The sequence below is a fragment of the Dasypus novemcinctus genome, chromosome 10, assembly GCF_030445035.2.
Source record: "Dasypus novemcinctus isolate mDasNov1 chromosome 10, mDasNov1.1.hap2, whole genome shotgun sequence".
NCBI lineage: Eukaryota > Metazoa > Chordata > Mammalia > Cingulata > Dasypodidae > Dasypus > Dasypus novemcinctus.
In genome coordinates this window covers 39,445,533-39,517,621 of record NC_080682.1, presented here as the reverse complement: position 1 = coordinate 39,517,621, position 72,089 = coordinate 39,445,533, and the positions used below count along the sequence as shown (strand labels likewise).

General features: G+C 37.8%; 1 protein-coding gene across 1 annotated transcript; it reads left to right on the top strand.

Annotated features, from left to right (window-relative positions):
* Positions 1-34,784: 34,784 nt before the first annotated feature.
* LOC101442686 (olfactory receptor 4P4-like) lies at positions 34,785-44,653 on the top strand. The gene is made up of 3 exons (XM_004483929.3): positions 34,785-35,685; positions 42,370-42,527; positions 44,531-44,653. The coding sequence occupies exons 1-3, from the start codon at positions 34,785-34,787 to the stop codon at positions 44,651-44,653; spliced, it is 1,182 nt and encodes a 393-aa protein (XP_004483986.2).
* Positions 44,654-72,089: the final 27,436 nt, after the last annotated feature.

Sequence of the window (72,089 nt, the reverse complement as noted above, 5' to 3'; positions counted from 1 at the left end):
GGAATAACTATACAAAAATTTGCTGCTGTACAGTGCCCTTAGGAATAATTCTTTCTGGAGCCCTAAGATGACTTTTAATTCAAGGTCTTCCCACAAGTTTCTTTTGAAAGGAAGATTCAAGGAAAAGTTAGAGGCCTTCTTCATCGAATTACTGCTTTTATATAGCACAGTCACAGAAAAGTAAAAGCACCCAGTATGAAGAACCCTTGGATATTCTAAAAAATACATAAAGTGTTGCAGAAGAAGTGAACTTCATGGTTAGCAGTAAATGTATTTATGTGAATATATATAGTGAGTGGATGTAGCTATGTTCATATAAAAGTTTCAGGGTAATCCCCTGGAATCCAAAATACCTCTTATTTTATATAAAAATTTGATCTTAGTAAATTCAAATTTTTAAGTTAAACTCTTATAAATATTTTTACTGGTGAAGGTGAAGATGAACTGCATGAGCATAGGAAAGTATCCTGCACAGTGCCTAGAATATTTTATTGCCCACTTTATAGTATCCATCCCATAGTTAATTCCATGACTGTCACTTTCACAATTTTAATTTATTATGCATATAATAAATTATTAAAGAACAGGAAAAAAAAAGAAGCAAATTGCCATTTGTGCCATTGGCAGTCAGTGAGATCCTGCTGAGCCTTGCATAAGCGTAACCTTGGAATGACCTCCTGACTCACTTCGAAATCTCTTAGCCATAAAAACTCATTTGTATTTAATATTTCCCCCTTTTGGTCAAAGTCTTTTTTTCAGATGCATCGCTAGTTGGTGCTTAGAAATAATCCCTCAGTGCCAGAGAGGCTCATCCCCAGGAGTCATGTCCCACAGTGTGTATGTGGGGGTGTTGTGTGTTTATACTCTGAGTTTGCCCTAGAGAGAAGCCACATTTGAGCAATGAGGAGGCCTTCAGGAGGTATCTTCTAGGCAATATAAAATACTAGGCTAAGTTTCAATTTCACAAGAAAAGGTTCATAAGTATAACCATCATTATCAAGGGGCCTGGTGTAAAGGTCTGTCTTCCTTTACTAGGAACTGCCCATGTACTCAGAGAATTCTTGCTGCTCTATTAGAGAATGTAGCAGTCATTCCCAGGATAAAAATTCAATATTCTTTTGGTTATTGTGTGGGTCTCCACCCACTGAGACAATGCTCCATGACCACTTAAACACATTCATATGCCATAGAGACATACCTAAAGTGTACTCCTCCCCATATATCCCCCATCACTGACCCTCTGCACCAGCAATCCTTCCCTGACATAGTTTTGACCCTTCTGTGATCCAAAACCTCCCCAAAACAAAGCAAAAAACCCAAACAAATTAAAAAATAAAATAAAATAATAAAAATAACAAATAAAATACATAAATACACAAAAAAGAATCTTTTCATACAGGCATCTGTACTTTCTCAACTGATGTTCAATCATTCTAAGTACAGCAGGAGGGCAACTATGTGTAAAGTGATACCAAACTTTGCACCAATATTAGGGAAATAGTCCAAAACAAGAGTTTGGAATCCACAGTTTCATTTTTCAGCTTTTCTACAATTTTGTTCTTCAATTTTAATGTAAAGTTTTCCCTCTATCCCTATATATTCTTTATCTCATCAGATTTTTCCACATTCAGGTAACAGGACTGGATATTTTTAATTTATAAAGAAGTACTTTTTATACTCTATTTTGAACCCAGAATAAAGTTATACCAGAACCCAAGTTTTTTCTTGAACACAAAATCAGGCAAACTAATTATTTGAAGAAAATGTTAATGACCACTTTCTTATGCAGCAATTTGTTCCTAACCAAAGCATTTTCAGGGAATTAGTCTGTGTACTTGACTTAGGTTAAAATCATAACTTTACATGGACTTCCTTTCTTTGCTCTTCGCAGAAGATAAATAGGTCCAGTATCATCAGCTGAACTTGACAGTTGAATAAGAAATCTCAGAGTGAATGCGCTCAGTAGTAGAGAAATAGTTATTATTAGGATATTTAAGACTGACTGTTTGTCCTCATGATCTTTAGACTAGGAATCTGTACACTAAATCATATTAATCCCTCACTGTAATAAGGGAAAAAAATGAAAATCATTCCATTAAACCATGATATTGATAAGGAGGACATAGCATCTCAATACATGATCTCCTTCATCCCAAATTCTCTACATCTGGATGTCTAAACTCATGCGAATGTATATTTAAATAAAAAGCTAATTCTTTCATTTCATTAGTTCCTCCAACTTTAACAAAAAACAATTAGCTTCCTAAAGTGTTTCTAACAGCAGCATTAAAAAAAATGTGCCTTTGGAATAATTAGGAGAAAGGTGAAGATTTCATATAATACTATCCTATGTTATTATATTCAGATACCCAGCCATTGATCTTCTATTTCTTTATTTCTAGACTATGTCTTCAACCCACCCAAAATATGCTAAGTTTAAATTCAATGAAATTATCAGTAACTAATTCAGGTTATGATTCTGTACAATTAAGAGCCCTGATTTTTTAAAATATAAGAATAAATAATGAGTTTCACCAGATATATGGAATGTTAATCTGAGATTGGAGCTGTATGGCTAAATTATATGTGGCATAGAGAAGGGGAGTGATTTGAATAAATTTATACAAAGAAAGGCAGAGATGGATAAAGACCATTTTTCCTTATTGAGATGGAAAACAGTTGGAATCCATTTGGACTGTAAATAATGTGAAATAGCTGTGAAGAACATGGAATCTGGCATCAAATATGGGTTCATTACTTAAATCTGCTACTTGAAAATTGATTATTTGATCTAATTAATTGAATCCTTCTTGCCTCTATTTCCACAAATATAAAATGAATATAAGATTAATGTCTACTAATTTGTTGGGTTATTATGGAAGTTATTTGCAGGTAAAACATTTGTAAAAGAGCTCTCATTAAATCCCATTTGACATCATAATGCCCAAATTTACAAAGAATTTAAAACATTTATCTCGAACTAAAACCATTATTGTGTCATGTTTCAATTTATAAACTTCTTCAATGTAATAAAAAATTTTATATTACTTTCTGTATTATATCAGATAAATTGAGTTTCTAATTTGTTTTTTGAACTCATCTTATCCTCCTAGAACATCAAAAAATGTCACTAAATTTGTCTTCTTGAACTATAGGAGAATAAAAAAATACATCTACTGTTGCTTTCTTGTTCCTGCTCTGTTACTTGACAGTTTTAATGAGGAACTTCATCATTTTACACATGATTACCTGTAGCCATCTAATCAAACATCCAGTGTACTACTTTTTCTGTCACTTCTCCTTTATGGACCTGTCCTTCACCTCCACTGTGGATAATCATGTTTCTCCCCTCTCCAAAATTTTTATGGCAGCTGTTTATTTTGAAATAAATTCAACCATCTAACATGTCAATAAGAAATCTTTCTAAATTGCTCAAGTCTTCTTTGTTAATCTTAGAGCCCACTGTAATGGAAGAAAAGTGTGGTTTTATACAGTGAAGACAGGCTTTCGGATAATTGATATGTGGTTCAAATACTGACAGTCAACATTTATCTTGTGGTCTTGGCAATTTGCTAAATTTTGATGGCTTCTGTTTCAAAAATATATGAAATTAAGGTAATATTATTTTTGTTAAGATGCTGGACAACAATGTGGACTAAGACATATGATATTTTAGTGTGGTATATGGCATAATAGAAGCTGAGGTTAAATCTTTTTCCCTTTCTACTTTTTTTTTTCTGTAGTAGGATGATAAATAACAGCTATAGAGATCACTCTGCAGTCTCCAGTCCTACTCCATAATCTTTCACAGGTCTGTGTTTATCTGTTCTATCTCCTTTGTTATTGATATATATCTTTCCCTAAACTTGAGGGTCCATGTCTTATATATAAATAGCCTTCCTTTATATTTTCTGTTGTTCATAAGGAGTTTGTTGACCTAGCAACAGACCAGAATTATATCCTTTACTCTCCCCAATTCTTATATTGCCAATTATATTTAATTTTATCCTATTTCAAATAATATAGTAGCATTTACTTTTTAGGAAGTTTGTTGTTTTTTTCACTTTGAGCTATATATTAAGAGCTATGTCTATTTTTGTTTTTCTTAGCATGTCTCTGGAACAGAATAAGAATTAAATGCTTACTGAATTGAATTAAAAGATATTAGTTCCTTTTTTATTTGACTGAATATAATGTCACATATACCTACTATCCTATGCTATTTTCAACCATGGATAAATCATGAAATACATTATGTTTGACATATAAAAATTTTAGTATAAATATATATAGTGAATATCAGGTATAGAATCAAATCTAGCACTATCAGCATCACCTATAATGTTTCTTAGTTATTCATTTTCTTTATCAAGGAGTCATTAGTATTCCAGTTACCTCCTATCTCCACATCTCATAGATCATATAACCCAATATCTGTGTTATATCTTAGTTTACATTTCTTCAGACATTTCTTTGAGTCCAGGCACTTGACTCTTCTCAACAGAATGAGTGCATTACTTCTATAGAACACTTATCTGACTGAGTTACTCTTGCCTAGCAGCCAGAGGGAGGTCAAGGAAAAGCATAGTGGCAGTAATGATTTCCTTTCTCAATGTTTCAATTCTAGGGGACTTTCATACATCTAGCAAAACTTGTATTTTTCTTGGATGCATAGAATCATCTGTAGTACTGGAGAAAAAACCTTTTTTTTTCTATTCCAAAGGAAAATAGTTGCATCTAGATAGTGGTTATAGCTTTGTTTTATTTAGTTGAATATAGTACTGTTCCTGGCTTTATTTGGAATCTTTAATAAAGAAAACTTCCCATGGGTGTGTTGTGTGTGTGTGTGTGCATGGTATTGGAGGGGCTTGGGTTCCTTGAGGAGGGATCTGGGGAAAGACTTCCCATCAGGGAGAAAGCTGTGCTACAGATCCATGAAATCTTTTATTATCATCTCTTTTAGGGAACCACAACATTTTATTGGCAGATAGTATGATGAAAATATATATTAATCTCACAACAAAATCAACTGATGTAATAATGACATATTTGCTGCTCGTTCATTCTAGCTTTCACTTTATAGCCCTTGGCAGAGTTACTGATGATTGCAAGAATATCTGCCAAATGAATGTACAGAACAATTCAGTTGATTGACTTGCTCAGCATGTGAATGTAAGCAAAGTCTAATTAAGAAATATTTTGGTTCTAAATTATGTAATTTTAAGAAGGTTCCCACTGAATATATGATTTTTATTAAAAATATTTAAGTTCACCATATTAATTATTATTACAGGAATACCTTAATTTAGTTTATAAAAACTTCTATTACAAAGGAACATTATTTAAGCCCCAAGGCAGTCAGAATTCACCTAGCTTGAAAACATTAGCTGTCTTGCATGGGACCTAATGGAGAAATTGGTGGACAAATTAAATTGTGAATGACACAGTTCTATACAACTTCCTGCCTTGGTCAACTCTTCCTATTCATCACTCTCTTCTATACTTTTTTCTCTGAGCTTCTACTGAGAGGGAATGTTTAGACACTTTTACGCTATTCCAATATTCCCTTAAAGACCTTGCAAAACCCATGATTATGGTCACAATATAGCCTAAGTATTTCATAGTTATCTTAATTTAAATAATTATTTCTTCCTCTCAACATAAACCATCAATGCTCTCAGGTAAATTTGATTATAACACAATGTGTCCTGGATTAACTTTTTCATCTGAAAATTCTAAAAAGAGTCTGTGTTCTGATATTTTATTTTAAAATGAATCATCAATTTTGTTAATTAGGTTAACCTTAAGGAAGAATAAATGAGCATCCATTTTTTCTAACCTTTTTATTCAAGGGCTTGGAATATATCAAATGGGTTTGCACAGTCTGTTTGCCAAGTTCATTATTTAGTCCAGCTCATATATTCTCATCTCAGTGACTAGAATATGTTCTCACATATAGAGGACATGATACCCAGTGTGAATTATGGAGACCCAAAGCATAAGTTCTGTGTTCAGAAATAACTATTTATGATACTCTAGCTGTTTAGCCTGGCTCATAAAATGCATTACATTCCTAGATCAATACTTGGCATAGAATATAGTAAGTGTTCTATATTTTCTTGTATTGTTGCTATTGTTACTAGAATCTCAGAGAATTTATGAAGCATCCCCAGAGGAATTAGCAGGTAGGGTTTTTATGGTTTGTCAGCAAACTCTCTGACTCTGCAGCTCAATTTTTAAGATCTGTGCTGCATTGTCTCTCTGGCAGCAGCAGCAACATTTCTGTCTGGGACAGTAACTGATTTAACAAAGCACAAGTGTTTCATTCCCTCCTCAGCAGGGGCCAACTATTGAAGAAGAGGGAGAGAAAGGGAGAGCTTGATGATTTTCTTTCAGACAGTAACTATATGTTTGGCTGGAGTTTTGTTGAGGACCAAATATGTGGTCTGAGTTTGCTTTTTTCTCAAAAGAAGGAAGAAGTTTGGAAGGTCCATTGGCCTTGGTCCAGTCTCTGAATTTCTTCCTAGTCTGCCAGTGATAATTATCACTTCAAGGTTTTATTTCCAATTTCTTTTCCCTTTCTGATAAATATTACTTCAAGATTTTATTTCCAATTTCTTTTAGCATTGTACTCCCCACCCAAGCATTTTACATCTATTGTATTGTTTTCTTTAATCTTATTTATTTTACCTTCATAGTACTGAAAAATTTATGTTAATTTTGTGAGATGACATGTGAAATGATTTCACAGAGCCATAATTATGCCTAATGTACACTGGGCATTTATTTTCTTCCAATACTGAAATCTTTTTAGTTGGTCAAGCCTTTATTGACAGCTCCTTCTTTTATTGGAATAAGGATTATTAAAACCTCCTCCTTAGACTTCCTTGCAAACATGTTTCTCTCAAGTTTTTCCTCCATATCAGCCAAATTAATAAGCTATAATCAAAATCATCCCTGGTGTCAACTTAAAAGATTTGCACAGGAGAATTTTTAGGCCCATTTCCAACAGATTTTTGAAGTATTAGATTTCCAGAATGCCTAAAGTATTAACCAGCCAAAGGGGTGCTGATGCAAAATACCAGAAATTGGTTGGTTTTTATAAAGGGTATTTATTCGGGGTAGGAGCTTACAGTTTCCAGGCCATAAAGCCTAAGTTACTTCCCTCAGTTATTTTCACATGTTGAAGAAAGATGGCTGCTGAGGTCTGCAAGGGTTCAGGCTCCCTGGGTTCATCTGAGCTCAGAGCATCTGTTTTCTTCACAAGGTCAGCGGTAGACTATGAGGCTCTCTAGACTTTGCGTCTCTTCACAAAGTCAGCTGTAGATTTTCAGGCTAACAGCTCTGTCTCTCTGCCTGGGGCTCCAGCTCAAGACTTCAGCATCAAACTCCAACATAAAAAGCTCAACTCTGTCCTTTGCCAAGCCAGTGCCCTACTGGCACAAGAGGTTTACCTGATCACTTAATCAAATAAATGTCTGAATCGAATATAATTTAATATGCCCAGAGGAAAAGATCAGTTTACAAATATAATCCAATATTTCTTTTTTGGAATTCATTAATAATATTGAACTGCTACATTTAACATGGTCAGTTTGGTGCGATTCTTCTCCAGCTTGCTTCATCAAATAGAAACCTGTTGGAAAAGACTCTGGCCTTTGTCTTTTAGGCATCTGACCCTGATGTGGATATGTAATCTCACTTTATTCTCAAGGGGTAATTCATTTTCCCTCTTTGAGCTTGATTTCGTCATGTGTTATTTGAAAATGAGTGTAAGAAAGATCAGGTAGGGCAGAAATGTGAACCATGTGCTCATGCAGCTGATTATTCCTGAGAAGAACCAGTATAACTACATCCTACCACTACTAATTGAGGATGCATTGGGGCTATGCATATAGAATGTATTGTATTGTATATCATTATCTAGGAGTAAAATTGTTAGATATAAGTGTACAGTAGTTGTAGTAGATGTTGTCCCACAGTATTTCAAATTTCCATGCAATTTGATTCTACTACCAGCAATATAGCAAATTCCCATTCTTGCTAATGATACCATGGTCGCTTGCTCAGTTCACTTGATTCATCTATTAAATATTTCTGAATGTTGATAATCAATCTGTGGCATTTTTAGATTATTTTAAGAATCCCAAAAAGAGAATGATTATGTTTGTAAACTATTCTGCTGGCTGTGATATCCTTTGATTGTATTAAATTCAGTGAGGAGCCTCTGATTGAGCTTACTTAATAAAATCAATTTATGTCTTCTGATTGGATTATGTCAGTAAGGTGTAACTGAGTTTGAGTCCTTGCCCCCTTGGTGGACTGATGAAAAATGGACACTCACTCAAGAAGATGCTCAGGAAGAGAGGGAGCTCTGTCATTTTTGATCCTGGGGTCCCAGGGAGAGATGAGTCATTCACCTAATAGTTTGCAGCTGAGCAAGAGGAAGCCCTGAGAGACAAGCCCTTTGCCAGCCTACAGCTGAGATCAGGAAGAGGGTCAATGGAGACTTAAGAGGAAGAGGAAGCCCAGGAAGGAGAGACCAACAGTGATCAGTGACCATCTTGCTTCAAAATCAGTGGCAACTGATTTTGTTGAGAGAGTAACCTTGAGTTGAGCCTTGTAACAGCAAGCTTTTATCCAAAATAAGCCACCTTTTATGAAAGTCAACTGATTTCTGGTACTTTGCATCAGCACCCCTTTGGCAGACTAAAACACCATCCAAGAACTAACTTTGGCTTTGTAGATATCCACTATTTAGGACTATAAATTAAGCCCTTTTGTCTTTCTTTATTTTTATTATATTCTTATCTCAGTCTTGTTTGCAGTTAATTTGCTTTTATTTTCCTAGATCTTGATACATGGGATACTTAGATCATTAGTTACCACACTTCCTTGTATCTTAATTACTATATATATATTTTTTTAAATAACTCATAGGACGTTATGAACATATTAAGATAAATAAATTCAACTACTTAAATAGAATGAAAAAATCCTTGAATGATGTAAGTTACTACAGCTCATAAATTAAACAATGAACAATCTTTTAATACATTATATCTTTTAAAGGAATTGAATTTGTTGCATGATATTCTCACCAGGAACCCCCATGCCCAGATAGTTTCATTAGTTCATTCTACCAAATATTAAAGAAGAAATAATACCAATTATATACAAACTCTTCCAAATCTCATTTTATTAGACTAATATATCTCTGATAATTATAACTTGCAGTGGGAAATATATAACTATATATATGTGTTTACAGTGGGAAATATAGGTATGTGTGTGTGTTATGTTTATTCCTTCAGATTTTATACATAGATGATCAAATTTGTTCCCAAATAGGGATAGTTTTACTTCGTCCTATCCAACGTAGGTGATTTTGTTTTTTAATGAGCAAGTTAAATGGGTTTTTTCATAAGGTCAACATAAAAAAACAATTGTATTTTTTTACTAATAACAAACTAATATAAACTGAATTTTTAAAATGTCAGTCATAAATCCCTAGGGCTTCCATAGCAAAATACCACAATTAGGTTGTTTCAAACAGCAGAAATTAATTGCCTAACACTTTTGGAGCAGAAATTTAAAATCAGTTAGTCAGGAGGGCCAGGCTTCCTCAAAATCCTATAGAGGAGAATCTTCCATTGTCTTCTTTAGCTACTCGTGTCTGCTGGTGATCCTTGATGTTCCTTGGTTGCACATGCATCAGTCCAGTCTCTGCCTTCATCATTAAATGGACTTCCACCCCAGCTCTTCTGACTCTGTGCTCTAATTTTCCTCTATTTACAAAGAAGTCAGATTAGATTGGGACCCAACCTAATCCAGTTTCATCTCATTTTAACTAATTACATTTTCAAAAACTATTTTCAATTAAGGTGGCATGCAAGGTGTTAAGATATGAACATATATTTTAGGAGGACAAAATTCCACACAGAATTGCCAGGTATAATAGATCCAAAATATGAAATACTTAAGGATAAATGTGATATAATATGGTGAAAGACACACACACATAAACAAAACTATAAAATATGCTAGGCGACTAGAAAGACTTTAATAAATGGAAATACTATTTTTATGGATTGGATTTCCAAATTTATGATGACTTCAACTCTTCTCATACTAATCTCTAAATCAATACAACCCCAAACTAAATTTAATCAGGTATTATTTTTATAAATTAACAAACATTTAAATATTTGTATGGAAATGCAATACATCTAAATTATCTCCAGATTTTCAAAAGGAAAAATTTAAAGAACTTATAATACCTAATATCAAATTATATTATAAAGTGACAGTGATCAAAACAATATGGTGTTTTCATAAAGAGAGACAAGTTGTCAATGGAATAGACTAAAGATAATATATCTGCACAAACATTCTCAGCAAAATCAGAACAAATTTATATAGACAATCAGTGGAGAAAGAATAATCTTTTCAACAAAAGGTGATGGAAAAATACAGTGTACAAAGTAAAGAACTTCAACCTATTCCTCACTCATTGCACAAAATTAATTCAAAATGGATCGTGGACTGCGGTCACCCCTTGGGCTGAAGAGTGGTTTGCTGGCCCGGCGGGGGAGCAGCCGTGGCAGGCCAAGCCGCTGCCCCCATAATAGGGTGGCTGGTCGGACTCACCACCACCCCTGAAGGAAGCTCGGCATGGGCGCAGAGTGCCCTCGGGTCTCCCCTTCTCGGCAGCCATGCTTCCGCGGCCGCCCCTCCTCCCAGATGGCGCCACCCGATGCCTTGTGGGGCGGCACCCTTCTTCCTCCTTCTCCCTGCGCAGGCGCAGGGCAGAAAATTCCAGTCTGCCCTTTTCCCCTCCCCCGACAGCAGCAACAGCCAGGTGTGGGCGGAAAAATCCAGCCCGCCCTTTTCCCCTCCCCCGACAGCAGCAACAGCCAGGTGTGGGCGGAAAAATCCAGCCCGCCCTTTTCCCTTCCCCCGATAGCAGCAACAGCCAGGCATGGGCGGGAAACTCAAGTCTGCCCTCCACCCCAGCAACAGCAGCCACCAATCCCTAAACCCTGCCGCTTCCCCCAGCAACAGCGACAGCCAAACCCTAACCACCACCCCTCCCCCGTCCAGTACCGCCCACTGACCTTTCGCCGGCAACCAATCAGAACAGGGCGTGGCTTCGACCAATCAGCCTTCCCCAGCCCCTATAAAACTGTTGCCTCTCCCTCAGTAAAGTGGACTTGCGTGTTTACCTTGTCTCCGCGGTAGTTCTTCTGCCGTGCGCCCTCCAGTCCTGAGAGCCCCCGACAAGGGCCTGGCCTCCCTTGTCCCCGGTTCGTCGCCTGCTTCTCTGGGCGACCCCTTCGTCGCCGGCTTCTCCGGGCGACCCCTTCGTCGCCGGCTTCTCCGGGCGACCCCTTCGTTGCCGGCTTCGCCGGGCGACCCCGTCAGCCGAACCGCGCAACCCCTTGTGAGACCGATCCCTCGTCTGCTGCCGGACCGATCCCTCGTCCCAGGTGGGAGCGACCCCTCGTCCCAAGCGGGACCGACCCCTCGTCCAGAGCTGGACCGACCCCTCGTCCGCAGCCAGACCCCACCTCTACCGACTGAGCAAGCCGTCGCAGCTGGCGCCCAACGTGGGGCAGAGCACCCCCACCGCCACCGACTGAGCAAGCCGCCGCAGTTGGCGCCCAACGTGGGGCAGAGCACCCCCACCGCCACCGACTGAGCAAGCCGCCGCAGTTGGCGCCCAACGTGGGGCAGAGCACCCCCACCGCCACCGACTGAGCAAGCCGCCGCAGTGGACCATATATAAAATGTAAAAAAGTACAACAAATTTTGAATGAAACAGGGGAGGCAATCTTTCTGACCTTGGATTAGGCAAAAAATCCTTAAATATGATGCTAAAAGAATGACCCTTAAAAAAAAAAAGGAGATACATCTGACATCATCAAAATTAAAACTTTCAAGGCAACAAATTTTGGATGACCAAAGCTGAATTCAGGGTTGAGTTTGAATTTTTCCATATTGTACTTGAGGTGTCTGCACACATTTTTAGATAGTATCCAGGTGTGTAACTTTGTGTAGGGAAGATGGTGATGGTTAGAGGTATGAACAGCTAGCTTCTGCATATTAAGGCTAGTGAGTTTGATTGAAAAGTGACCAGCAGCAGGCATTATGTTGAAGTGGGTGACAAACACTGAATTTTTATATCATTCATTCTTAAGTGGTAGAATTTAGTTGGTATTCACTCAAGATTATTCCTCATTTTTCAAATCCTGGAAACAAAAATTAAACTTTGAAATGTCAATTTATTTCATTGAAAGAATGTCAGTGCTGCTTTTTAGCTTTTTGAGATATTGTTTAACTTCTAGAATCTGCAGTGTTCTTATTTGAATACTGGGACACATAATACTTATTTGAAAATATACATTATGAAGATGATTGATATAATGAACTAAGTACATATCCAATAACTACTTAATAAATTATCATCATCTTTATGAGAATGTTAATCTGAACTAGATAAGATACACAAAGTATTGATTTCCTAAAGTTTTAACTGTATGGGAAAACCTTTAAAGTATGGGTTTTTATATAGAAAAGAGGAAAAGACTGAGTGAATTTCAGTGTGTGCATTTGGGGTTGAACCTCTACAACCTGTGCCAATGCACTGATGTAAAAGAAGGAAATTTTCCCCCAGTGAAGGACATGACTTCTAGGGATGAACCTCCCTGGCACTGAGAAATTATTACCAAGTGTTAACTAGTGATGCATTTGGAAAAAGATTTTTTTGAAAGGGGGAAATATTAAATACAAATGAGTTTTTATTGCTAAGAGATTTCAAAGTGAGTTGGGAGGCCAATTCAGAGATTACACTTACATACATCTCAGGAGGATCTCATTGACTGCCACAGAAAATAGGGCCTCAAAGAGCAGGGCTCCTGAAGGCTCAAGAGACATTAGACACTACAGGAAGCACAGACAACTTCAGGAATTCGGCACCATGTCAGTAGGCCTTACTTAGGAATATGTGCTCCCCAACATAACAAAGTTAGATCCATTTATAATTTCCCTACATATGGCTCTTCTGACCCTTTTATGTGAACCTATGTTTAGCAATATACTCTTTCAGTATATGTCCTAGAGCCTTATATCATTGGTCAGTTCATATATGAGTTAAGCCCTGAATCTCAGCAAGAGTTGCAACACCTACTCTCCAGGACATTGGGCTTGCCCAGGACATTTAACAAAAGGATGATGATGGACAATGTCCATCCCCCAAAACAGTTAATATGCACAACTGCAGGCAAGACAGTTCCATCATCTACCCTGTGAGGTCTATGATCCATCTCAGTCAGATGTAGAGTAGATATCACCATCACAAAATCCTCAAGACTGTGGAATGAACAAACATAAGGGAGGAATGCAACTATGGACTAGACTTATTATTATTCTAGCAATGGAAGAACGTGTATCATTGATATAAAGGCAGTGACCACCAGAGGTTCTGAGGGGAGGGAGGAGGAAGAATAGGTGTAACATGAGGCATATTAGGGACATTGGAATTATTCTGCATGATATTACAATGATAGCAGTAGACCATTGTGCATTTTGTCAAAACCTATAAAATTGTGCCATGCAAAGTATAAACTATAATATAAACTTCAGATAATGGTTAGTGATAATGTTTCAATATGTATTCCTCAACTGTAACAAAGGTAGCAGACTAATGAGAGATGTTATTAATGGGGGTAAGTTTCGGAGGGTGAGGGATGAGATATATGGGAATCCAATATATATTTTTTTCTTTTATAATATTACCCCTATATTTTTGCTGTAACATTTATGTAATCTGAAGCTTCTTTAAAAAAATAAAAATTTTAAAAAAGAATAATTGAACAAGAAGGTATTGTGAATTTGGAGGCAAAGATTGAAGTGATGCATTGATCAGCCAAGAACCACCAAGGATTGCTGGTAGCCAACAGATGATAGAAAAGAGGCATAGTACAGATTCTCCCTCTGTCTCCAGAAGGAACCAATTCAGCCAACACCTTAAATTTGGACTCCTTAACTCCAAAACTGTGAAATAATTCATTTCTGTTATTTGAAGCCACCAAACTTGTGATCATTTATTATTGCTGCCTCAATAATTCATTTCTGTTATTTGAAGCCACCAAACTTGTGATCATTTATTATTGCTGCCTCAATAACCTGTATTAGGTTATTCCTAAATACAGATCTATTCCTAAAGAAATTAAAAATTAAAAAAACAAAAAAACTTGATGCATTTTGAGTATTGATTTATTCTTCTGACATTTTAATTATATTCTCACTTAATGATAGCCATTTCTTCCCTGATATGCATATGAAAGAACAATATATTCTTTTTTCTTTAATTTCCTTTCCTCTTCCATTTCCCAACCTTCTTTTCCAGCGATGTTAGTTCTTGTTCAACAAAAGATCTGGTCTCAGTCATGATCTTGTAGATCAATGATTTTATTTATCCATCTACTTTTCCACATCTGGATTATTCTTGGTAATGATCCATATCTGGATTATGATGCCTGTCTTTAAGTCTCTTTGGCCTTCTTCATTTAAGATTTTCCTGGCAGCTAACCAAGTAAATTTCAGGTTACACTGCCTTTCTTCCTTTGTTTAGAAAGCTAGACTAGCACAGAACCAGCAGAGTTCCCTGGACTGCTCTGGGTTTTGGCAAAGCATCTTGGGGCCTTCAGAGAATCGGTGCCTGAGCTAGGTCAATTCAAAGTAGTAAAGTAAATGCCCAGCAGCATGAGGGACTTGCCATGGACAATGGCTTGTTGACATTTGGTGAGATTCTGGTAAACCTGCCTCTGGGGATCTAATTTCTAAGAGCTTTCAAAGACCTATTAATTTTTCCATTGCCATGGAAGTTTTATATTTCTTTCAGGTATAGATGACTAGGAGGACATAAATAGATGGGGTAGCTTTTGTGGGTCTTTCAAATTCTTTTGGTTTATTTTAGTTTAAGCTGGTGTGAAGATGATAAACCTGCATTCTAAAGTCCCAGCTTACTTTTCTGTAGAATCAAGATTCACTACTCCTTGTCTCCCTGATGTATTTAGGGAATATTTATAGTCCACTCTCCTTGCAAACCTGTCAAAGTTTCTAAGGCATTTTGTGATTTTGAAAATATTTTTGAGAGCTCAGAGTTTTGTTTGAGTTATTGGTTTGTAATTTTCTGTAACTACTTCAGATTTACATGATGGAGAAGAATTAGCAAAATAAGTATCTCAAGGGCAATTCTTCCTAATGCAGCCTAAATCTAACCTGAAGGGCACTCAGACTTCTTGGTTAGAGAATTATTCATGACATTTTGGTTTTGTGAGAATTCCACTAAACATGTTTTAGGGTCGTTACATGTTATTTACATTTATTCTACCTAATTTCATTCTTAGAACAATAACGTCTATTGCAGCATAAGATAATTTCATTAGTATAAAAATTCTTTGGTGTATTATACACAAGCTAAATTCTGGGTGAAAAGAGTGGAGTTAAAATTTAATGAAATTTTCAGGTAGGTAGTGAATTTCACTGAGTCCCACTCTGGTGTTCGTGTATCTTCCTTCATATTCCTATAATGCAATATTTCCATTTATGTTTGCTATCAACAATAAGTAGATTTCTCTATGTTTCAAGCAAACTGCCATCCTAAAATAGACTAGATTCATGTATGTCAACTAAGGTAAGTTTATAACATGGCACATTCTGACACCTCTAGTAGAAAATTTGAACTTATGATGGTAACTGTGTTTTAACATTAAGAATATCACTTTTAAATATTCTGTAGCATACAGAAAGAGGAATGCACAGTATTTATTCAAACTATCAAAGAAATAAAGTAATAATTTCACTATATTTTTATATTGATTGTACAAAAATCAGGCTAATAATTAGTATTAGGAATTGTCTTAAGATATTTGGTCTATCACTGAAATAACTTTGTTTTCATTAATCGATTGTAGAAATAGATATTTATTTGATCACCCAATAACTTTATGCTGAAATTTCCTTTTTTGTATTCTTTTTTTTTTTTTTTTGGCCACTTATTTCTTCATTGGAATTAGTTATATATATTTGCAGGAGAATTTCTGTGGTTGCTCAACTGCTCAATCAAAGAAGAAAAAAGAAAAAAAAAGTGACAACAGGGTATTTCATATTCCTATAGTATTTTTATCTCTGAATTATGTAATAATTTCTTAATTTTGGTATTCAAAAAAATAAGGTTTTAAAGAGATTAAACAATGAGCTCATTGTTCATAAATGCTCAATTTATTTTATACTCCTCAACATTGCTTCAGTTTTATTTGTTGCCACTGTTTTTAACCCCTTACACAATGATTGTTTAATATATCATTCCTCTCATTATTCATGACTCCAGTTCTTTTATAGGTAATCTACTCACTATTTCATAAAATAATATGCATTTTAACAATTATTCTTCTCAACTGAATCTACTCACATTTGACTTTTACCTCTGTTAACAGTAATGATCATAGTTGAGTTGGGCTTTAGGTGTTATTTTGGATTAAATATTTATCATGATCCAGAGAAAAAGCAATAATCTTGACCTAAGGAATGTACATTTTGGAAAAGCTGAAGTACAATTATTTCAAAATGATTTAGAATCTGAGAATTCTAATTTAAATTAGCTGCAAGTTAGAACTTTACTTAAATATTCAGGAATACTGACTCCATGAACTGGTAACCTGTCAAATTCCATAATCTTTTCTACTGAGATGAGGCTTCCCAGTAGTTCCTTCTACTGCTGTATACTATGCCATCCTTCCCCGTTCTGCTCTGCATGAACTACAGCACCAAACAGACTATCAGATACCTATGTGCTAGTATCAACAGTGTAGAATGTACAGATTATGAAAAATTACTGAGATTCCTGTGATCTAAATTTTATTAGTTATAATGGACTTGGATTAATTGAGTGACCTAGTTTAAATAGTTCACCAACCTATTTATATAGAAATTATTTTTAAATCAATTTATTTTAAGTAAATATGTGTATTTAACAATTAACAAGATACCATTTCTTAACAAGGAATCAGTATCAGTTATAATAAAGAAAACTTAGGATATTGAAACATGCCTTATGTTCAATATTATTTATTTATATTTAACTGCTAAATCACTCTGTGCTTGATAATTATTTTCTTGTGGGATTTACCAAATTAAATATTTTTATCAACATATTTTTTTATTTATTTTGAAAATACTTAGATTACATAAAAAGTTACATAAAAAATATAAAGGAGTCCCATATGCCCTACTCCCCATACCTCCCACGATTCCCCACATTAACAAACTTCTTTCATTTAAACATTTGTATTTTCTGATTCACTTTCAGATGATTCATGGAAGTTTTCCAGTTGATGCTGGAAGGTATAAATTTGACTCTATGGCTAAAGCAATGTATTTAAAAATATGCAAATCACTATTATTTTTATGAGGCAAATTAAACATTTGTTGTTTTCCAAATATAATTAACAAGAGTAAAATGTATTCTTGTTGAGCAAATTAATAACTAAATTTTAATCTGTACTGGTCAAATAATTTAATAAAATACCGAATTGTTCCTATTATAAAATAAGTCCACAATATCTTGTACAATGAAACATGCTTAATAAAGCAGCATAATTCTGTCAGTAAGCAATAATTAATATGAATGCTCTATGTGTGTCCTCCCTTTATTGTGGCAAATTTTATATTGTTGTGATCATTCAAATTAATGTTTGTTTGTTTGTTTTACAGATAATAATGCATACCAAACTGAAATACATGGACTGTCACAGTAATGTCTCAGAATTCATTCTTTTGGGACTTTCTTATGATGAGGACATACAGATATTTTGCTTTGTATTCTTTTTATTCTGTTATGTTTCCATATTGGCAGAAAACCTCCTCATTCTTGTCTCCATTTGATGCAGCCCCCTTTTTCACCAACCTGTGTACTATTTCCTCAGCCATTTATCCTGTACGGACATCTGCTATACCTCTAGTGTTACACCCAACCTGATCAATGACTTGTTAGGAGAGATAAAAACCATCTCCTGTGGTAATTGCATGTTACAGATTTTTACCATGCAATTCTTTGCAAGTATTGAGGTTTTCATTCTTACTGCCACGGCCTTAGATTGCTACGTTGCCATCTCCAAATCCCTGCACTACATGATTATCATGAACTGGGCAAGATGCAATCTTCCAGTTTTGACTGCTTGGATGCGAGGGGCTGTCCATTAGATTCCTCAATTGCCTATGACAATCCAATTGCCTTTTAGTGGCCCAAATGTAATTGATCATTATTTCTGTGATATCTTCCCACTGGTAAAACTTGCCTATACATCACAGGTGTCCTTGTGGTTGCCAGTTCAAGTATAGTTGCCTTTATAACCGTTGTTGGGTTTTATTTGTTTCTTATGTCATTGTATTATTCTTTTTAAGAAATCACTCAGCTGAGGGAATTCACAAAGTCCTGTCTACTGGTAGGGTCTCATATCACCGTGGTTGTCTTAGTTTTGGGCCTTCAACCTTTACTTACCATAGACCACCTACAGTGTACCCTGAGGATAAAATATTTGCACTATTTTACACCATCATTGCACCTATGTTCAATCCCCTAATCTGTACTCTCAGAAATACAGAGATGAAAAATGCCATGAGAAAGGTTTGGGGTCAAATGTTATTTTCAAAGGAAGCACACAATTAATGTGGAATCAAAAAATAGAAACTGCCACAGAGATTATTCTATTGCTATCATGAATGCAATGTATAAGGTTACTAAGACCTAGAGATTTCATGCAATGCCAAATCATATACTAAATCTATAATGCAAAAGTTATTTGGAAAAAGAATTAATTTTGTGAGGTATTGTGATGAATTTGATGGAGTAGATGCAAATAAATCACACCTAGGTCAAAGCAATTGATGCAGTGCTATATGGAGGAATGAATTGTAATGAAAAAATGTTAATGATAATTTAAATTAAAAGTTCATGCTGCTATAAAGACTACAAGGTGACATGTTGCCACATTTATTTGAAATGGAGAAGTTAAATCTTAGTTATATCAAATTTATATATTTGATATTTATCCATACATGCTCTAGAGGCCTTCAATACTGAGCAATAAAGAAACCAGTATGATACATCTTACTTTCTGTGTTTCCTGGGGATCAAGTCTCCTGAAACCCCATAAAAATAACTAGGAAGTTAGACTGAAAATCAACTATTCCGAATGCTAATTACAAAATAACTACTGTCTCACCTGTTGATAAGAATTAAAAGTTGTGTCCCATGTAGCTGAGGGCACTGAATTATATAATGCAATATTGATCCCCTACCTACCTAATTTTGTAAGTAAATGATTAGTAATTAGTTCCAAAAACAATGACATTTTATAGTAAGCAAAAAAAAAAAAGAAAGAGAAAAAGCTGATGTTGTGTAATAGCAAACAAAGAAACCTGCAAGCAAAAAACATAGTGTTAAAATAGATAAAGCAAAAAACCTGGTAACTGGTTACTATCTTTAGATGAGAATTGAGGGAAATAGTTCCTGAAGAAACTAGAAGAAAATCTGATAAATTTCCATTCCTAAAAAATTACCTTTTAGGACACTAGCGTTTATATTAAGGGGGAAGGGCATAGATTAGAAGATTATATGAATAAAAAGTAATTAAAATACAGGAAGTGATTCAGAACACATATACACAGTATAAGAGTTACACTCCTTCTGGAGGTAATGCACAAAGAAGGATGAATAATAGGAATAAATAATGATGGAGATCAATTTAAATATGGCTCTTATACTTGAGCAGAATTGGACAAATTATGTCCTTGTCATTTTACAAATAATGGAACAAAACTATTGCCAGATTTAAATTATCTTTAGAGAAACCATCATAAGACAAGGTGTCAAAGTCTAAAGGTTTGAGGGAAATGTTTAGATCATGAAACTTTTTATTACCAGACTGTTTGTTTTTCATTAATTAAGGAAGAGAAAAATAAAACCTCCACATTTAATAAGCACAGGATGTAACAACATATATCTTTCATTTAAAAATTATTATGTATCCGAATGTAACAGCTCTTTGTATTTGAGCACATAATCTTTCTCATGTGTGAACATCATGGTACTAACAATTAGACATTGATAATGAAATAAATGACATGGAAAGAGTTGGACGCTTTAACATATATCCCCAAATGTAGATCAAGGAGAGAATGAAACCTTGCAGACAATTACCTTCCTATAATATCCTTTTAGTTTTTTCTTTTCTACATCAGGGAAATAATACTTTCTCAATTAATGTTGACTCCCACAGGTAAGCACAAAACAGATGAACCAGTCTCTCTTTGTGCCTTGGTTCCCATTTCTAGACTGTTTCCCTGTGCCAGGTATTTGTCATTTTTCAACAGAATGATTGTTTTACTTCCACATAGCCCTTTTCTGATTGAGTTTCTACTGCCCCATAGCCAGTGTGAATCCAAGAAAAAACAAAGTGGTAGCATTTTTTTGCCTTTAATGCCAGGATCTCCTCTTTTATTTTTAACATATATTTTTATTTATTTTTAAAAGATACTTAGATTATACAAAATGTCACATAAAAAATATAAGGGATTCCCATATGCCCCATTCCCCATCCCTCCCACTTTTCCCTACATTAATAACTTCTTTTATTAGTGTGGTACATTTACTGCAATTGATGAACACATTTTGCAGCATTGCCACTAAGCATGGATTATAGTTTACTTTGTAGTTTACACTCTCTCTCACTCAGTTCTGTATGGCAGAATATATAATGGCCTGTATCTGTTGTTGCAATGTCATTTAGGACAATTTCAAGTCCTGAAAATGCTCCCATATTGCACTTCTTTTTCCCTCTCCCTCCCTTCAGTACCTCCAGTAGCCACTGTCTCCACATCAATGACATAACTACCTCCATTGCATGAATTCCAATAAGTCTATAGTAGATTACCAGTAAGTCCTTATCTAAGAACATGTGATATGAATATAAATATAGAAAAATCTCTATATTGTGTTTCCCCAGGTGTTTATGTTGAGTGTGTCTGTGTGTATATGACATGGGTGGGCTAACATTTCTTGATGAAGGCTCAAACCCTTGCCATCAAATAGATTAACTGTTCAGAAGAGCGTTTGGTATCTGAATCTGAAGTGGGTATATAATTTCATTTAAAGTCCAAGAGCAATTTATTTTTCCCTCTTTGAGAATAATCTGCTCATCCACTCTTTGAAATTGATTGTAAGGAAGAGCAAGCATGGTGAAGTATGACCATTTCCTCATGAAACTCACTTTCCTTGCTAAGACATGAACCTCTAACAACTTCTTAATGATGATACTTTGCTTGCAGTCACACAAATTGATAGTATTGTTAATGAATACCTAGAAGTAAATTTCTTATCATACTTTATGACAGAATATGTCAAGCCATTTTTTATATTTTTTTATTTTATTTTTTTATTTTTTTTATTTATTTTTTTACTGACTTTGTAATAATATTACATTAAAAATATATATGTGAGGACCCATTCAACCCCACCCCCCACCCCACCACTCCCCCCCCCCCCCCAGCAACACTCGTTCCCATCATCATGACACATCCATTGGATTTGGTAAGTACATCATTGGGCACCTCTGCACCTCATAGTCAATCGTCCACATCATGGCCCATACTCTCCTCCATTCCATCCAGTGGGCCCGTGAGGATTTACAATGTCCAGTGATTGCCTCTGAAGCACCATCCAGGGCAGCTCCATGTCCCAAAGACGCCTCCACCTCTCATCTCTTCCTGCCTTTCCCCATACCCATCAGCCACCATGTCGACTTTTCCCAATCCAATGCCACCTCTTCTATGTGGGCATTGGATTGGTTGTGTCCATTGCACCTCTATGTCAAGAGGAGGCTCAGATTCCACCTGGATGCTGGATGCAATCCTCCCACTTTCAGTTGTAATCACTCTAGGCTCCATGGTGTGGTGGTTGTCCTTCTTCAACTCCATCTTAGCTGAGTGTGGTAAGTCCAATAAATCAGATTGTAGGTGCTGGAGTCTGTTGAGGCTCAGGACCTGGCTATCACCTTGCCAGTCCAGAGATTCAAATCCCCTAAATATATCTTAAACCCCAACATTAACTGCACCTCCAGCACATTAGCATGAAAGTCTTATGAAGGAAGATCCCATCTGAGTCCAGATTCATCACACATAAACACCCTTTCCAAAGAGGGGCCATCTGACCTGGTAGTTAACCCCATCGGCCATGACCATAACTCCCATGGGTCTCTTTAGCCCTCAAAAGAACCAATATCTGGGGGTTGTATCTGCTTTATCTGTCTCTCTGACTCTGCTCAGTTGTGCATGAGGGCAATCCTTCTGCCAGCCTCCAGACTCTTTTTTAGAAACTCGTAGCCATATAAACTCATTTCTCCTTTCCATTTCCCCCTTACTTTAGGTCAAACAGCATTTTAAAGTCATGTTATTTTATGTAGACAGGGATATTCTGCTGATCCGCATTGAACCTTCCATATAAGGTCATTTTCCAGTTGCATCATCAGTTGGTAGTTGATAGTGGTCCCTCGGTGCCAGGGAGGCTCATCCCTGGGTGTCATGTCCCAAACTGGGGGGAAAGCATTGCATTTACATGCTGAGTTTGGCTTCGAGACTGGCCACATTTGAGTAACATGAAGGCTGACAGGAGGAAATTCCCAGGCACAATGTTGCTCTAGGCCTTGTTCTTATTTTAGGCTTATCAGCTCACAAGCATAGTCATTAGCATCAGGGGCTCACTGTTGAACCCTTACTCCCTCCCGGTCCCCGCCGCTGTACCTGGGAGACTGTCGCTGCTCCCCTAGGGACCACGACAGAGCACCACTGGCCAGGAACCCAGTACCCCCCCTGCTGTGGTTTTTAATTGTTGCCACTATGAGTATATCCAAACATTACCATGCACCCTGGACATATGTTCTGTACAGCTCCCTGTCAGCCATATATCACCTGTCATTGGTATCCCATACCAGTATCCCTCCATTGCCATTGTTGAAACACTCTGTGATCCAGAACTCCCCGAAATTTGAAGCCCAATATAATGTCATGGTCCCTTACTAGGGAATGGCATATAGCGATGGGTTTAAAGGTTAGATAAAGAACTTGGATAAAGTTAGATAAAGAACTTAGATAAAGAATGTTGACTTGAAAAAATTCTACATCCTATCTTTTTTTTTTTTTCCCCCTAATTATTCAGCTTCTCTTCACAGGAGTCCTAGACCACAGCAATGCATATATATAATATACAGCACTCCCATACATCCACCACAAAACCTTTTTCCTTCCACAGCGATACTCTTACACCCTATTCACATCATATTTACTTAACGTGATGTCCAGAGTCTGAGACATTAGCTTTCTAACAAGGTGACATCTGTGCTTACATTATGGTGCATACTTTAGGATACACAGTTCTTTACATTCTTAGTTATCCTATGTTTTACATTATGGTTTACATTATCAGTCTGTCATCTCCTATATGTTATGGTGTAATATTACATGTTTTATATCCATCCTTGTGTACTCTCAAGAAACTCCTCTCTTACCCCCCATTTACCTTGGTTCCACACATTTAACGTCCATTTTCCATTCCACCTTGGTGCCCACAGTGACAGCCAACCTCCGTTTCCTGAGGAGCCACTTCCAGAGATAGATGGAATAGTTTTCAGGGCCTAACTTGCTCAACTGCCCCAATGACCTGGGAGCCACCCTTTCTCTCGAGGGATACAGTTCCCTCTATTTGGTGACATTAGTCCTCCCCAGGATGTGGGTCCACCCCCACTCTCACTACTTGGGTTTCTACCCCATGGTGACACCCACTCTGGCAGAATGAGCATTTAGACATTCCCCAGGAGCCCGTCCTGCATCAGACCCTCCCCTCCGAGCATTCTAAACAGGTAACCCTCTTTATTATATTTTGATATGATTTTCTCGGCATTTTACTCTCCACCAACACCTGACCCTCTCCTGTGTTCGTATGCTAGCCCTCCCTCCCCCCACTTTTGGGCAATGTTACCCATCCGTCCCTCCCCAGCCACCCTCAAACCCGCAAAGCCCCAACCAAAGGCAACCCCTTTCCCCCCTTTTATCTCTTCTTTGTGTTCATACTTACCACCATCTCATCTTAAATTCCACCCCTGCAGACATCAGCTCATATCCTTCCTCCACCCTCCGATTTCCTGTAAGCCTATCGTTCAGTCTCTTGCTATCTAGGGCAGCTTGTTTATTTCATATCATTGAGGTTATGTAGTATTTGTCCTTCAATGTCTGGGTTGCTTCACTCAACATAAGGTTCTCAAGATTCATCCATGTTATCACATGTGTTTGTAGTGTGTTTGTTCTTACAGCCGAGTAGTATTCCATTGTGTGTATATACCACATTTTATTGATCCACTCATCTGTTGATGGGCATTTGGGTTGATTCCAACTTTTGGCAATAGTGAACAATGCTGCTATGAACATTGGTGTACATATATCGGTTTGTGTCCTTGTTTTCAGTTCTGCTGGGTATATACCCAGCAGTGGTATTGCTGGGTCATATGGCAAATCTATGGCTAGTTTTTTGAGAAACCGCCATACTGTCCTCCAGAATGGTTGGATCCTTCTGCATTCCCACCAGCAGTGGATGAGTGTTCCCCTTTCTTCACATCCTCTCCAGCACTTGTATTCTTCTGTTTTTTTCATAGCTGCCAATCTTATGGGTGTAAGATGGTATCTCATTGTAGTTTTGATTTGCATTTCCCTGATAGCTAGAGATTTGGAACATTTTTTCATGTGCTTTTTTGCCATTTGTATTTCTTCTTCAGAGAAGTGTCTGTTTAAGTCTTTTTCCCATTTTTTAAATGGGTTGTTTATCTTTTTATTTTCAAGATATAGAAGTTCTTTATATATGCACGTTATAAGTTTCTTATCAGATATATGATTGCCAAATATTTTCTCCCACTGTGTGGGCTCCCTTTTTACTTTCTTGACAAACTCCTTTGAGGTGCAGAAGGCTTTAATTTTGAGGTAGTCCCATTTATCTATTAGTTCTTTTGCTGCTCGTGCTTTTGGTGAGATATTCATAAATCCATTTCCTATTACAAGGTCCTGTAGATGTTTCCCTACTGCTTTCTAAGGTTTTTATGGTCTTGGCTCTTATATTTAGGTCTTTGATCCATCTTGAGTTGATCTTTGTATAAGGTGTGAGATGGTAATCCTCTTTCATTCTTCTACATATGGCTATCCAGTTCTCCAGACACCATTTGTTGAATAGGCCACTCTCTCCCAGTTGAGAGGGTTTGGTGGCTTTATCGAATATTATGTGGCTGTATATGTGAGGTTCTATATCAGAGCTTTCAATTCGATTCCATTGGTCTATGTGTCTCTCCTTATGCCAATACCATGCTGTTTTCACCACGGTAGCTTTGTAGTATGTTTTGAAGTCAGGTAGTGTGATTCCTCCAATTTCGTTTTTCTTTTTCAGTATGTCTTTGGCTATTCGGGGTCTCTTTGCTTTCCAAATAAATTTCATAGTTAGTTTTTCTAGTTCCTTGAAGAAGGCTGCATTGATTTTTATTGGGATTGCATTGAATGTGTAGATCAGTTTTGGTAGGAGAGACATCTTAATAATGTTCAGTCTTCCTATCCATGAACAAGGAATAGTCTTCCATTTATTCAGGTCTTCTTTGATTTCCTTGAACAATCTTGTATAGTTCTCGGTGTATAAGTTCTTTACCTCTTTAGTTAAATTTATTCCTAAGTATTTGATTTTTTTATTTACTATTGTGAATGGTATTTGTTTCTTGATTTCCTCCTGATCTTGCTCATTATTGGTGTACAGAAATGCTACTGATTTTTGCGCATTGATCTTATAACCTGCGACTTTACTAAACTCATTTATGAGTTCTAGAATCTTCGTTGTAGATCTCTCAGGGTTTTCTATGTATAGGATCATGTCATCTGCAAATAATGAAATTTTGACTTCTTCCTTTCCAATTTGAATGCCTTTTATTTCTGAGTCTTGCCTCAGTGCTCGAGCAAGTACTTCTAAGACAATGTTAAATAGGAGTGGAGACAGTGGGCATCCTTGTCTTGTTCCTGAGTTTAGAGGGAAGGAGTCTAGGATTTCTCCATTGTAAACAATATTGGCTTTAGGTTTTTCATATATACTCTTTATCATGTTCAAAAAATTTCCTTGTATTCCAATCTTTTGGAGAGTTTTTATCAAGAAAGTGTGCTGTATTTTGTCAAATGCTTTTTCTGCATCAATAGATATAATCATGTGATTTTTTTCCTTCAATCTGTTTATATGGTGTATTACGTTGATTGATTTTCTTATGTTGAACCATCCTTGCATACCTGGGATGAATCCCACTTGGTCGTGGTGTATAATACGTTTAATGTGTTGTTGAATACGATTAGCAAGTATTTTGTTAAGTATTTTTGCGTCTAGGTTCATTAGAGAAATTGGTCTGTAATTTTCCTTTCTCATGTCAAGGCATTTTTGCAATTTTACACTACTAAGAGCAACATACAAGAGATCCATCATTTTGGTAATTTGTGTGTTTTTTTCTCTCTTCTTATGATTAATCACACTAAAGTCTTCTGACTTTTATTAACCCTTTCATGGAACCAAATTTTGGCTTTGTTGTTATTCTGTATTTATTACTGTTATTTATGTCATTGAATTCTGTATAATTTTATTATATCCTTGTCTCTATATGGTTTGCATTTAATTAGCTTTTATTTTCATATATATTTATAAATAGGACACTTAGATCATTGATTAAAAAAACATTTTATTTCTTAATGACAAAGGTGGTATCATTACACATAGTACAGATTTTAAAAGAGAAATAAAGCCATACTATAAATACATTAAGGCCAGTAAATTCAACATCTTAGAATTGGAAATTCACTTGAATGATATAAATTACAAAGCACATTAAAAGTAAATAATAATTTCAATAGCCCTGTATCTGTTAAAGAAATTGGTATGTTCTTTCAAATCTTCCCACAAGGAGTACTCAAGGCTATATAGCTACATTTGTGAATTCCCTCAAAAATTAATACAGAAATCATACCAATTCTACACAAAAAGTTTCAGGAACAGGAACGAAAGAGACTATAAAGTAACTCATTCTATTAGGCCAAACTTTCTCTGATAGCCATAAAATACCGTGACTTTTCTGTGCATAATTTCAGATTTACTTTTTACACAATCATATCATCAGTAATTACATATAGTTGTACTTCTCTTATCCAATCTGGATGATGCTCTAAAAAAATCAGTGATATAGCAGGTTTTGGGGATTTGAAATCAATATACAAAAATTGATCACAAAGATTATACTTTTAGTAAATAATTGAAATTGAATTTAAACATGATATTATAAAACTTTAAAATACTTAATACTTTAATTTTAATATGCCTAATAATAGCTAATGAAATATGATAAAACATGAGCAAGGCATCTAAATTGAGAACTGCATGGTTTTGAAAAGGAAAATAAAAGAATACCATAATAAATGGAACAACATTCTGTATCATAAATGAGGCAATTCAAATTTTTAAAAACACCTATTTACAACCACAAAATTAAGCCCTAGATTCAATGTTACCCTCCCAAAGAAATCCAAACAATCTATTGTTTTATACTTTTAAAACTTAGTTCTAATGTTTATGTGGAGATGCATACATCCAGATTAATCTACACAAATTTAAAAGAAAATAAATTTGAGGAAATTACACTTCCTGATTTCAAGGTATCTTATAAAGCTGTAGTAATCAAATGGATGTGGTACTTCCATAAAGACAGACAAGTAGGAAAATTGAACAGTAAAGAAAGTCCAAAACAGAGTCATATATATACATGGTCAACTAAATCTAAACAAAGGGTTGCAGATAATTCTATGGCAAAAGAATAATGTTTTTAACAAATGGGGCTGAAACAACTGGATATCTGTGCACGCGGAAAATGAATCTCGATTTGTACTTCACGTATTGTACACATATTAATTCAAAATGGATCATAGGTGTCCAGACAAAATATAAATACAAAATATAAAGAATGAAACAAAGAAGAAAGTCCTTATATTCTTGGAAATGTTGTTAGATATAAAAATTTTTATATAATGATGTAAATATCATAAAAATTGATCCATAAAAGATGAGGTTCCATAAATTGATTTCAACAAAGTTATGTGTTGATGTAAATTTGAGGATATAAATATATTGATTAAAAAAGTTATACACAAGGAAATATATTTGATAAACTTATTATTAAAGAACTACAATTGAGATTATAAATATTTCTTAAATTAAGAAGAAAAAATTACACAACCCAATAAAAATAAACAATTTTTTTCAACAGACATTTCATCAAGGAAGAAATATACATTGCAAATAATACTGGATATCATTAGTCATTATGTAAATGTATATGGTATTACTTCTTGCTCTTGCCACTTGACTTGAATGGCTAAATTAAAGATTGACCATAGAAGGTGTTCTTTTTTTGAGTTAGTTTTTATTTTTAAAGAAGCTTTAGATTACATAAATGTTACATCAAAAATATAGTGGATTCCCAGATACCCCATTCCTGCCCCCTCTCACAATTTACCCCATTTACAACTTTTTTCATTAGGATGGTATATTTTTTACAAATGATAAACACATATAGAAGCATTGCTACTAACCATGGATTATAATTTATATTATAGTGTACCCTTTGCCCTGCACAATTTCATAGGTTTTAACAAAATGTACAATGGACTGTATCCATCACTGCAATGTTTGCAATTCCACTTGGACAATTCCAAATTCCCAAAGTACTCCATGTTACAGCTATTCTTCCCTCTCCCTTCCATCAGAACCTATGGTTGCCACTGCCTTTAAATCAGTGATGCAAAGTCTTCACTGGCTAGAACAATCATAAATCTACTTAATTTCATTGTTGAATTTCTCCCCTTATGTTTCTTCATTCCTCAATCTTGAGGATTTTGAGATGGTGGTGCACATTCTGTTTCTGATGAGTGGGGCAGATGGATGGTACTGTGTTGCTTGCAGATTTAGATACTCTCTGTTATTTTTGATAGGCATTGTCCGTTATGATCCTTTTGTTAGTTGTCCTGGTCAAGTACAATGAACTGGACAGTAGAGGTTGCAACTCTTGCTGAAATTCAGGGGTCAACTGGCATATGAACAGACTGAAGATTTACGCTTCTGGAACATGTATTTAATGAGTATTGTGCTAATTATATGTTCAAATAATCTAAGAAAATCATGTGCAGTGAAACTGTAAATGAGCCTAACTCTGTTACACTGAGGAGAAAATATTCCAAAATAAGGCCCATTGGCAGGGTGCTGAATTCTTGAAATTGTCTGCCATGTCTATAGTGTCTAGATGGCTCTAGAATCTTCAGGAGTCCCGCTATTTGAGGCACTGTTTACTGTGGCAGTCAAAGAGATACTGCTGAGATGTGCATAAGCGTAACCTCTGGAATGACCTCCCAACTCATTTTAACATGTCTTAGCCATAAAAATTCATTTTTATTTACTTTTTGTCAAGGTCTTTTTCCAAATGTATCATAAGCTGGCACTTGGAAATTATCTCTAGGTGCCAGGGATCCTCATCCCTGTGACTCATACCCCACACTGGGGGAAAGTAGTGCATTTATATGCTGAGTTTGGCTTAGAGAAAGACCACATTTCAGCAACAAGGAGACTTTCAGGAGGTAACTCTTAGGCAATATAAAATACTAGGCTAAGTTTCAATTTCACAAAAAAAAGGTTCACTAGTACAACCATCAATATCAAGGACCTAGCCTAATTGTCTGTCCTTCTTTAGGCACTGGCCATGTACTGTGGGAATTCTTGCTGCTCTATTAGAGAATGTAGCAAGACTTCCCAAGATGGAAATTCAGTAGTCTTTGATTATTTTGTGGGTCTCAAAATGTGCACAGCAGAAAACTCTTGCAACTTTTTTCACCCCTTAGGCAATATAGAAAGGCTAGAGAGTACTGAAGGTTGGTAATTCTCTACCACAGGTAAGTTAGGCTACAGAAAAGCAATCTTGCTTAGGGCTGTAGTAAAGGAGATTCCCTAGAAAGCAGGCATTTGTTCATGAGAACAGACTGATCACATTTCCCTTCTCCTTTTGGAAACACAAAGGGATTTTTCTCTGAAATTCAGAGTGAGAATCAGATGGAGCTCCTAGAGGTTAAATCTCCTGAAAATGTGAGTCCCTAAGCCTTGGCCTCCAGGAAATTTTTCTTCCAGGCTAGCCAATGCTTGAACTGCAGGATTTCATCAATTATCCTTTAGTTTTCCTTCATGTGGCTGTTTCCTGTTGTGATTTCTGCTTCAGATAAAGTATAATTCTTTTACAGGCCTTTCTCTCAATTCTCTGTGATCTCAACTCTCTGAAGGATCTAAGATTGTTTGATACTCAGTTTTTCACCATTATTTTCTTATTGTAAAGGTGGAAGTGATGATTTTCAATCTGTTTATATGTCAGAACCAAAACAAGTTCATTATCACTCAATTTTAGCTATTTAAAGCATTTTCCAGTGTTGTTTATTTCTTAAAGAAGAGATTTAGTGGGATATACATCTAATTTCCAAGTATACATAAAATTATTTTATTGTTTACTTCTACTTTAAATGCATAGTTCTGAAAAATTGTCTCTTCCTTAAAATTTATTGAGGGTGTTATAATGCCCGAATAATTATTTTAAAACATAAGCCATCTCTGTATGCAAAAATATGTATTACCAATTGTTGGATGTGAAGTTGTATATATATCAGAATATGTCTATATGTATTTTTAATAGTTTTGTTTTATCTTTTATTACTTACTTTTGCCTGTTTTAGTTATCAGTAATTGAAAAATGAGTTTTTAATTATTGCACTGTGAAGGTGAATTTATCTGGTTTTCCATGAATCTTTATCCCACTTTGCTTCATATATATTCAGGTGATATTAAGTGCACATATCAGACTGGGTCTTAAAGCAAACATAGAGTAGGATCAAATGTCATACATGAATAACAGTATATAATAAGAGATTATTTTCAAAGAAGTGGACAATGGCAAAAAAAATCAGATATTATACAGAAACCAGGGATTAGTGCTGAAATAGAGTTTGATGGTCAAGTACATGTATTAAATTGACTGGGTTACAGTGTCCAGTTATTTGATCAAGGAAGCACTGATGTGATTGTTACTGTAGGATATTTCATGGATATACATCATTCGTAGTTTGATTGCATCTATGGCTGAGTATATCTGCAACCAACAAAGGAAATCGCCATTGTTCAGAAAGCTAGAGTAGGGGAAACGAACTTGGCCCAGTGCATAGGGTGACCGTCTACCACATGGGAGGTCCGCGGTTCAAACCCTGGGCCTCCTTGATCTGCGTGGAGCTGGCCCATGCTCAGTGCTTATGCGCACAAGGAGTGCCCTGCCACAAAGGGGTGTCCCCATGAAGGGGAGCCCCATGCTCAAGGAGTGCGCCCTGTAAGGAGAACCGCCCAGTGCGAAAGAAAGTGCAGCCTGCCCTGGAATGATGCCACACACACGGAGAGCCAACACACAAGATGATGCAACAACAAAAAAAAAACAGATTCCCGAGCCGCTGACAACAACAGAAGCAGACAAAGAAGAATATGTAGCAAATGGACACAGAGAGCAGACAACGGGAGGACTTGGGGAGGAAGGGGAGAGAAATAAAAAGAAAAAAAAGAAAGCTAGACTAGTATAGAACCAATACAGTTCCCTGGACTGCTCTGGGTCTGAGCAAAACATCATGGGGCCTCCAGAGAATCAGTGCCTGAGCCAGGTCAAGTCAAAGTTTAAAGTAAATCCCTTTTGGCAGGAGGTACATTGCCATGGACAGCAGCTAGTGACATTGATATTCCGGTAGAAATGCCTGTGGGAATCTAATTTCTAAGAGCTTTCAAAGACCTATTAATTTTTCCATTGCCACAGAAGTTTATATTCTGCTCTACTAGACCAAATTTATTTTGAGCACAAAATTGATGACTCGGAGGATATAAATACATGGGTCTTTTGTGGGTCTTTCAAATTTTTTTCTTTATTTTACTTTAAGCTAGTGTGAAGATGGTAAACCTGCATTCAAAAGTGGCAGCTTACTTTTCTGTGGGCTAAAAGATCCACTTTTCCTTGCAATCCTGATGGATTTAGTGAATACTTAAAATCCACTCTCCTTGCAAACTTGTCAAAATTCCTAAGGCATTTTAAGATTTTGAAAATATTTTTGAGATTTCATTGAGTTTTGTTTGAGTTACGGGTTTGTATTTTTCTATTACTTCAGATTAAGATAATGGAGAAGAATTCACAAAATAAGTATCTCACGGGCAATACTTCCTAATACAGCCTAAATCTAACCTGAAGGCCACTCAGCCTTTGATCAGTGAATCTCTCATGATCTTTTAGTTTTGAGGAATCCCACTAAGCATGTTTTTGGGTGGTTATGTGTTACTTACATTTATTCCATCTAATTTTATTCTTAGGACAATAACTTCTCTTCAACCATAATATAATTATATTAGTATTAAAAGGTTTGGTGCATTATATATAAGCTGAATTCTGGGTAAAAAGAGTAGAATTAAAGTTAATGAAATTTTCAGGAATATTGTCATTTATGTTTGCTATCTACAGTAATAAAATTTTCCTTCATTTCAAACAAACTGCCGTCTTAAAATAGACTAGATTCATCTGTGTCAACTAAGGTAAGTTTAAAGCATGGCACATCCTGATTCCTCTAGTAGAAAACTTGAACTCATTATGGACACTGTAACTTAATATTAAGAACATGAGTTTTTATTATGCTTTAGCATAAACAAATGAGAATGCTGAGTGTTTATTTAATCTATGTAAGAAATAAAGTAAACATTTCACTATATTTTTATGGCTATTGTACAAAAATCAGACTAGTAATTAGTGTTAGGAATAGTCCTAAGATAAACTAACATTAAAATACTGTTTTTTTTTTCATTAATAAATTGTAGAAATTGAATTTTACTTGAAAACCCTTAGCTTTGACTGAGCTTTCTTTTGTCCCACTTGTTTCTCTATTGGAGTTAGTTATATATATTTACAGGAGAATTTCTGTGGTTGTTAAACTGCTCAATCAAAGAAGAAATAAGTAAAAAAAAATGGTGATGTGGGGTATGAACCATGTATGATACTGGGATAGTACATATTGCTTCAAATAATCCTTTTATTTCTGAATTATATAATTTCTTAATTGTATAATTCAGGAAAATGAGGTTTAAAGAGATTAAGAGCCTTTGTTTTTATCACTTGCACAGTGGATATTTTAGATATTGTACTTCCATCATTCCTGGATTCAATTCTTTTATAGGAAATTTACTCACTAACTACTTGGTATAAAAAGTACATTTTAATAACATCCGTTCTTCTCAACTGAATCTGTTCATATTTGCTTTACCTCTGCTAACAGTAGTGATTACAGTAAACTGTTCCCTTGGAATGCAGGATGAGGTTTTAGGTGCTTTTTTGAATTAAATATTTATCATGATCTAGAGAACAAGCAATAATCTTGACCTAAGGCATGTACATTTTGGAAAAAACTGAAGTACAATTATTTCAAAATGATTTGGAATCTGAGAATTCTAATTCAAATTAGCTGCAAGTTAGAGTTTTACATAAATATTCAAGAATACTGACTGGAAGAATTGGTAAACTGTCGAATTCCATAATCTTTTCTATTGAGATGAGACTTTCCCAGCAGTTCCTCCCACTTCTGCACACCATGGCACCCTTCCCCTTTCCTGCTCTGCTCTTATGCATGAGACACAGCACCAAACTGAATATCAGATACCTACCTGCAATATCAACAGTGTATAACATACAGATTCTGAAAAATTATGGACTTGAATTCATGGAGTGATCTTGTGTAAGTTGTTCACCAACCTACTTATATCACAGTTATCTTTAATCAGTTTATTTTAAATAATTGTGTATTTGTGTATTTGAATAAATATGTGTATTTGAAAATAATATACTATTTCTTAACAGGCAATCAGTGTCGATCAGAATAAGCAATCAGTGTCAATCAGAATAAATGAAATATAGGACAATGGACCATTCCTTGATTATTCAATATTATTTAACTACATTTAATTGCTAAACACTCTGTGCCTCATATTACCTTAGCAAATTAAAAACATAATTTTATCACTTTAAACTGGGTGCTTTAAATATTTATAGTATTTGTATTTTCTAATTCCCTTTCAAATGATTCTTGGAAGTTTTCCACTTCAGGCAGAAAGATGAAAAGTTGACTCTATGACTAAAGCATTATATTTAAATATATACAAGCAGTTTTATTTTTATTAGGTAAATTAAACATTTTTTGTTTGACAAATAATACAATTAACAGGAATAAAATGTATTCTGGCCGACCAAACACTTGAAATATAATCTCTAATGGTTAAATATTATAAAATACTTAATTATGCTTATTATAAAATAATTCCACATATTTTAGTAAAATGAAATGTTAAAAAGAAAAAGCAGCATGATTCTGTAAGTAAAGGTAATATTTTTCTAAGTGCCCACACATTGCTGTAGTAAATTTTACATTATTGTGATCATATTCTACATTGTTACCCAGATTCATGTTTGTTTTTTTATCTTTTCAGACAGTCAGCAAAATATACCAAACTGAAAGACATGGAAAGCCACAGTAACGTCTCAGAATTCATTCTTTTGGGACTTTCTTATGATGAGGACATACAAATATTTTGCTTCGTGCTCTTTTTATTCTGTTATGTTTCCATCTTGGTAGGAAACCTCCTGATCCTTGTCTCCATTCCATGCAGTGCCCTCTTTCACCAACCCATGTACTATTTTCTGAGCCATTTATCCTTTATGGACATCTTCTATACCTCTAGTGTTACACCCAAACTGATCAGTGACTTGTTATTAGGGACAAAAACCATCTCCTACAGCAGTTGCATGTTTCAGGTCTTTGCCATGCACTTCTTTGGAAGTATTGAGATCTTTATTCTTGCTGCCATGGCCTTTGATCGCTATGTTGCCATCTGCAAACCCCTACACTACATGATTATCATGAGCAGGACAAGATGCAATCTTCTAGTTTTGGCTGCTTGGGTGGGAGGGGCTGCCCATTCATTTCCTCAATTGTCTATGACAGTGCAGTTGCCCTTTTGTGGTCCAAATGTAATTGATCACTATTTCTGTGATATATTCCCACTGCTAAAAATTGCCTGTACTGATACATACATCACAGGTGTCCTTGTGGTTGCCAATTCAGGTATTGCCACCTCGGTAACCTTTGTTGTCTTATTTGTTTCTTATGTCATTATAATATTCAATTTAAGAAATCATTCAGCTGAGGGAATTCGCAAAGCCCTGTCTACCTGTGGGTCTCATATCACAGTGGTTGTCTTGTTTTTTGGGCCTTCAATCTTTATTTACCTTAGACCACCTACCACGTACCCTGAGGATAAAATATTTGCACTATTTTACACCATCATTGCACCTATGTTCAATCCCCTAATCTATACTTTCAGAAATACAGAGATGAAAAATGCCATGAGAAAGGTGTGGTGTCAAATGTTATTTTCAAAGGAAGCACACAATTAATGTGGAATCAAAAAATAGAAGCTACCACAGAGATTAAATATTTTATTACTATCATGATATAATGGATAAGGTTACTAAGACTTCAAAGGTCAGGCAATCATGAATCACTAATTCTACCACACAAAAGTGATTTGTAAACATAATTAATTTAGTGAGGTATTAAGATAGAGTTGATAGTATAACTGCAAAGAAATCATCTAGGTCCAAGTAATTAAGGCAATGTTATACTGAGGAATGAATTTTAGGGAAAAAAAATTACTGCATATTTTATTTAAAAGTTCATGTTGCTAGAAAGACCACATGGTGACATGTTACTACATTCTGTTGTAATGGAGAATTTAAATCTATAGTTTAAGCAATAATTTCAAATTTATATATATATGTATATATATACTTATTTTTTATTTATCCATGTATCCTCTATAAGTCTTTAGAATTGTGCTATGAGGAAACTAGTATGATCTATCTTACTATGTTTCCTGGGAGTTCACATTCCTGAATTCCCATTAAAAAAATAACTAGGAAGAAAGATTAAAAGTCAACAGTTCAGAAGGCTGATTATACAATTCCTGGTGCCACCTGTTGACCAGAATTGAAAATTAATTCCCATATACTTTAAGGACTTAAATTATATAATGCAAGTGTTGACTCACCCTACTGCCCTAAAATTGGTAAGTAAGTGGATAGTAATTAGTTCCAGAAACAAAGAAATTTTATGTCAATATGAAAACAAAATAAGCAAAAGAAAGATATATGTTCTAATAACAAAGAAATCTGAAAGCAAAAACAGTGTGATACAATACATAAAGCAAATAATCTTTTAAATATCCATAAAGACGACTTCAGGGAAATATTTCCTGAAGAAAACAGAAGAAAATTTGATAAAATGCCATTCCTAAAAATTATCTCTTAGGAAACTGAACATTTATATGAAGGGAGATGGGAATAGATTAGAGGATTGTATGAAAGGACAAGTAATTAAAATATAGAAGGTAATTCAGAATATGTATATGCAGTACAGAAGTTACACTCATTCTGGAGGTAATGCACAAAGGAGGATGAATAAAAGGATTAATAATGATGGAGATAAATTTAAGTATGACTCTTATAGTTAAACAGAATTTGCAAATTATTATTTTGGCATGTTACTAAAAACGGAACAAATCTATTGCCAGTTTTCACTTGTCTTTGGAAAATCATCAATAACAGTATGTCAAAGTCTAAAGGTTTGAGGGAAAGGATTAGATCATGAAAATTTTATTATCATACTGTTTGTATTTCATTATTTAAGACTGAGAAAAATAAAATCTTCTTATTTAATAAACTCATGGTGTAACAACATGTATCTTCCAGTAAAAAAAAATTCTATCCAGTGTTCAAATGTAACAGTTTCTCTTTTATTTGAGTTTATAACCTTTCTCATGTTTGAACATTTCCTATGGCAATAACAATAATCCATTAATAATGAAATAAGTGACATCTAAAAAAACAAACACTTCAACATATATCACCAAGTGAAAATCAAAGAAGGAATGAAATCTAGCAGACTATCACCCTCCACAATATCTTTTTAGTTATTTATTTTCTACATCAAGGTAATAGTACTTTTCCAATTAATGTTGACCCCCTCATTTAAGAACAAGAACATATAAACCAATCTCTCTCTGTTCCTTGGTTCCCATTTCTCCAGACTTTTCTCCTTGCTGCCAGGTATTTGTCATTTCTCAATAGAATGTTTATTTCTCCACACTCTCCTTTCTTGATTGAGTTTCTCCTGCCTCACCATTATTGGGAGATCCAAGAAATAACAAAGAGGTAGTAATGTTTGCCTTTAATTCCAGGATCTCCTTTTTTAATATTTTACCTTTGTTTCAAAGGACATTAGCTCTGATTATTTGGTTATTCATCATTACAGTTGGTTTAATTTCATGTACTACTTATCCAAGGAACCTGTGATATGAATATGAATAAAGAAATATCTTTATATGTGAGTTTGCCTAGGTGTTTATGTTGAATGTGTCTGTGTGTGTATGGCATGGGTGGGCTAACATTTCTTGATGAAGGGCTAGTCCCTTGCTGTTCAGAAAGGTTTTTGCTCTCTAACTCTGAAGTGGTATATACTTTCAGTTTAAATCCAGGAGTAGTTTATTTTTCCCTCTTTGAGATTAAATTGATTGTAAGGAAGAGCAGGCATGCTGAAATGTGATGATTTGCACATGAAACCCATTTTCCCTCCTAAGACCAGGTATGAACCTCTAACTACTTCTTATATATAATATATTACTAATAGACAGGAAAATTGATAGTATTGTAAATAAATACCTAGAAGAGTTCTATCTACCTAGAGGTAGAAGAGCATACTTTATGTCAGATTTAGTAGATGTCCTCAAAGAATATTTCAAGGTATTTTTGTAATTTTACACTACTAAAAGCAACATATAAGAGTTTCAGCTGGGAGTGGATGTAGTGCAAATTGTTGAGCCACTGCATCCCATACATGAAGTTCAGGGCTCAATTCTTGATATCTCCTTAATACAAAAACAAACAAATTAGCAAACAAACAAAATCAACTCACAGGAACCGGTATAGCACAGTGGTTGAGCAAAGGCTTCCCACATACAATGTCCTGGGTTCAATCTCCAACCCTGGTACTTAAAAAAAAGAAAGAAAAAGAGTTCAATCATATTAGTAATTTGTGTTTTTTCTCTTTTCTTATGATTATCATGCTAACAGCTTCTGACTTTTATTAATCCTGTCATAGAACTAACTTTTGGCTTTGTTAACATGCTGTATTTATTACTGCTACTTCTGTCTTTGAGTTCTTTATTTTTATTATATCTTTATCTCTTTAAGGTTTGGATTTAATTAGCTTTTATTTTCATGTATCTTGATACCTAGGTCATGTAGAGCACTGATTACCAAACATTTTCTTTCTTAATGACCACAGTGATATTATTACACATTGTACAGATTTTAAAAGGAAAATAAAGGTGTACTATAAGTATATTAATAACAATCAATTCAACAACTTAAAATTGGAAATTCGATATAAAGTACAAAGCACATTAAAAATAAATAACAGACAATTTCAATAGTACTATGTCTTTTAAAGAATTTGGATGTGTTCTTTCAAATCTTTCAACAAGGAATCTTCAAGTCTCCATAGCTGCATTTGTGAATTCTATCAAATACTAAAACAAAAATAATACCAATTCTACACAAAAAGTTCTAGGAAAAGGAACAAAAGGGAATTTAACTTACTCATTCTATTAAGCCAACAATTTTCTGATACCATAAAATATAATGTTTTTCTGTATATTATGTCAGATTTATTTTTTAGAAATAATATCACCAGTAAATACAGAGGGTTTTACTTCTCCTATCCATTCTGGATGATAATGGTTTTTAAAATCAGTGAGATTAGCAGGTTTTGGGGGATTTGAGATCAACATGGTGGCTGATGGGTATGGGGAATGGCAGGAAGAGATGAGATGTGGAGGCGACTTTGGGACTTGGAGTTGCCCTGGATGGTGCTTCAGGGGCAATCACCGGACATTGTAAATCCTCCCAGGGCTCACTGGATGGAATGGGGGAGAGTATGGGCCATGATGTGGACCAATGACCATGAGGTGCAGAGATACCCAGAGATGTACTTACCAAATGCAATGGATGTGCCATGATGATGGGAGTGAGTGTTGCTGGGGGCGGGGGGGAGGGGTGCGGTGGGGGTGGTGGGGTCGAATGGGACCTCATATTTTTTAATGTAATATTTTTACAAAATCAATTTTAAAAAACCTATTAAAATATTAAAAACTGATTAAAAAGATTATACACTTTTAACAAATAATCAGAAATTAAATTTTTTAAAAATTATATAAAAGCATAAAATACTAAATACATTAAAATAAATATCTAATATTAGTTAATGGAAATATGATAAAACATGTGCAAGGTGTCTGTACTGAGAACTACATGACTTTATAAAGGAGAATTAAAGAATACCATGCTTAATGGAGCTACATTCTATATTTGTAAATGAGGCAATTAAAATTTTTAAAAATACCTTTGTACAAACAAACATTTAAGCCCTAGATTCAATGCTATCATCCCAAAGATTCCAAAATGGCCTTTAAAAAAATTTTTAAAAACCTAATTCTAATGTTTAAATGGAAATGCAGATCATCGGGATTAGTCCACACAAATATACAAAAGAACAAATTTGGAGAAATTACACTTCCTGAATTCAAGGCATTATAAAGCTACAGTAATCACATCTACACGGTACTTTCATAAAGATAGACAAGTAGAACAATAAAGCAGCATGAACAGACCAGAAATATTTCCACATATATATGCCACGTATATATACCTAAACAAAGGAATGTTGGCGTTTCTGCGGGGAAAGAAAAATCGTTTCAACCAATATTGGTGGAACAATTGCACATTGGTAAAAATGGAAAATGAATCTCAATCTGTACCTCACATATTATACACACATTAATACAAAATGGATCATAGGAGTCTACACAAAATATAAAAACACAAAATATTAGAATGAATCATAGAAGAAAATCTTCACATCCTTGGAATTATTGTTAGATACAACTAAGTTTTATTATCCAGAAATGATAAGGCACCATAGATGGATTTCAGTAAAGTAATGTTTGCTGTAAGAATGAGGTTACAAATATACTGATTAAAGAATTTATGCATGAGAAAAAACACTTGAAAAACATTATTAGTAAAGAAATATTATTGAGATTATAAATATTTCATTAATAAGAAAAAATTGCACAACACAATAAAACATGAACAAATTCCTTTAGCATATATATATTGCAAATAATATATGAAAAGTTGCTAGACATAACTAGTCATTATGTAAAATACAAATGATATCACTTCTTGCCAATGAAAGTCTAAAATTAAAGATTGCCATGGAAAGTGTTCTTGAAAACGTGGAGTGACAGAAATCTCATACAATTTTTACACTCCTTAGGCAAGAATGGAAGGCTAGAAAGTACTGAAATTTGGTATTTTTCTACACCAAGTAGATTAGGCTCTGGAAAAACTATCTGCTCAGGCTGTGTTAAAGAGTTTCCCTTGAAAACAGGCATTTGTTAATGAGAACAGACTGTTCTGGTTTTATTTCAAAATGATCACTTTTCCCTTCTCCTGCTGGAAACACAAGGGGATTTTTTCTCTGAAACTGACAGTGGGAATCAGATGGGGCTCCTGGAGGTTAAGTCTCCTGTACATGTGTGCCCCTAGGTTTGGTCTGGAAATTTTGTCTTCCAGCTAGCCCAGGCTTGGACTGCAGTATTTCATCAGTTACCCTTTAGTTTTCCTTCTCAGGGTTGATTCCAGCTGTGGATTCTCCTTCAGATAAACTGTGATTCTTTTTATCTGCCTCTCTCTTAATTCTGTCATCTCAACTCTCTGAAGGATCTAAGATAATTTGATATTCAGTTTTTCAGCTTTATTTTCTTTTGGGAGGGTGAAAGTGATGATTTTCAATCTCTTTATATATCAGAACTGAAAGAAAATCATTATCAATCAATTAGAGGCATTTAAAACATTCTCCAGTATTGTGTATTTCTTAAAGTATAGTGGTGCGGCGGCTTGCTCGGTCAGTAGTGGTGGGGTCTGGCTGTGGACGAGGGGTTGGTCCAGCTCAGGATGAGGGGTCGGTCCCGCTTGGGATGAGGGATCGGTCCCGCTTGGGACGAGGGGTCGGTCGGGCAGCAGACGAGGGATCGGTCTCACAGGGGTTGCGCGGTTCGGCTGACGGGGTCGCCCAGCGAAGCCGGCAACGAAGGGGTCGCCCGGAGAAGCAGGTGATGAACTGGGGACAAGGGAGGCCAGGCCCTTGTTGGGGGCTCTCAGGACTGGAGGGCGCATGGCAGAACTACCGCGGAGACAAGGTAAACATGCAAGTCCAACTTTATTGAGGGAGAGGCAACAGTTTTATAGGGGCTGGGGAAGGCTGATTGGTCGAAGCCATGCCCTGTTCTGATTGGTTGCCGGAGAAAGGTCAGTGGGCGGTACTGGATGGGGGAGGGGTGGTGGTTAGGGATTGGCTGTCGCTGTTGCTGGGGGAAGGGGCAGGGTTTAGGGATTGGTGGCTGCTGTTGCTGGGGTGGAGGGCAGACTTGAGTTTCCCGCCCACGCCTGCGCAGGGAGAAAGAAGAAGAAGGGTGCCGCCCCACAGGCATCATGTGGCGCCATCCGGGAGGAGGGGTGGCCACAGAAGCATGGCTGCCAAGAAGGGGAGACCCGAGGGCACTCTGCACCCATGCCGAGATCCTTCAGGGGTGGCGGTGGGCCCGACCAACCACCCTATTATGGGGGCAGTGGCATTAGGCCTACCATGGCCGCTCCCCCGCCAGGCCAGCAAACCACACTTCAGCCTGAGGGGTGACCGCATTTCCCCCTTCTTTTCAAATAAGGGCCAGGATGGCAGCAGCAACAAGTAGCGGAGGCCCAAGAGGCAGTAAGCAATGAGGGAAGCGGGGCTGAAGAGGGAGATGAGTATGATGGGGATATAAATGTACAATTAGGGGGGCGGTATCTTGCCGTTGCAAGCAAGGGTGGCCAGTGTCCAATTCTGGTTGATCTCGGCGGTATAAAGTCCATCTGCTGTTAAAAGTCCAGAATGACAGCGCACTACAGGTAGTTGATCTCTCCTTGGCAGCGAAGAGCGGCAGAGGCCGACTGTGTGATGGTCTGGAGGATCGCAGCAGTGAGGACAAGTCGCATCAGGGCACCATCGACGGTGGTGGTGGCAGCGTCGGGAGTGGTGGAGACGTAGGTGAGGACAAGAAGGCCAAGGTCTCCACAGGCGCGAGAGAGGCCGATGTTAATGGGGCGGGCTGACATGAGGCAGCCCAATCTGCAACGCAGTGGGGGTTCAGGCAAAAAAAAGGAGGGGGGCAGGGGACGAGAAAGGACGCTTTGGATGGCTGAGAAGAGGAGTGAGGTCGAGACAGGAGGAAGCTCCGCAAGCCACGGGCCGGGGAAAGCGGGTTGCAGGCCGTTTAGCGGGGCTGGTGAGAGGGGTTAGCTTGGCCAGAGGTGGCGAGGGAGAGCATAAGGAGAAGGAGAGAGACTATGTTAATTGGCTCGGCAGCATGGCGAGTGTTGCGGCATCTGCACTGACGGTAGAGTGCGAGCAGCGAACGGACTTCAGGGTTGGATGGTTGCCTCTCAGGGTGGAGGGTGAGCTGGCTCAGTCGGTGCTGGATCACTCGCATCTGGCACCATTCCCTGCGGGACATCCGCTGCTGAGGTGGCGGGTTTGACGTATCTCCCAGGGACCCAGATTGGCTGAGCGGCATCCTGCGGGAAGACACAAGCAAAACCTCGGCCCTGGGTAAGAAGGGGGCACGGGCCATGCCACTGACCTGTTTGAGGGTCCTTCCAAAGGACCAGGGGGGCCTGTGTGGGGCGGTACAAGGGGCCCCAATGCCTATGGACTGCCGAGAGACCATCCTTATCAAAGGTCAAGAGATTTAGATGGATTAGGACAGCGGTGATGATGTCTCCGGGAGGAGTGTGAGGGAGGATTTCCCTCTGTTTTTCAATTTGTTGTTTCAGACGGCGATGGGAGCTCTCCACAATGGCCTGTCCTTGCGGGTTATATGGGATACCAAAATGGTGGGCGATTTGGTAGAGCTGAAGGAACCTCGCAAAGGACTCACTGCGATAAGCAGGGCCGTTATCCGTCTTTAGGTCCCAGGGGACTCCCATGAAGAGAATCCCTTGCCGAAGAGCCTTAATGCAGTGCTTAGCAGTCTCCCCAGACAAGGGGACTGCATAGCACATGCGGGAGAAGGTGTCAATTATAACATGCAAGAACTTAAGGTGTCCAAAGGACGGGACATGCGTGACATCCATCTGCCACCTGGAATTAGGCCTAAGGCCACGGGGATTCACCCCCTGCGGTTGCAGAGGCCCCAGAGGCAGGAAGGGGGCACAGGTTTTGCATGTCCGCACTAGGTGCTTACAAGTCTCAATTGGCAACTCAGGCAAAAGGTGGTGGAGTGAGGCGGCAGAAAAGTGAAACCTCAAATGTAAGGACTTAGCCTGATTGATAGCATCTCCGACCGTATCAAGGGCAAGGGTGGAGACCGTCTGATCCACGGTGTCGTTGCCTGCCGCTAGGGGGCCAGGCAACCCGGAGTGGCTCCGGATATGAGCAATATACCAGGGTGCCATGCGTTTTTCAAGAAGGGTCTTAAGGGCATCCAGTGCCTCATCAATAGGAGAGGAGGTCGGGAAGAATGTAGCTAATTCCAAGACCCTGCAGACTTGCAGAGAATAGAGGCTATCTGTAAAGATGTTAACAGGTTCACAGGGGAAGGCGCGAAACGCTTCTACAATAGCCAAAAGCTCTCCCTTCTGGACGGAGTGTAGGTTAAGATGTGTAAAGACTTTCGGCTCTGCGACTCCGTCCAGGTACACGACCATGGAGTACTTAGTTCTAGACGCATCTGTGAAAATAGTGACAGACCTCAGAAAGGGGGAGGAAGACAGGAAGGGGAAAAAAGGACTTCGGAAGGGGAGTTGGGACACGCCTTGGAGTAGGCGGTGACTAGGGAAATGGCAATTGAAATCGCCTGAAAATCCCTCACACAGTACTTGCATTTGCTCATTATCCCTAATGAGGGAGGTGGTTTCTTTCGCATTAAGCGGCCAAACAATTACAGCAGGCTGAGTTTCAAATGTATGGATGGACAGCTGCACTAAATCGGCTGCGAGAGCGATCCATAGTCTTACTGCAGGGCAGATCTTCTGCATCTTGCTTTTAGAAGGATGGAGCCAGAGGAGGGGCCCGTCCTGCCAAAGAACTCCGGTGGGCGTTCCCTTGGTGGGGAGGACCAACACCTGAAGAGGCTGCTGGGGATCGAACTGCTGGAGGGAGCAATTATTAAGGGCCTTATCTACAGCAGCAATGGCGGCTCAAGCCTCTGGTGTAATGGTTATCTTTGCGGACACGGCAGAGGGGGGTTTATGGCTGGTTTGTAAGAGAGCAAATAATGGCTGGAGCTGTGCCGTGGCAACAGACAGAGCGGGATGGACCCAATTGATATTCCCACAGAGCTGCTGGAGCTCTGTGAGGGTGACTCGGTCTGGCACATTTAGTCGCACAGCCATTGGGGTTACATGCTGGGAGATATGGAACCCCAGGAAGGTTAAGGCGGGTTCAAATTTGACCTTGTCCTTCTGGATTGTTAAGCCAATGGCGGACAGATTATGCTGAAGTTGAGAGAGGACATACTGCAGCTTCTCATGGGTCTCACATGCAACCAGGACATCATCCATATAGTGAATGAGGTAGCCCAGATCTCGCAAGGGGGCGACTGCTGCGTTCACATACAGCTGGCAGATGGCCGGGCTATTGTGCATGCCTTGTGGAAGGACTTTCCACTGATACCTATCGGCTGCCCCTCGGTGGTTGGGGACAGGAATGGTAAAGGCAAAGCGCAGGCGGTCCTTTTGGTGAAGCGGAATGGAAAAAAAGCAGTCCTTAATATCTAGAGTGTCCACAAAAAAGTGTTTAGGAATGGCCACTGGGTGAGGGAGTCCCGGTTGGGGAGTTCCCATGGGGAGGATATGCTTATTAATCTCCCTCAAATCATGTAGGAGGCGGTATTTGCCAGTGGCCTTCTTTTTAATGATAAAAACGGGCGAATTGTAGGGACTTGTGGACGGTTCTATATGTCCAGCTTCAAGCTGCTCTCGAACCAACTCACGAAGAGCTTGGAGTTTGTGGGATGGCAAGGGCCACTGCTCCACCCAAATAGGCTCCTCTGTATCCCACTGCAGAGGAGTGGGTGTGGGAGGTGTTAATTGAGCAGTGGCGCAAACTATTGGGGGGGCTGAGTGGTTAACTGAACACCGCACTCCTCCAGGACATCTCGCCCCCAAAGTATAGTATCAAGGGTGCTAAGGAAGAGGGGCCAGAATGTGCCCACACGTCCCTCACCGTCCTCCCAGGCAATAGGGTGACTGGCGCGAAGGGAGGTAGAGGAGCCAGTGGCCCCTTTGACGGAAGGGCCTTCTTGAACAGACCACTGGGCGGCGAAATGAGCAGGGAAACAAGAGACCTCTGCACCCGAGTCGAGGGTCCCAGAATACCAGCGGTGGTGAATCTTAAACCTCATGGTAGGCCTGGTGGACGTGATGGGGACTGTCCACATCAGGGCTTTGGAAGGTTGGGACGGGGAGCCTCTTTGGGGTGGGGCTGAGGCCTGCCCCTCCTGGAGTTTAAAGATGGCTGCTGCCGCTGCAGGGGAGGCTGCATACGGCAGTAGCGAGCCCAATGGTACCCCCGGCTGCAGCGGGGGCAGGGGGTAGAAGGGCCCCGTCGGGGCGGTGGGAGGGGAGGAACAGGAGGGTCCGGCGGTGCAGAGACTGCCAGGCATTCACGGGCGAAATGTCCTGGCTTGCCACATTTGAAACAAGAGGAGTTAAGTACCATGGCTGTCGTGACAGCCTTGGTGAAAGAAGCAGCCTGTTGGTCAAGGCCGTTACAGGCAATTACCCAATCATCTATCAACTTTTCTCTCACGGGAGCGATCGCCTGTCAACAAATGGGGCTGGCCCCTTCAAGGATAATTTCATGGGCGAGGGCGCGCTGAGCCTGTTCATCGTGGACCCTGCGCTCACACGCCCGGAGGACTCTGGAAACATAGGTAGAAAAGTCCTCATCCTTGGTCTGTGTGAGCTTAGTGAACTTGTCAGCACTACTGGCAGTGCAGGCGCGAAAGGCCCGTAGGGCGACCTCACGAATCTGAAGCCAGAAGCCAGCCGGAGCACGGTAGTAGGCCGCAGCCTGGCTAAACTGACCGGTGCCGGTGAAGGCTTCTGGTGGGTGATTAACACCCATTGCGACGTTGGCCGCAACCTGCTTTTCAGCCTCGGCATGAAAATGGGCGCGCCAATTTATAAACTGGCCAGGCATGAGGATGGCACAGGCCAGTTGGAGCCAATCAAGGGGGATGCACAGAAGGGTGGACATCTCCTCTAACAAATGCTGAGCATAAGGGCTGCCTAACCCGTCCTCCTTAACGGCCTTGCGGAGCTGTTTAACACTTTCCGCATCATGTGGGTACCACGGAAAGGGGCGCTGAGGGGTGGGAGTTACGTTAAGAGGAAAGCAGGTGGTAGGAGGCGGCAGGGAGGTAGGCGGAGGTGCCCCATTGGGGGAGGAATACGGGTCCAAAAATAGGCTAGAGGGGGCCGCGCGTGCGGCAGCTTGCCACGGATTGGATGGAGGGGGCTGCCAGGGGGAGGCAGAGCCGGGGGGGCCGCTGGCGCGGAGGGCGCAAGAGGAGCTATTGCCCATGTGGTGTTACAAAATGGCTGCGGGCCGTCCCCAGCGGTGCTACAAAATGGCGGGGAGGGAGCTTCTGGCCCGCCCAGGCAAGAAGTCGTCGGGGGGAGGGAGGGGCAAAGGGACCTCCCCTTTACGAGCGAGGAAGAAGGCGGAAGTCCGCCATCTTGAGAGTGCCTCCCATTTTCGAGCGAGGAAGAAGGCGGAAGTTCGCCATCTTCACCGGCACTCGGCACTGCTAGATTACACTGTTTAGGGGGACAATTTTCGAGCGCATTATTAAGGCGCTCAACAAGCGACTCAGAGTTGGAATCGGAGTCAGTATCAGAATTCCAATCAGGGTCCCTGTTAAAGTCGCCGTCCTGACAATCATGGCGGCGGCGGTGGCTTCGCCGGGGGGAGTCGATGGTAGGGGCTCCTTGAAGGCAGGAGCAGATGGTAAAAAGTGCCGGTAATAAGCCAGGAGGGAATCTTTTACCTTCCTGCTCCACAGCAGAAGTGACCCTATCTATAAGGCGAGTATAGGTGTCCAGGTCCCAAAGCTAACACGTGGTAAGCCACGGATTAAAGGGGAGAAGAAGGTCCCAATATACTTGGAGCTGTTTCAAAGAGATCTTACACCGGTGAGTGTCTAGGAGACCGGCGAGGGCCCAAACTTGCGGGGCTTGCTTGGCAGATAGGATGTTACCCATTGTAATGGCCTTTTGGAGCCGATAAGAAAAGGGGCCCTTACCTTGAGAGCACGGCGATGGGAGCCGAGGTGCGCGGTGAAACGAGGGGTCGGAGCCGATGGGACTCTGATGGTGGTCGCAGGCCAAAGGAAGGCCCCGACGAGGGGAAGGCAGAACGATGAGCAGTGGAGCAAGGCAAAGGGGAGCAAGCACAGAGGGGAGGAGGCAGAGGTGAAGGTAGGGGTGGAGGTGCTCAGGTACGCACTCCTGAGAGTTTTATTGGCGCCTCTTAATCATAGTGGGTTGGTATAAGCCCCCGACATGGAAGGAGAAAGCCATCCAGCAAATCTCCCAGACCGCCGTGGATCATATGAGGTCACCAAGGTTCAGGAGCAGCAATGCAGAGCGAAAAGATAGGGGTGAGAAGAGAGGAGGGCGTAGGGCTGTGGTAGGGTTACTTCAGACGTGCAAGCGCGCGCTCCCGAGAAATCCATGGCTCCTCTTAATCATACTGGGTTGGTATAAGCCCCCGACATGGAAGGAGAAAGCCATCCAGCGATTCTCCCAGACTGCCGTGGATCATATGAGGTAGCCAAGGCTCAGGTAGCAGCAATGTTGCACGAGAGAAGTCCCACGGTGAGAAGGGGGGGGGGCCGCCAGGTTATGGAGTGAGGCTGTGGTGGGGTTGCTTTGCCCCACATTGGGCGCCAGCTGCGGTGGCTTGCTTGGTCGGTAGAGGTGGGGTCTGGCTGCAGACAAGGGGTCGGTCCAGCTCAGGACAAGGGGTCGGTCCCGCTTGGGACGAGGGATCGGTCCCGCTTGGGACGAGGGGTCGGTCCGGCAGCAGACGAGGGATCGGTCTCACAGGGGTTGCGCGGTTCGGCTGACGGGATCGCCCGGCGAAGCCGGCGATGAACTGGGGACAAGGGAGGCCAGGCCCTTGTCGGGGGCTCTCAGGACTGGAGGGCGCACAGCAGAAGAACTACCGCAGAGACAAGGTAAACACGCAAGTCCAACTTTATTGAGGGAGAGGCAACAGTTTTATAGGGGCTGGGGAAGGCTGATTGGTCGAAGCCATGCCCTGTTCTGATTGGTTGCCGGAGAAAGGTCAGTGGGAGGTACTGGATGGGGGAGGGGTGGTGGTTAGGGATTGGCTGTCGCTGTTGCTGGGGGAAGGGGCAGGGTTTAGGGATTGGTGGCTGCTGTTGCTGGGGTGGAGGGCAGACTTGAGTTTCCCGCCCACGCCTGGCTGTTGCTGCTGTCGGGGGGAGGGAAAAGGGCAGACTGGAATTTTCCGCCCTGCACCTGTGCAGGGAGAAAGAAGAAGGGTGCCGCCCCACAGGCATCGTGTGGCGCCATCCGGGAGGAGGGGCGGCTGTGGAAGCATGGCTGCCGAGAAGGGGAGACCCGAGGGCACTCTGCGCCCATGCCGATCTTCCTTCAGGGGTGGCGGTGGGCCCGACCAACCACCCTATTATGGGGGCAGTGGAATTAGGCCTACCGCGGCTGCTCCCCCGCCAGGCCAGCAAACCACACTTCAACCCGAGGGGTGACCGCATAGTGGAATATACTTTTAATTTCAAAATATACATAAAATTACTTTATTGTCTATTTCTACTTTAAATGAATAGTTCTGTATAAATGTCCCTCCCTTAAGTTTTATTGAGGGTGTTATAATGCTCTAAAAAGCATTTTAAAACGTATTCCTTTGCTGTATGCAAGAATATTATATATCCCTCATTGGATGTAGAGTTGTATATATATCAGAACATGTCTATATGTTCCTTTTAATAGTTTTGTTTTAGCTTTTGTTCCTTACTTTTGTCTGCTTTATTTATTAGTAATTGAAAAATTAGTATTGTACCACACTATGAAGTTGAACTTATCTTTTTTCCATGAATCTTTATTCTACTTTTTTTCATATATATTGAGGTGATATTAAGTTCTTATATCAGTACAGGTCTTAGAGCAAATATAGGTAGATTCAAATGTCTAAACTGATGATAGTGTATAATAAGAAATTATTTTCAAAGATGAGGACAACAGCAAAAAAATACCAGAATATTGTGCAGAACCAGGGGGTTAGTGTTGAACACTGACATGTTGAATAGAATTTGCTGGTTGAGTGCATGTATCAAATTGGCTGGGTGATAGTGTCCAGTTGTTTGATTAAGCAAACACTGATGTGATTGTTAGTATGAGGATATTTCATGGATTTAAATCATGTGAAGCTTGATTGTATCTATGGCTGAGCATGTCTACCATCAAGATAGGAATTTGCCATTATTCAGAAACATAGAGTAGCACAGAACAAGTAGAGTTCCCTAGACTGTTTTGGGTCTAAGCAAAGTATCTTGGGGCCTCCAGAGCAAGGTCAAGTCAAAGTCGTAAAGTAAATGTCCAGAAGAATGAGGGACCTTACAATGGACAACGGCTTAATTAAATTTGGTGAGATTCTGTTAGACATGCCTCTGGGAATGTAATTTCTAAGAGCTTTCAAACACCTGTTAATTTTTCCATTGCCACAGAAGTTTATATTCTGCTCCTCTAGAACAAATTTCTTTGAGTCATAAAATAGATGACTCAGAGGACAAAAATACATGGGGTAGCTTTTGTGGGTCTTTCAAGTTCTTTTTGTTTATTTTACTTTAAGCTAGTGTGAAGATTGTAAATTGCATTAGAAAGTTACTTTTCTGTGGAATAAAGATCCACTTCTCCTTGTAACCCTGCTGGATATAGTGAATATTTAAAATCAGTCCTTGCCAACTTGTCAAAGTTCCTAAGGCATTTTGAGATTTTGAAAATATTTTTGAGAGATGACCAACTTTTGTTTGAGTTATTGGTTTGTATTTTTCTGTAATTTCTTCAGGTTTAAGTAATGGAGAAGAACTAAGTATCTCAGTTGCAATTCTTCCTGATGTAGCCTTTATCCAACCTGAAGGCCACCCAGACTTCTTGGTCAGTGAATCACTCATGACTTTTTGGTTTTGAGAAAATCCCACTAAAAAAGTTTTAGGGTGGTTATGGGTTATTTACATTTATTCCATCTAATTTCATTCTTAAATGATAACTTCTCTTGAAGGATAAGATAATTTTATTGGAATACAAAAGTTTGGTGCATTATATACAAGCCAAATTCTGGGTAAAATCAGTAGAATTAAAGTTAATGAAATTTTCAGGAATATTGCCATTTATGTTTGCTATCAGAAGTATTAAGATTTTCCTACTTTTCTAACCAACTCTTTTCAAGAAATAGACTTGATTCATCTGTGCCAACTAAGGTAAGTTTATAGCATGACATGTTTTGATACCTCTAGTAGAAAATTTGAGCTTATGGTGGAAACTGTAACTTAACATTAAGAAATTTGGTTTTTATTATGCTGTAGCACACACAAATGAGAAAGCAAAGTATTTATTCAATCTATCCAAAATAAACTAATGATTTCACCATATTTTTATAGTGATTGTGAAAATTCAGGCTAAAAATTTGTGTTAGGAATTGTCCTAAAACAGACATTGAAATAAATTTTTTTCATTAATGAATTGTAGAAATTGAAGTTTACTTGAAAGTCATCAGCTATATGTTGAGCGCTCTTTTTTTCCTCTTTACATCCTCATTGGAGTTAGTTATATATATCTGCAGGAGAATTTCTGTGGTTGCTAAACTGCTTAATTGAAGAAAAAAGTAAAAAAAAAAGTGATGTGTGACATGATCCATGTATGAAACTTGTGTATTACTACTGCTTCATATAATCCTTTCTTTCTTAATTATATAATAATTTCTTAAATGCCTAATTTAAGGAAATGAGGTTTTAAAGAGATTAAGCAATGAGCTCAATGTTCACAACTTTTCAGTTTATTTTCTTCTAAATTGCTTCCTTTGAGTTTGTTGCCACTGTTTTTATCACTTGCACAGTGGTTGTTTTAAATATAATTCCTCTCTTCATTCACACATCAATTCTTTTATAGGCATTTTACTCACTATTTGGTAAAAAGTGTGCACTTTAATGACAATTGCTCTTCTCAGTTGAATCTACTCACATTTGCGTATTACCTCTGTTAACAAGCAGTGATCATAAAAGCCTATCCTTTGGAATGCAGGATGGGGTTTTAGGTGCTATCTTGAATTCAAGAATTTTCATGATCTAGAGAACAAGTCAGAAACATGACATAAAGAATGCACATTTTTTTAAAAAACTGAGGTACAATTATTTCAAAACTATTTTGGATCTGAGACAGTAATTTAAATTAGCTGCTAGTTAGAGGTTTACATAAATATTCAGGAATACTGAGAGGGTGAATTGGTAATTTATTGAAATCCATAATCTTTTCTACTGAGATGAAGCTTCCTAGCAGTTCCTCCCACTGCTGCACACCATGGCACCCTTCTCCCATCCTGCTCAGCTAGATAACAGCTAGTATTAACATTGTATAATGTACAGATTATGAAAAATTATGGACTTGGATTAATCAAGTGATCTTGTATAAGAAGTTCACCAATTTTTATAGCAATTATCTTTAAATTAATTTATTTTAAATAAATATGTGTATTTGAAAATAATATATCATTTTAATAGGCATTCGGTATCACTCATAAAAACAAAAGGAAAATGAACCGTTCCTTATTTATTCAATATTATATTATTACAGTTTACTACAGAACACTGTATACCTGATATTTTCTTAACTTTAAAAATATTTAATTTTACAACTTTAAACTGGGAATTTTAAATATTCGTACCTTCTAAATCACTTTCAGAATGATACATGGACGTTCTCCAATTCATGCCGGAAGACAGAAAAGTTGACCCTTGGCTAAAGCATTACATTTGAAATATGCAAAACAGATTTATTTTTATGAGATAAATTAAACATTTGTGGTTTTCCAAATGATATAATTAACAGGAATAAAATGTAATATTGTAGATTAAAAAACACTTGAATTGTAATGTCTAATGGTCAAATTGAGTAAAATACCTAATTATTTTTATTATAAAATAATTCCACATATTTTGTAAAAATAGACCTGTTAAAAAAGAAATGTCAGCGGCGGACTTGGCCCAGTGGTTAGGGTGTCCCTCTACCACATGGGAGGTCCGCGGTTCAAACCTTGGCCTGACTGTGTGGCACTGACTGATACGCAGTGCTGATGCGTGCAAGGAGTGCCCTATCACGCAGGGGTGTCCCCTGCGTAAGGGTGCCCCATGTGCAAGGAGTGCTCCCCGTAAGGAGAGCTGCCCAGCATGAAAGAAAGTGCAGCCTGCCCAGAAATGGTGCCACCCACACGGAGAGCTGACACAACAAGATGACGCAACAAACAAACAAAAACACAGATTCCTGTGCCACTGACAACAGAAGCAGACAAAAAAGAAGACACAGCAAATAGGCACAGAGAACAGACAACCAGGGTGGGGGAGAAGGGGAGAGAAATAAATTAATTAATTAATTAATTTAAAAAAAAATTTTTAATTAAAAAAAGAAAAAAAGAAATGTCAACATAATTGTAAGTAAAGATTTTAATATTAATATTCTATAAGTGTCCACACATTTTGTAATAAAGTTTACATTATTGTGATCATATTGTCAATTTTTATCCAAATTAATGTTTGTTTTTTATCTTTTCAGATACTGAACAATATATAAAAACTGAAATTCATGGAAAGTCACAGTAACATCTAAGAATTCATTGTTTTGGGCCTTTCTTATGATCAGGAGATACAAATATTTTGCATTGTGTTCTTTTTATTCTGTTATGTTTACATCTTGGTAGGAAATTTTCTGATCCTTGTCTCCATTTGACCCATGTACGATTTCGTCAGCCATTTATCCTGTATGGACATCTGCTATACCTCTAGTATTACATCCAAACTGATTGGTGTCTTGTTGGCGGGGACAAAAACATTTCCTATGGAAACTGCATGTTGCAGGTCTTTATCATACACTTCTTTGCAAGTATTGAGATTTCATTCTTACTGCCATGTTACTGCTATGTTACAATCTGCAAACCCTGCACTACATGATTATCATGAGCAGAACAGATGCAATCTTCTAATGTTAGCTGCTTGGGCAGGAAGGGCTGTCCATTCATTTCCTCAATTGTCTGTTACAATGCAGTTGCCCTTTTGTGGCCCACATATAATTGATCACTTCTTCTGTGATATATTCTTGCTGCAAAAAGTTACTTTTACTGATATGTGCATCACAGGTGTCCTTGTGGTTACCAGTTCAGATATTGCCACCTTGGTGACCTTTGTTGTCTTATTTGTTTCTAATGTCATTATAATATTAAATTTAGGAAATCATTCAGCTGAGGGAATTCGCAAAGCCCTGTCTACATGTGGGTCTCATATCTCAGTGGTTGTCTTATTCTTTGGACCTTCAAACTTTGCTTAACTTAGACCACCTAACACTTAACCCTGAGGATAAAATATTTGCACTGTTTTACACCATCATTGCACCTATGTTCAATCCCCTAATCTATACTTTCAGAAATAGAGATGAAAAAATGCCATGAGAAAGGTTTGGTGTCAAACGTTATTTTCAAAGGAAGCACACAATTAATGTGGAATAAAAAAAATAGAAACTACCACAGAAACTAATTATTCTATTACTATCTTGATACCACAGATGAGGTTACTAAGTCTTAGAGGCCATGCAATCATGAATCACACACTAATTCTACCATACAAAGTGATTTGTCAACATAATTGATTTTGTTAGGTTTTGAGATGAAATTGATAGGGTAGCTGCCAAGAAATCATCAAGGTCAAAGCAATTAAGGTAATGTTATATTGAGGAATGTATTTTATTTTATTTTATTTTATTTTATTTTATTTTATTTTTTTATTTATTTCTCTACCCACCCCCAGTTGTCTGCTCTCTCTGTCCATTCACTCTGTGTTCTTCTGCTTCTATCCTTATCAGTGGCACTGGGAATTTGTGTCTCTTTCTGTTGCATCATCTTGCTGTGTCAGCTTTCCGTGTGTGGCGCCATTCTTGGGCAGGCTGCACTTTCTTTCATGCTGGGCAGCTCTCCTTATGGGGCGCACTCCTTGTGCATGGGGCTCCCCTAAGCGGGGGACACCCCTGTGTGGCAGGACACTCCTTGTGCACATCAGCACTGTGCATGGGCCAGCTCCTCACAGGTCAAGGAGGCCTGGGATTTGAACCACAGACCTCCCATGTGGTTGAAGGATGCCCTATCCATTGGGCCAAGTCTGCTTCCCAAGGAATGTATTTTAAGTAAAATTAATTTACTGCACTTTTTATTTAAATGTTCATGTTGCTAGAATACTACATGGTGACATGTTACCACAGTCTCTTGTAATGGGGAAGTTAAATCTATAGATTATGCAAAAGTTTATATTTGATATTTATCCAAACATTTTTTGAGGTATTCAAAATTGAACAATAAGGAACCAGTTATGATCCATCTTATTTACTGTGTTCTTGGGTGTTGGAGTTGTGGGCCCGAAGGGTATCGGGAATGAAAGACAAAGAGAAATTAGGATCAGGGGATCTGAGAGCATCGAAGCCTCAAGCTCATCAGACAACTTTATTGATTACAAGGAGGTCTTATATACCCCAGTGTACGTGCAAAGAAGCAGGTATAGGTAGCCTACGTTCCTACACACACAAACACTAACCTATGTGACATTAAGGAGCAACACATACTATCAGCATTTTACCAATAGTCTAAGGAATTTTAAAAAATCTTATCTCAAGGTACAAAGTCTAAGTGTTCTATACATTACAAAAAGTATGTGCTCATCTTTTCTTTCAGCCGTTAACAATTTCAAGTCATTTGCCAGGAACCCCCAAATCACCGCATTCCTTCGGTTGCAAGCGTAATCATGGAAACAGCACCAGCATGGAGACAGCACGTTTCTTCTTTAGAGGCCACTGTGCCTCAGTTTCCAACATTTCCCCATTTTTTTTTTAGTCGAGGTGACCGTGCCTGTCTTAGGTTTCCCTCCTCTGAGAGTCTTACCCGTCATTGACTACTGGCCAAGCTCTCCAACTTGGGGAAATTATTGAAGTGTTTTTGCTAGCACCAGATTATTCACATGTCCCATGGCTGTTACGCTTTGCAATTTTCTTCGAAAGCACTGTCCAGCACAGGTGAGAATCATGAGCAACAGAACAAATATGATTAGCCCTATTCCTAAAGCTGACAGGAAATGCTGTGATTTCCACTGATATACTGGATTAAATGTATTGAAATGAGAAATCAAATCATTAACGATATCCTTATCATCAGCTACATTAATCTGATTGAGACATTTCTAATATCTTTTTCTGTAATTCTTCTATTTCTATTGACATATTACCTTTATGACCTATCAAATCATTTTTAATTTTTTCCCAATCAAACATAGAATTATTATAAGCTAGTGGAGTTATACAAAAGCTACTTTCATTCCAGTCACATCTCAATCCTCTAAGTAGATTTAAGTTATATACTTGATCTCCAAGATGTAAAACTGCTGATTCTAGGTTACTAACTCTACTGTTTAATTCTTCATTAATATGTTCTTGACTATGCCATAAGTCACTAGCATTCTTATGCCAATCATGCATGTATTTTTGAGTTTGCAGTCTTATGCAATGCCACGGTGGCTGTAGCAGCAGCTGTAATGACATCAATCAGTTCTAATATGCCAGCTATCAGCAGTCTCACAAATTGCTTCGAGCACTTCAGGATTTCTTGAGCCATATGGAACAGCAGTTGACTCTCAGGTGACAATTGCCAAATTCAGTTCAGTTGCACTGGAATCCACACTCCCCTCCACCTTTGAACCAATGTAATGAAATCTCCACTCTGTAAAATGTTCTCAGACAGACAAGTATGCAAGGACCCACTTTTATAAAATAGAGCATTCTCGGTTATAGTTAATTTTCTGACCACAAACACATAAGGGTCTCTTACACATGATTGAAAATGATGAATTTGATCTAAATGCAGATATTGACCATACTTACTATTATTCCCAATCCATTCTATAGTAGGAACGATTCCTAGAAAAACTTTCCAAAAGTTCTTTTGAATATGTATAGATGTAACATTACACCATGAAGTAGGTATCCATTTTCCTATATATTTCCAATCACTATTATTTTTAGTAAAAATGATCTTTTCATCATGATTTAAGGATTCATGAAATGGATATTGCATATTACTAATTTGCTGTCCTTTACTATTTAAACCATACCAAATGAATCTGCCATTATATGGACAGGGACTCCCCATTGGGGCAGTCTTCCACACTATTCCATAGGAATGGTTAAAAACAAACAGATTCTCTTCTCGTATGACATTCTGCCATCCTACTTTACTTTCAACCTCTCTTTGCAGACAGTTATAATTGGGGCTTTTAATCATTGCATAATTATAAAAAGGAAATAGTGTTACAAAAGACTTAGTATAGTTATTTGTAAAAATGATCACAGTCTGATTCTGAACGTACATGCAAGGAGGTTGGTTACCAATGCATAGAGGCTGATAGTCAAAAGGCAATATGAGATTGTAGATTTTTTGTCCTTCCTCATAGGGTGTAATTGGTAACTGATCATCAATTGGTCCAGGAAATACATTAGTCTTATTCAGATAAGTAGGAAACAATGGATCTTTCCAGGTTAATACTCTTAGCAGTGGGCAGTTAGGTATGTAAGCCCAATAGGTATAATTACTTGCAGCTTCCTTATTACTTATGATCACCATCATCAGAAGTTGTAGGAGACCCCAACTCTTCATTCCGGGGTTTAATCTTTTTTGCAGGTAACCAAATTTGTTATCCATTTTCTGAAATGACAAGACCATAACTTCATCCCCATACTTTGATCCTGCCTTTTTTCCATTCATTGCTTAAAATATCTTTGCAAAATATTGGTTGATCTTCATTTCCTGCATCCACTATAGAAGTTTAACATTTTCCAAAGTGACATTTCACAGGTGTCAATGAATTATAAACATTAAGAAAATTTAAAATAAATAAAGCTTTTGCCAATTGATCTTTTGGTGTTATAATACCATCATCTCCTTTTATGTTTTAAAAGCATATTTTTTAGGATAAGATGGCTGCGTTCAACTATGGCTTGTCCTGTAGGATTGTAAGGAATACCCGTAGTTTGTTCAATACCATACGTAGTATAAAGTGCAGTAAAAAACTTACTGGTATAAGAAGGACCATTGTCAGTTTTAATTTTTGAGATGCATCCCATCACAGCAAAAGCAGACCACAAATGGGAACGAACATGATGAAAACATTCACCACTTCGTGCAGTAGCCAAATAAAATGAGAATAAGTATCAATACAAATGAACATATTGTAATTTATCAAATGATGGTATGTGAGTAACATCCATCTGCCACAGTTGATTAGGTGCTAGGCCTCTGGGATTAGATCCAACCTGAAAAAGCACTGTGGTCAAGGGACCCCAGGTGGGACAGGTACGAATAATTTCTTGAGTTTGATGTTTTGTTAATTGAGGAAATTTATGTCTAAGTCCCTTAGTATTGACATGAGTTAATGCATGATATTTATTTGCATACTGCAAACATCCCACTAACTGATCAGCTTGAGCATTTTGTGTAGCCAAAGGACCAGGACGTGAGGAATGAGACTGAACATGGGTAATATATATAGGCTGACGTCTTTGCCTAATGAGAGTTTGAAGTTCAGCAAAACGTTGAGATAATTCATCAGTAATAAAAATATGAGCTGTTTCAATATGAGCCACAGTTAAACACACATGTTCAGAATCAGAGACAATATTCAAGGGCTCCTGAAAAATTTGTAAAACCTTGATAATAGCTGAGAGCTCTGTGCATTGAGCAGATGAATATGGAGTCTGCCAAACATTTTCTTCCTGAGATGTAACATATACTGCTTTCCCATTACTACTACCATCAGTAAACACCATGCAAGCATTTTCAATAGGAACAGTTTTCACTATTTTTGGTAAAATCCAAGCAGTTCCCCGTAAGAAGGTTAGTAATTTAGATGTTGGATAATGATTATCAATAATGCCCTGAAAATCACTAATAGCAATTTGCCATTGAGGATTGGTTATATATAAATGTTAAATCTCTTCTTGAGATAAATCACAAATAATTCTATCTGGATCAGACACTTTCATTTGCAATAGTCTCACACGTCCTTTTGTTAAAATAAAAATAATTTTTTGGAGATATGTTTGCAATATCTTTTGTTTATTATTAGGTAAAAAAATCCATTCCAATATACCTTCTTGCCAAAATAGAGCCGTAGGAGATTGAGTAGAAAAAATAGTTAAATCAACAGATTTGTCAGGGTCTATTTGTGTTAATTGTCCTCGAGAAATCTGATCCAATTCCTTTTCTGCTTCTGCTGACAATTTTCGAGGACTAGACAAATCTGAATCTCCTGTGAGTGTTTGAAATAAATGAGTTAACATATAGTTAGGGATTCCTAATCTTGGCCGAATCCAATGAATATCTCCCAGCAATTTTTGGAAATCATTTCAAGTATTTAACTTGTCTCGGTGTATTTGTACATTTTGTGGTGTAATACATCCATTAGCCAATTTCATACCCAGATAACAATATGGTGCATTCCTTTGAACTTTTTCAGGGGTAATTTGTAAACCATACACTGGAAGAATTTGTTCAGCATACTGAAATAACTGTTGCAGTTTGTCATTTGAAGCATGAGCAAACAACATATCATCCATATAATGAATAATCATTGCTTTTGGAAATTTTGCTCTCAATAGTTCTAAGGGTTGCTGTACATATAATGGACATATAGTGGGACTGTTCATCATACCTTGAGGCAGCACACACCATTGATATCTTTGCATAGGTACTTGATTATGTATAGAAGGCACTGAAAATGCAAACTTTTCCTTGTCAGAGGGATGTAATGGAATGTTAAAAAAACAATCCTTTAAAAGTCTATAATAATTAAAGGCCAATCTCTGGGAATCATAGAAGGTTGTGGTACCCCAGGTTGTAATGTACCCATAAGGCTCATAACCTTATTTATAGCTCTTAAATCAGTTAATAGTTTCCACTTTCCTGACTTTTTCTGAATTACAAAGACAGGAGAATTCCAAGGACTTTTAAAAGACCCAATATGTTCTTGAGTTAATTGTTCCTTTACAAGAATATGAAGGGTATTAAGTTTTTCAACTGTGAGGGGCCATTGATCAACCCAAACCGGGGTATCAGTTAACCATGTTATAGATATTGGGTTGCCCTTCCGTTCAGTGGCCCCTATGGTAAATTTTCCTGCTGATCGGTATCCTGTAGACTTGAGTTGTATCCAAGTCCTCTGTGATCTCCCTTTGTTCTAGTATTATATTGCATATCCATATATAGAGACTTTGCTTGTTCAGATAAAGTAGGGATATGGATAAAAGCTCCCCATTGACCAAGTAAATCACGTCCCCATAAATTAATCCCTACATCTGCCACATAAGGTTGTAAAGTAGACTTTTGTCCATCTGGACCCAAAACATCAAATATAGTAGTACTCTGATATACATCTGTCATTGTGCCAATGCCTGTAAATACAGTGGGCACCTTTTGCAATGTCCAAGATTGAGGCCAATAATAGACATATCAGCACCAGTACTACCAAACCAAAAAACATTTTTCCATTTATAGTAATTGTAGTTTCTGGCCTATCATCACCTACAAAAGTTTGCCAATAAATTCTTTCTCCTGTAGAACCAAATCCTCCCTTCCTTTGAAAAGGGATGCAGGTTTGTGATGTGGAAGCAATAATAATTGAGCAATCCTTTGTCTGGCAGTAATTTGCATTTGACTGACAGCTTGCACCATTACTTTTATTTCTTCCTTATAGTCACTATCAATAATTCCAATTTGTACCAGTAATCCTTTCATAGTCAAACTACTTCTTCCTATAATAAGACCAATGATGGCATTGGGTAAAGGTCCTTTTGCTCCAGTAGATATAGTTTGAATACCCATGCTAGGTATTATTAATTTAGTTTCAGTAGAAGGAAGATCTACTGCAGCACTGCCTATTGAAGCAGCTCTTAATTCTGAAACTGGGGTGCATGTTGTTGACCATTGCTGACCGGATATTGATTGACCAGGCTCATGTTGTTTGTCTGAGGGCCCTGAGCTAAGCCTGCAAAATGGTTTCCCAACCCAATTGGGGCTCCATTTTTATAAACTTTAGACTTACATTCTTTGGCACAATGATAAACTTCTCTACACACTGGACATATTTTAGACGAATTTTGCGGCCCTCTACCTTGAGATGAGCGAGCCAAATAGGATTGACATTCCTTCTGATAATGACCAGGCTTCCCACACTTAAAACAATTTCCTTTCTTTCTTTCTTCCTTAAAACTGCCTTTAAAAGCTGCAGCTAAGATTACCATCTGATGGGCAGTAGAGCCAATATCCTGGCAAGCCGTAATATAGTCCTGAGTTGAACCTCCAGCAGCCTTGAAAGGTCGAATTGCTTTTTTACATTCACTGTTAGCCTGATCAAAAGCAAGCATTAGTAAAATCAATTCTCTGGCTTCTGGTATTTCGATTGTTTTCCCTAAAATGTCAGTTAATCTGGCCACAAACTCCACATATGGTTCATTAACTCCTTGAATTATTTTAGCAAACAACTGCATAGGTTTACCAGATGCACAAATACGTTTCCAAGCTGCCAAACATGAATTACGCACTTGTGTTACAGCTTGATCATCATATTGAAGCTGCCTTTGAATACCAGACCAATCACCACTACTCATTAACTGCTCAGCAGTAATAAGAACAGGAGGATTCTGTACTGCATTACGACGAGCAATCATGTTAGCTTCATCTGTCCACCAGGTTTTAAACTGCAAAAACTCAGCAGGATTCAACACAGTTCTAGTCAGCATGTCCCAATCCCAGGGAATTAGTCAATCAGTTTGATACAGCCCCTGCACTAAGCCAAAAGTGTAAGGACTACTAGTTCCAAATTGTGCACAAGCTTGTTTAAGTTCTTTCAAAATTTTAAAAGGCAGGGGTTCATGATGAAAGTTATATCCTCCTTGAGGGTTGTTTGCATCAGGAGGAATTTGTTGAATATTTACCAGAAAAGCTGTTAATAATTGCATTGCTTCAGGATCCCCCTGCTGAGACCCTTGCAGCAAACAACATATCAAAGGAGTAGTAGGAACTGGATTAGGTACAAATACATTTTTGTATTACTCATTATCCAAGGTAGTAGGAAAATTTCTTGAAACTGTAGGCATTGTAATGGCTGGGGCTGTAGGGGTCACATCACACATATTAGGATAAATGTTAGCTTTCAAAATATTTAATTTAGACATCTGCTTCAGCAGAGAAGGATTTGTTTCTTTCTCATCAGGAGGCTCACCCTCCTTCTCATCCTTATCCTCTATTTCCTCCCTGGTCTCACTCTGATGACCTGTGTCATGGGGCTCCCTGGAAAAAATGGTAATTTCTTCCTCCTCTTCCTCTGATTGCAGTGGATCTAATGCAGCTGCAATCTGTTGCCCTAAAGCCCACACCGACAGTGGTATATTCTCTCTTTTTTGGTATGTTCTACGTAGTGCCCTCATTACCTGTTTCCACTGTTTAAGATTTAAAAAATTCTTTCCTTCTGGCTGAAATCAGTAACAGTGTTTTTGTACTAGAGCAAAAATTTCAAGCAAATCTGCAGTTTTCACTGCAACTCTGACAGTTTTTAAGAGTTTTCAGTACCTGTGAATATTCTTCCAGACATCCCTGTTGATTTCCCATACCCTGATGCTAGTTGAAACAAAATCGATTAAAATTCTTACCTTTATTTTCTGACCTGGGTCACTCTACATTGGACATCTCAACCTTTCAGGAAGGTTTCCTGTTTCTGCATTCCTGATACGACCATGGAAGAATCTCTGCTACAGTAACTACTTCAGGCCCCACTTTGGGCACCAGTTGTTGGCATCACGGGCCCGAAGGATATCGGGAATGAAAGACAGGGATTGGGATCAGGGAATCTGAGAGCATTGAAGCCTCAAGCTCATCAGACAACTTTATTGTTTACAAGGGGCTCTTTATATACCTCAGTGTACATGTCAAGAAGCAGGCAAAAGTAGCCTACATGCCAAAACACACAAATACTAGCCTACAAGATAGGTAGCCTACATGCCTATACACACAAACACTAGCCTATGTGACATTAAGGAGCAACATGTATTAACTATCAGCATTACCTATAGTCTAAGGAATTTTAAAAAATCTTATCTCAAGGTACAAAGTCTAAGTGTTCTATACATTACAGAAGGTATGTGCTCATCTTTTCTTTCAGCCTTTAACAGTCTCATCCCATTTGCTGGGAACTCCCAAATCACTGCATTCCTTAGGTTGCCAGCATAGTCATGGAGACAGCACAAGCATGGAGACAACATGTCTCTCCTTGAGAGGCCACTGTGCCTCAGTTTCCAACATCCATTTCCAATAGAATGCCACTTGATGGAAGGATACACAAATGTTTTGGAGAAGAAATTCCACACCTCAGTTTATCTTGATATATAAATAGGAGAAGTGATTTGACTTATCATCTGAGTAGACAGGAAATAGGCCAGAGGAAATCATGTTTTTAAAAATGTTTCTTTTAGTATCAATTTGTATAAACTTATTTCATATTTTATTAGAGAAACAAAACAATTATATATTATGTTAAAATATGTAATACCATGGCAAATGGATAAAACACATCATTTGTAGATATTGGAAAGAGTAGATTTCAGGAAAAGATTTCCAAAGGGAGCTACAAGGATGTTTAAGAAACAATTTTTATCATCCGTAAGATACAAATAGTATCTACATGAGAATGAATAGAAATTATAAGTGGTGGTGTATCATTAAGAAATTATACAAAAAACATAAAGATTAACTGAAAACTTAAAATGCTCTAAAAATTTAACAACAGTTTTAATAGCAATACAAAATGAAGGAGAAAGAAAGGGAAAAGAAATAATATGAGAAACAATCACAGCAGAATTCTATTAGAGAAGCATTATATAAATATCGTTTGGGCAAATTATTAAGAAAGAAATGAATATTGTGCTACATTAAGCCATTTCTCTATCAATGTTGCAATATCCTCAAGTTTTGAGAAGAGAGGTTTGAGATAAATATTATTCTTAGTCCAATTGTATTTTATCTATGCAGGAAAGAAAAAGACACCTTAACATTCATTTAGCTAGTTAATATATCATATCCATATGTTCTTTCTAGCCAAACTATTTTTTAATTCTTTACTTAAAGAAGGTTAATAATAGTGTAAGTAATGAAACAAAAAAAAATATTACGGGGAAGAAAATAAATGATTGACATATTTTGTCTGCATTCTCAAAAATACAGGCAGTAACACTGGGAAATAACAGATGCATTGAACCAAGATTCTGTAAAGCTCAATTTTAATTAATGTACTGCCAACTTTGACCAATTCAACGCACTTCCATGTACATATTTTGCACTCTTAATATCAAAATGAGAAAAAAAGTTATCAATATCACATAAATATTAGATGATAAATAAAGTGAAAGATAATTGATTATTGGATAAGGTACATAGGTTTTTATTATTTAGGGCATTATTTAAAGCAGAAGTGATACAACTACTTCCATTTTTAAAAGTATGACTCAGTGCCAGTATTGCTTTCTTTTAAACCTTCTTGTAAAAGAAATACACGGAGGAGACACCATATTATTTAGGGAAACATAACCCATAATAGATTCACCCAATCTGTTAAAATTGAGTCATACCTATATAACACAAGCACTTGTACTGAGAAGAAGCACGTTCAATTTCCCTTCAGAGCTGCGAAAATTCTCTCCATACCTATACCTATACAAAAATTGTTTCATGAATAATCCTAGGCAAGATTTTTATTGATATGTAACAATAGCCTTTATGCAAATCAGGCTCTTCTTACTTCAGTACCTTTGCCCCTGTTGTGCTGCTGTTCTTATTAACTAAATGCTTATCCCTCATTTTTAACTCATGGCCTACTATGTTTACATTGCTAAGGTATTCCTAAGGAAAGCAACTCCAAAGAACTCTTTAATTACCTTTCTAAGTGATGGTATGAACAAGAAAAATGAATTATTTGATGAATCATTGATACCATTGCATGATTGGCCTAGTATTTTATTAAATTTTCTTATTGTATTACCAAATAAACTATTTTTCTCTGGCAAAATACTGTCCCTTAAGAATTAACATACAAGGCAAAACATAACTTTAATTAATAAAACTGTGCAGATCATGATATGAAGTAATAAAAAAGCTACAGTTTACATAGGTGAAATGCAAGATCAAAGACAAGATTAAAACAGTCTAGAAGGTTGAGAGTAATTATAACTAGAAATTGATAAGAACAGTTCTTTTCTCTGATTTTTGCTGATTTGAAGATTTACTGATACTGTAATGACTTAAAGAATATTTTGTAAAATGTGCAGGTACTGCAGGCCCTATTTTGTTTTATCCATATGTGTACATATGATATGTTAGAGGGATAGTACATTTTATATCTTTTTAAAAATGGACATTTTTAAAAGAAGCCAGAAGAGAAAGACATGTTTCGATTTTTCTTTTTCATTTGGGGGACATAGGACCAAATGTGCTTCTAGGATGAGAAAAAGGCTAGAAAAATTCAGAGAGAAGGAGAAGCTCAGAGGGCATCCTGGAAAAGAAATTTTTCTCAATAAAGAAGAGTAACAACTATTAAAACATAACCTAGACCAATGGAGATGTTAGTAGAAAAGTATAACAATTTCTAAAAATGATTTTTTCAGGATTGTACAGAAATGACTGGACTGAAATAAAGAAAAAAAAGAACTCCTAGAGTTGCTTTCACATTAATCCTTTGGTAGCAAATCAAACCTCCTATGGTAGATTGCTTCAATAACTTGGACATTGTTTTAGAATTGACTTGATTTTTTTTTTTTAGACAGTACCCGGGACCTCATATAAGTGAAGCAGGCACTTAACCACTGAGCTATACTCCCTAAGCAACTTGAATAGTTGTGACCCTTTTAAATTATGAAATAGACTATATAAAGAAAAGTGACAACAACAGTTACAATTGAAATTTCCCTGCATCCTCCACATGAATCAAGTAGAGCATAGTTTACTTTTGCAATTCACATTGTAACACTCTCTGATTTTAATCCTTCACTTTTCCTAGAATTAACTATTACTCTAACTTTTATTGTCCTTTGCTACCTTGCCTGGTGACCATAGACAGTATTTTCTCATGGATGACCTTAGTGCTTGTATCACTGAGTTGCTTTGAAGATTTGAACACTTGGTGTAGGAACCACAGTTAAGTGCTCAATTAGTTCTGCTCACTCAGGACATTGGAAGTTTTACTTTGCATGCAGATGTGAAGAAGAAAAGAAGGGAAAAGAGAGATATACAAATAAATTCTAAAGACAAAATGCGTTCCAGTATTTTGTTTTGTTTGAAAAATTTTCTGGTAAATGCTATGCAGAATAACATTGAATTTTTTATTTTATATATATTTTTGGGAAATCTACTAAAACGATACTTGTAAATAATCAAAACCCATTATAATGTTCTTGGAAAGCACAATAAAGTCACTTTGAGGAGAGAGGAAGGCCATTATCAAACATGATGTCCTAAAGCTATTCTTTTCTACTCACCCAATATAAAGGAAAATAAAGATAGGAAAAGATGCCCCACAAATTTGTTTTCATAAAAAAACACTTTGTATAGAGAGCAAGAGCATTAAATCATTGGGGCCCAGGAAGACTATTTAATGAGTACGATGCCTAAATAACGGGTTTCTAGGCTAATTGTACATTGCTTATTCTTTATAATCCAGATTCTATCTTTGTGCAGAGAGGCTGATAGCTTGAATCTAAAAGAAATCCAACTGGTGAGTTAATTATTTGGAAAGTATTCCAAAGAGCATACAAGGAATAGTCAGTGTCTTAGAGTAAGAGAAATATAATTTTAGAATTTAAAGTTTACCTTTATGTGACTCATTATGTGAGTCTGGATACCTCTAGGTGCCATTTTAGTGATGAAAATGCAGATCTCATTTGATTTTTTGGATATTCAAATTATTCTACATGTCTTCAAACTGTTGCTGTGAATGTATGTCCTCCCATGATTTGAATGAACATTGGTTGAGTGACATGTGTTAGTTGTCCCTAAACTTGTCATAGTTTTCATCTATGAATGATAGGGTGAATTAGAAAGTGCTTATTATTAGTATCACTAATGGAGGAGAAATGGGAATTTAAGAGTCTGAAATTAAATAATTTGATACAAGGAGAATGATCAGCATTTCAATGAGAAAAAGAAAGAAAACAAAGAGAAGAAAAGCATAGGAATGGATCCACCATAATTGAAGAAGGATTAGCTGTACCTGTGTGGTAAAGTATTTAACTTTCCTTCTAATATACTGCCTGAATGGATGATATATGCTCGATTAATTAATTAATTAATTAATTAATTAATCTATTTATTTTTAGGAGATATCAGGGATTGAAACCTGAATCTGGTACTTGGGGAACAGGCTGTCAACCACTGAGCTACACCCGTTCCCCCATAAATTATTTTTGATTCTTAATATACATAATCAATTTCTAAACAAAGTTAAATACAGAGATAATCTCTGATTTTCATTGATTTGTTTTGTGATTAATATAGTAATAAATTTAGAGACTTGCTTAAACAGGTTGTGATGTGATATTCTAAAAAGATGAGTAGGTCACTTAGTGACAGAGAAATGATGCTTAGCTAGGGGAGAATTTCCATTGCAAGAAAATATTTCAACTTTTGTTAAAAAGTCAGCAAAAGATGGATGAAGAAAAAGTGATTCACATGTTATAAAATAGTGAGAAGACAAAGTAAAAGAATAATGTCCCTGCAACATCAAATACCGGAAAAATAAACTTACTCAAAGACTCCTAACAGGTCACTAAAAGTCAAATGCCATGACTGTAGAACCTGTGGGTCTTGTAGCCCTCAGTAAAACCAGTACCTGGGCCTCTGTCTCTGGAGTTCAGTGCTATGTCAGTTGGCCCTACTTGGGAGCTTGTGTTTCTGAGTTTGATGGAGTTGGGCTCGGATATTACCTTTCCACACATGCCTCTTCTGCCACTTTTCCTGAACCTGTGTTTGGCACTGGGGTTGGTGTATACTCAGGAGTCCTGAATTTTTGGATTGTCCATGTGACAGCCAGGCCCTGAGCCTCAGCAGACTTGCAACTCCTGCCCTCTGGTTTCTTGGACTAACCCCGGCCAGCTAACCGGAAGGTGAAGAAGGTCAACCACCACACCAGGAAGTCAAGAGTGCCTGCAACTGCAAGCAGGAGAATTGCATCCATCATCCATGTGGAATCTAAACCCCCTCTCAATATAGAGGTGGAGTGGACATAATTATCCCAGGTCCACAGGCTGGAGGAATAGAGTATGGATAAGAGTGGACTTACTGATGTTCTACTATGGAACTATTGTGGTTAGTAATGGAAGAAATTGTAGCACTGATGTGGAGAAAGTGGCCACAGTAGCTGCTGAGGGTAGGGAGAGGGAAGAGTAGATACGACGTGGGGGCATTTTCAGGACTTGGAGTTGTCCTGGGTGGTACTGCAGGGACAGATGCTGGACACTGTATGTCCTGACATGGTCCACTGGATGGACTGGGGGAGAGTGTAAACTACAATGTAAACCACTATCCACGTGGTGCAGCAGTGCTCCAAAATGTATTCACCAAATGCAATAAATTTGCCATGATAATGAAAGAGGTTGATGTGGGAGGAGTGGGGTGAGGGTGGTGGAAAGTATATGGGGACCTCATATTTTTTTAATGTAACATTAAAAAAAATAAAGAAGGGAAAAATAAATAAATTAGAATAAAAGCAAAAATAAAATCAAGTGGAAGTATTTGTAAATTGGAATATGTGTTTATCTTATCACTTTAGACTCTGTTACCTGACATTCTTGCCAGAGAAAGGAACAGGGTGAGTTTGCACTTTTTGTTTGAGTTTTATCTACACTTTTATAGATTTAGATGATTTGACTTAATTTATAATCCCAATTTCACCTACATATGAAAATTAGAAAGCTTAAATACTTCAATGCCAATAATTGTGGAAATGACATTTTTCAAGGAGGTACCAGGGATTGTACCAGGACCCTGTACATGGGAAGCAGGCACTCAAACCACTGAACTATACCCACTCCCCTCCCTTATCTAAACTACAATGCAAATTTAATTTTAAATTTGAAACTCCATGTTCACTGTTTTATTAAGGGAGATTCATATTTTGAATGAAAAAGTTATTTAGAAAGGAAATCAACTCATTTGTAGTGTTCACTACTAAAATGAATGCTTTAGTCCAAAATAGAAACTATGTTCCTCTATTCTAAAATTCAAAGGAGCTAGAAAATAAGTGGCAAATTATACAGAAAGAATCATTATTTTAAGGGGAAAGTTAACTCAACAGGAAAGATTTCCAAGAAGGGAATTAATCATCACCTCTGGCCTTGGGAATGGAGTAAATTGATATTTCAGATACTTTTTATTAAAATTGACTAGTTAGAATGTCAGAACACAATTACCAAGTATATTAATTTTGTATCAATAAATGCAGTTAGGTGTTTGGCTTTGCCTGAATACTCTACTAACCCTAATTTTTTCTGAATCATAATTTCATGTGTCAACCATAATTTTCTCATTTTATTTTTAGTGGAGGGGAGAGAACAATTATGGTGAGTTTTATTTCATGACATTTGATTAAAATAATATTTTCCTTTTATGTCCATATAAATGAATAGGCAATTACTTTGAGTGTTCAAAACAATATTTTAAATACTATTTCAAAAAATATTCTTTTAACTGATTGGTGAGGAATATTTAAATAATATAAATGGAAGTATATTGAAAAAACTTAATCTTCAAGGACTTGTCTGTAAGTTAATTCTAAATCTTAAAGCTGCACTGTAGAAATAAATTCAATTGTCTTACAGCTCTATCTTCATTGCAATGGAACTTTTTTATTTTGAAGGTAACATGGTTAATACAGTCTGTGAAATAGAGAGATGAGGAGGGAATTAAAAATTAATTGCTATGGAATGATAGCTACAAGATTAGGAACAAGACATATGACAGATTTTTAGGAAGGGTGATGAATATTGATGATTCATATTATGGTCAAAATTTATAGTAAAGGGAGGAGGCAAGATGGTCGCTGAGTGAACTTGCCTTTGCGGTCTGTCCCGGGAAGAGACGGCTGGGCGCGGCTGCAGGTTCTCCAAGGTGGGGCTTTTTCGGGATTTTTGCAGGGCAGAAGTGCCTGGACATCAATTGGGTGGAAAGGTAACGGAGAGGACTGGTCTAGTAGATATAATTTGGGTTCTATTGCCCACAGGTGAGACCCGTGCACGGGCTCTTCCCTAATGGGGGTGGGGGGAACCACGGTCCTACCTGGCGGCTCCGCTTTTAGATGACTCTGAGGTGCTAAGGAGTTCATGAGTTCTGGGCTAGCTGTTGGCGGGTTGATGCGATGGGTCGCCTTTGTGGATCGATTTGGGAAGATAGACGGTGTTTTGTTGTGAAGTGGGAGAAACTTTTGATTGTGAATACAAACAATAGCGCTTCCACCTGAAGCCCCGCCCCCAAAAGCCCAGCAGCCGATCTCCAACCCAAATAGGCTGTAGGCAATAAAGAGACGTAAATGGAAAATTGTTTTAGGCTGCGGCAAGGGAGGGGGACACGTCTGGAAGCCGATTAGGGAATATTCTGTGAAGCTTGGGAATTCCGGTTTTGGAATCTGTTTTCGGCGTCACAGGCTGGGCTTCGGATCTGTACTAGTAAAGTGGCTGCGGTGTAGAGGCGACCTCTAGTGACAGTGGTTTGGAATCACAGGACGGGAGCTGTCCAAAAGCTGAAGTGAGCTATACCCATACTAATGAGCCCAGCTAAGTAAGTGAATTGCAGGGTTCAGTCATAATATAGAGTTTGCGGATCTGACTTCCCCCATAGGGCTGGCACCCAGCTGTGGGGATCCCTGAGGGCTGTGTTACACTGTGGGCCTCCCAGGCTTCCTGTTGACCAGATTGGAGGTTGCCAGGTCTGAATTCCCTAAACTCGGGTGGCCCACACCACAGAGACTCACACCTCTTGAGTCCTCAATATCTCAGACTTTCCATCCCTGAATCCATCACGCACTGAGGTCCATCTGAGGTCCTTAAATGCCCTAGCCTTCAACGTTGGTGTTTTTTCTTTATCGTTTCATTTTGTTTTGTTTTTATTTTCATTTTGACTTATTCTTTACTTTTTTCAATTTCCTGATTGCTAACACCACATTATCCTCTAGACTTCTCTCACAGCGTATCCCCCAAAGTCTTTTTATACTCAGTTATTTAAGGTTTTTTTTTTTTTTTTTTTTTTTGTGATAGGTGCTGTGTAGCGGGTGTTTTAATTCTGGTTCGTGTATATCTGTTTTTTTTTTCTTTCCCCGACCTGTTCCCCACCCTTTGCCCACCCTCTTTTCCTTTCTTCCTCTCGTCTCTTCACCCCCCCTTTTTTTCTCTTTTTTTCTGTTGTCTCTCTCCCTCTTGTCCCTCATATTCTACTTAGTTTATTTTAACTCAATTATACAATAGGTGCGGCAGGAAACACCTCACATTCGCTGGGTTTTCTCATCCTCCACTGCCTCATTTCTGTGTGAATGGATTTAGGCTACCTACACTATCCTCTTTCCCCTACATCTTGATATCCGCCACCATCTACTGCCTCTCCTATATTCCACCTCCCACCTCCCTTTCTTCGATACACGAAGGGTCTAAGTCTTAATTCCTAATACCTTTGTTTTGTTTTCTGTCTGTTATCCACTCTTGAAACTATTACCTTTCTTTGCTCTTTCCCTCTCTCATGAAAAGAATAGCTTTTTAGCTCATACCATATTCCTCCCATATTCAATCATCTACCTCATAATAAGTACTCTACCTACTGCTATAACTATACACAATTTACATGAATCTAACCTCCATCCTCCCAGATCTCATATTCATGCTTTGTTAATATATATCACCAATACTACTTTACACTTTTCCCTTGCTTACACAATTGCCTTTCCCCAACACTAATACTTTCCTTTAAAGTGAACTTAACCAACAACAAGAAATTAGAATAAGAAGAAAAAAGTGACAAAGAGAAGATATAACACCTATGCAAAAATAACAGTTAATTCACCTCCAAGAGCAGACAAAGAAGCTAAGGAACTGATGAAATCCGTCAAGATAAAGAGATGACCAGAAAGCAACAAAAATCTACAAACCAAACCAGTAATCAGGAAAACATGGCTGAATCCATTC

Excerpts from the sequence above, each read along its gene's own strand:
- LOC101442686 (XM_004483929.3), top strand. The coding sequence starts at position 34,785 with ATGGAAAGCCACAGTAACGTCTCAGAATTCATTCTTTTGGGACTTTCT. Across the intron at positions 35,686-42,369 it reads TGCCATGAGAAAGGTGTGGT|TCCAGAATGACAGCGCACTA; the intron begins GTCAAATGTTAT and ends TGCTGTTAAAAG. Across the intron at positions 42,528-44,530 it reads GCGTCGGGAGTGGTGGAGAC|AAGGATGGAGCCAGAGGAGG; the intron begins GTAGGTGAGGAC and ends TCTTGCTTTTAG.